Source organism: Lactuca saligna, chromosome 2 (genome assembly GCF_052625555.1).
Source record: "Lactuca saligna cultivar CGN05327 chromosome 2, ASM5262555v1, whole genome shotgun sequence".
Taxonomy (NCBI): Eukaryota; Viridiplantae; Streptophyta; class Magnoliopsida; order Asterales; family Asteraceae; genus Lactuca; species Lactuca saligna.
The window spans coordinates 133,496,769-133,568,857 of record NC_136418.1 but is presented as its reverse complement, the minus strand read 5'-3'; the positions used below and the strand labels follow the sequence as shown (position 1 = coordinate 133,568,857).

Sequence of the window (72,089 nt, the reverse complement as noted above, 5' to 3'; positions counted from 1 at the left end):
GTACCTGGAAAGGTACATATGTGTAACCGGAAGGTCTTGTATGCTATGAGATGCATGTTTTGTACGCTATGCGTTGCATGTTCTGTATGCGTTATGCATGTGATATGTATGCTATGTATGATATAGGCCGGAAGGCATTATGACGTGGACCGAAAGGTCAGGGAGTCATGGACCGGAAGGTCGATACTGTTGGATTAATGTCTAAGTCGATAACTATAATTAGTAAGACTTGACCCGACCCGGCATGGTCCATTTGGGTTGCATGGCATCATGCATTTGGATAGACTATAATGAGAGAAATAACACTTAAGGTTTGTTAATATATTATAAGTTCTAATATATTAATAAGGTTATTTAATTAGTATTGATTAAGAATTAATTTGGAATTAATTAAGTGATCAAAAGGAGACTAATTAAATATATGGGTTGATTGTGTAAATAATTCATTCTTATATATGTGGGCTTGTGATCCAAGATTCCTTATGTTGGACTAAGTCCATGGGGTGACCCATGGATAATCCATGGAGGTTAAAAATCCATGGAGCATAAGGAATGGGTAAAGTCATGAGTTACATGGTGTAACCCTAATAGCCACCATATAAAAGAATCCCATGGCTCAAGAAATCGTGCACTATATGTGAGTGTGAGGGCTAGACGATTTCAAGTGTTCTACATTTCTCTCAACGTTATTCCAAAAGCATATGATGTTGTGTGAACCATTTGAGGTGTCACACTTGGGGAACTAGGCACTCAAGCTTCATGAAGACAAGTTACATCAAACAAAGGTATGTATTCTATCTATTTGATTATCCAAGTATCAATGGTTGTATGTTAGATAGGGTAATACATTGGATATTCATATTTGTATGTATAATAGAGAAAACATAGATCCAAGGTATTTAGGGTTGCATGTACACTTAGGAGTGTTAGAATGCTCAAAAACCAACAGATACTAGTAGGACCGGAAGGTCTGCTGGGACTAGGATCGAAGTCCCCTAAGACACATGGACCGGAAGGTCGTGTAGAGTATGGCCTGGAAAGGCATATGTGTGTAAGGGGTATTTTGGGGGAACTCACTAAGCATTTATGCTTACAGTTGTTGAGTTATGTGTTTCAGGTACTAGCGATGACCGTGGAAAGGCGTCGGCATGATCCATACACACAGTCAAGAGATTTTATTAGTGATCTTGGGATATGTATTATTTTGATAACTACGGTGGAACATATGTCTTGAGAATGATTAATTATAAATTTGGTGGTTGAAAAATGAAAAAACTTGTTTTGAAAATTTACGTCGTTACAAGTTGGTATCAGAGCCTTGGTTTGAGGGATTCGGATGCACCTTCGGGCGTATCTGAACTCAAACTGAGGATTTGAGGAAAATATTTTTTTAATAATAACGCAATTTTCAAAGTGTAAAAGACTTTTGAGACAAGCAGAGCAGAGCAGTGTGTACGGTCAGCCAGCGCCCGAACCGTGAATCCCCAAAATACCCTTATGTTATGTGTTATGAGATATGATATGTTATGTTATGCATGCTAGAGTTGGCTAGGTATTCATATTAGGACTAGAGTGGCCTGATTTTGTGATGCCTTAGCTTAGGAAGGATTTTACTGCTATGTGATGCTTGCGAGCGAGTAGGTAGCAGTGAGGGGCTGCTAAGAGCTCTACCGAAGGGTAGCCTATGCCAGTGAGACATAGAGTACTTGTGATCTAGGAACCAAGGAGGAGGACTTAGGGTGAATACTGATGCGGTGTAGACGGTAGTATAAGGGCCCGTACTACCGAAGACACTGGAGCAGTGTGCACTCTAAGTAAGAATCCTTTGGGTACTAGGGAACAAGTACGGTCGAGTTGTCGAGTGCAAGTATACTCGAGCGAGTCCCTGATGTTTTTATGTTGTATTTCGGAGACACCATGGTTGGGACACGACACACACCTGAGAGCAGCCGTGTCAGCGACGAGGAGATCCGTCAGTTGATTCATGAGGAGGTGGTTGCGGCCATTCGATCCGAGATTCCGAAGATGTAGGGGTCTATCAAGACCACATTGATTGATACCTTTGACAAGCGGAATGCGGCAATGACTGAGGCTGCGACTGCTGTAGCTACTGCTGTTGTTGCTGTTGCTAGACCTCAGGGAGGTGACTCGTTGTTGTTTCGGAAGTTCAGCAACACGAAGCCACCTGATTTTGATGGGATGCAGGATCTGATCGTTGCGATGAGATGGATTGCTGATATTGAGGGATGCTTCTATACGTGTTCATGTCCGGAGCATCTGAGGGTTCGGTTCGAGTTGAACCAGCTTCGCTTGGGAGCGAAGGACTGGTGGAAGTTTGTGACGGCAAGCTTTACAGTTGCTGGGATTTCAGAGGTGACCTGGGAGAGGTTCACCACCATGTTTAGATATGAGTATGTTTCCACGGTGGATAGGGAACGATTGGTTCAGGAGTTCTTGACCCTCAAGCAGGGTACTGATTCGATGACTGTGATTACGAGGAAGTTTCATGAGAGGGCGATGTTCTGCCCTGAGCAAGTGTCTTCTGAGCAGGCACGTATGAGCCGGTATTTGGGTGTTCTGAGGAGAGACATTCGGGAGTTCGTGTCAAACTCAACGTACCGAACATTTGCTGAGCTCCAGGAAAATTCCCGGAAGAGGGAGATTGAGTTGGAGACTCGGGCCAGGGAGGAGGCCGAGTCACAAAGGATGGATCGGCGGCCGGCTTAGTCTCAGCCGGCAGCCAAGCGGACCAAGTCCGATGATTCGAGGACTGGAGGCCAGAAGGGCTGCATTTGTCGAGAGGCTTTAAGTCGACTTCTGCGAGTTTCTATAGCTAACGAGCAAGCAGTGTATGCCACAGAGGTGATTCGAGGATGTAGACTTGAGATCTTCGGTGTGGGGTTCCCGATCGATCTAGTCTCGATTGCGATGGGGGACGTATGTGTCATAGTGGGCATGGATTGGTTGAGCCAATTTGGAGCTATTATAGATTGCAAGTGTCAGTTGGTGATGATTCGAGACCCTAGTAGGGGAGTACTTACGGTGTACAGTGAGGGTACCCATCCTGAGTCAGCATTTTGTTCGGCTGCTAGGGCAAGGCAGAGTTTACAGCAGGGTTGTAGGGGATTTGTGGCCTATGTGATGGACACGCGAGAGGCCACTGGGAGGCCAAGTTCAACTGATGAGGTCCCGATTGTGCGGGAGTTCCCTAATGTTTTCCCCGAGAAGTTTCCGGGTGTGCCTCCCAAGAGGAAGGTGGAGTTTCATATCGACTTAGTACCGGGGGCGGCACCTATTGCTAAGGCACCCTATCGCCTTGCGCTGCCCGAGATGCAGGAGTTATCCTCGCAGCTTCAGGAGATGCTGGGAAAGGGGTTTATCAGACCGAGTAGCTCACCTTCAGGAGCGCCGATCTTTTTGTCAAGAAGAAGGATGGTTGACACCGGATGTGCATTGGTTACCGAGAGTTGAACAAGTTGACGATCAAGAGCCGTTATCTGTTACCGAGGATCGACGATCTGTTCGATCACTTGCAGGGAGCGTCTTGGTTCTCCAAGATAGACTTGAGATCGGGATATCACCAGATGAGGGTTCGGGATGTAGATATCCAAAAGACAGCGTTCAGGACTCGTTACGGGCATTACGAGTTCGTGGTGATGCCTTTCGGACTCACCAATGCACTAGCAACGTTCATGGATCTCATGAACAAGGTGTGCATGCCGATGTTGGATCGTTCGGTGATTGTATTCATCGATGATATCTTGGTGTATTCGAGATCCAGAGAACATCATGAGGAGCATTTTAGGGGATCCTCGGAGTTCTGAGATCGGAGAGGCTTTATGCTAAATCCTCCAAGTGTGATTTTTCATTACGGGAGGTCCAGTTCCTAGGGCACCTCGTTAACCAGAAGGGGATATTAGTCGATCCGGACAAGATCGAGGCGGTGATGAGTTAGGAGGTGTGCAGGTCACCTACCGAGATCAGGAGTTTCCTAGGGTTGGCTGGCTATTATCGGAGATTTATCAGGAATTTCTCTAAGATCGATGTGTCACTCACCAAGTTGACCCGGAAGGGTGTTGCTTTCTCATGGGAGCAGCAGACCTCATTTGAGACACTTCGCCAGAAATTGTACGAGGCTCCGGTACTCGCACTCCCGGAAGGGATGGAGGATTTTTTGGTGTACTGTGATGCATCGATATAAGGGTTGGGAGCAGTGCTTATGTAGAGGGGGCATGTGATAGCATATACATGGAGGCAGCTGAAGCCTCATGAGGTGAGGTATCCCACCCACGATCTGGAGTTGGGGGCGGTGGAGTATTCTCTCAAGATTAGGCGTCACTATTTGTATGGGGTTCGGTGTACCATATACACGAACCACAAGAGTTTGAAGTACTTGATGGATCATCCCAACCTGAATATGTGCTAGAGGAGATGGTTGGATGTGGTAAAGGATTATGATTCTGAGATCCTGTACCACCCGGGCAAGGCTAATGTGATAGCTGATGCCTTGAATCGTAGGGTGGAGAGCGCCCCGATACGAGACGTTTGCATGAGATTGACAGTGATGACTTCGGTGTTGGACACCATTCGAGGGGCCCAAGCAGAGGCCGTGAGACCTGAAAACCGCAAAAGGGAGCGGGTGAGCGGGAAGGAATCGGAGTTCGTTATCGATAGTCGTGGACTTATGACCTTTCAGGGTCGGATTTGCATACCATTTATGGGCGGAACGCGTACCATCTTGACGGAGGAGGCACATAGATCGAGGTTCTCGATCCATCCCGAGGCCACTAAGATGTATTTGAACCTGAAAATGGAATATTGGTGGCCCTGTATGAAGAGAGATGGCGCATGGTTCGTGGAGAGGTGCTTGACCTGTCGCAAGGTTAAGGCCCAATACCAACATCTGCATGGTAAGTTGCAGCCATTGGAGATTCCCGAGTGAAAGTGGGAACAGATTACCATGGATTTTATCACCAAATTGCCAAGCACTGCAAGAGGTGTCGATGCGATTTGGGTGATTGTGGACAGGTTGACGAAGAGCGCTCACTTTCTTGCTATCAGTGAGAGTTCTTTTGCTGAGAGGCTGGCAGAGTTGTACATTAGGGAGGTGGTATTACGACATGGAGTACCGATCTCGATCGTCTCATATCGAGATGTGCGTTTCACTTCCAGATTCTTGAAGAAATTTAATGAAGAATTGGGTATGAGGTTGCATTTTAGTACCGCATACCACCCACAGACTGATGGATAGAGCGAGCGGACGATTTAGACACTCGAGGACATACTTCAGGCATGTGTACTTGATTTTGGCGGGAGTTGGGACACGTATTTTCCCTTGGCTGAGTTTTCCTATAACAACAGCCATCATTCGAGCATTGGTATGCCACCCTTTGAGTTGTTGTATGGGAGGAGGTGTCAGGCCCCCATTTGTTGGGGTGAGGTAGGGCAACGTGTGATGGGTAGTACAGAGATAGTGCTTCAGACGACAGAGCAGATACAGCAGGTCAGGCAGAGGTTGTTGACCGCTCAGAGTCGCCAGAACAGTTATGCGGATAGGAGACGATCCGAGCTCGAGTTCCAAGTCGGAGATTTTGTGCTCCTAAGGTATCTCCTTGGAAGCAAGTGATCCGATTCAGGAAGAGGGGCAAGTTGGGTCCCCGGTATATTGGTTCGTTTAGGGTAGTCGCGAGGGTAGGCAGGGTAGCATATCGGCTGGAGCTGCCCGCGGTGTTGGGACAGATTCATGATACCTTCCACGTGTCGCATCTGAGGAAGTGTATAGCCGACGAGTCAGCAGTGGTTCCATTAGAGGATATCCAGGTGGACGCGAGTCTGAATTATGCTGAGAAGCCAATCGCAATCTTGGATCGAAAGATCAAGGTTCTGAGGAACAAGGAAGTGCCCCTGGTGCAGGTCCAGTGGCAACATCGGAAAGGGTCCGATCTGACCTGGGAGCCGGAGTCGGAGATGCGGGAGCAGCATCCGGAGTTGTTCGCAACATGAGACTTCGAGGGAGAAGTCTGGTTCTAGTGGGGGAGAATTGTAACATCCCAAAAATCAGGTATACCTTATGAACCTTTATCTTTGAGCAAGGGGCACATTTTTCCCTTGTTAAGGAAGTGCATGTTTTGCGAGTACATAGGGCGTACTGGAGTGTACGCTCAGCGTACCCATCCGCGTCTTGATCGGGAAGGGTTGCCAAGTAGTATGCGGGGCGTACCCGGCCCAGAAGAAAAACCCTAATATGTTGAGCCTCCCTATTTAAGCAAGCTTAAGGCCCTTTTGTTGGCCACCTTTTCCAGAGCTTTACCATTTCAAAACCCTAAATCTCGTTCATATAGCAAGGGAGTGTCTAGGAGGGCTTAGTATTGTGTTCTTGGCCATTTGGAGCAAAGTGATAGCCTTGGAGGAGGAAGAGTTGGAGCTCAAGATTTTGGATCCGAGTTTAGCAGTGAAAGAAGTTTCTTTTTGAGGTAAAAATCTTCAAGCTTTGCATCTTTTCTGTTCATAATTTGTAGAGAGAAGTTTTTGGGTTTTTGGTCCCCAAGTTCATAGCTTTTTGAGTAGTTGACCTCTTCGAAGCCGAGATCTGTCCCATACTAGCTCATTTAGTGTTGTTATGTGATAAAAATCCAGTCTTGATTGTTAAAGGTTGTTCATGCATGAGATATGGACCTTTTAAGGTTGGAAATGGAGTGTTTTGGGTGTTTGTGACTTCCACAGCCATGCAAAGGCTTAAAGTCACCAACTTTATGGATTAAATCGTATTAGAGAAGTCAGATCTGGATTTTGGATGCCAGTCTTAACCGATTAAGACATGAATGAAAAGGAGGAGAAAGCTAGGAGTTACATTGGGCGTAATCCCAGTACGCGCGGCGTAAGGGGCCGCGTACCCCGATTCTGTGAAGCCACCGGGTACACTCAGCGTACAGATCTGGTACGCATCGCGTACCCCAAAAGGTTGACTTTTGTGTGACTTTTAGGGTTTGGTCAACTTTAGGGTATTTGAGCCTTGAGAGGGGTAAGATGGTCTTTTGCCCTTCTGAGAATGGTAGGAAAGGATAGAGTCTACCCTTGGGGAAATGTATTAATGAGAAGTGTTTGTTATGATTAGGCGGAGGCTAGATCCTATCTCACAGAGTCCGAGATTTCCGAGTTACCAAGTTACCCGAGGTGTTTCTTCTCACTATATTGTACCTGGAAAGGTACCTATGTGTGACCGGAAGGTCTTGTATGCTATGAGATGCATGTTTTGTATGTTATGCGTTGCATGTTCTGTATGCTTTATACATGTGATATGTATGCTATGTATGATATGGGTCGGAAGGTATTATGACGTGGACCGAAAGGTCAGGGAGTCATGGACCGGAAGGTCGATACGAGTAGGACCGGAAGGTTTGCTGGGACTGGGACGGAAGTCCCCTGAGACACATGGACTGGAAGGTCATGTAGAGTATGGCTTGGAAAGGCGTATGTGTGTAAGGGGTATTTTGGGGGAACTCACTAAGCATTTATGCTTACAGTTGTTGTGTTATGTGTTTCAGGTACTAGCGAGGACCGTGGAAAGGTGTCGCCGTGATCCGTACACACAGTCAGGAGATTTTATTAGTGATCTTGGGATATGTATTATTTTGATAACTACTGTGGAACATGTGTCTTGAGAATGTTTAATTATAAATTTGGTGGTTGAAAAATGAAAAAAATTGTTTTGAAAATTTATGTTGTTACATCTTGTTCTACTTATTAGTTAATGGTGCAAAGAAAACAAAGGAAATAGTCTAACGGGTCCCGAAAGTTTTTGTTTTCACAAACCGCTTTTTGCATGCAAGGGATTTAATCAACAATTGTAGCTTGATTTCGAGGAAGACGAGTGGTCGTGATATCCTTTTTAGTTATTTTGGTTTGCTATTTTTCTAAGTTATTTTAGTGAGTTTTATTTTTATTTTGTTTGAATTTTGTTTTCCATGTTGATGCTCTTGATGATTCAGATCTTTGCAAAAAAAAAATTCCCTTCGAATGCTTTCAGAAATTTCAACAATTGGGGTCAAATGTTGATTTGTCACGAGAGAGAAAGTTGTGTGAGAATTTGAAGTTTATATTCAAGACCCATGATTTTTAATAAGTGTGGGGTACGCGTCAATTTCGTAAGAGTTTATTATTTAGAAGAGTGGCATTTCTACCATATATTGATTCCTATGGTATGGATGAGTTGTTCAGAAGCAGCAGTTCCAGTTTTCTATCTTCCATCACATTTATGGAGCAACTTTTAGCAGCCCCAGTCGATCTCGCTACTACTACCTCAGGGGAGTCTATTCATTTTTCTCTCTTTTTTACTATTTTTATATGCTTAATTAGTTTTATCCATACAATGAGGGCATTGTAGGAAATAAGTGTGGGGTAGGGGTCGAAAAAGGAATTTAAATTGGAAAATTAAAACTTGCTAGATTAGGAAAATTTAAAATTTTATAAACTTGAAATAATAGTTTAGTTTAGGAAAATCTAGTAATATTTTTTTTTGTGCTAATATGGTGTGGGATGATCCGATGAGAACCCAAATGTTTACTTGAGCCAACACATGTTAAAGTGTATTTGTGGCTTCCCATTTCCTAGTGAAAAGTCATGAGGTATGAAAGGTAATCTGGTAGTTTATATGACATAATATGCTCTGTAACTTAAACATGAAATCTATCCAGGAGAGCTTATGTAGTCATTGCACTTAGACTAATACCTTAACTAATAAAGGTTGAAGTTATTCTCCTTGCTTAAGCATGTACGATATGAGCGAAAAAAGTGAGATATTAAAAAGAGAGAAAGAGAGAGAGAGAGAGAGAGAGAGAGAGAGAGAGAGAGAGAGAGAGAGATTACAAAAAAGTTGAAAGAATTTTGAAGCAATCAAGTATGAAATCCAAAGATCAAAATTCTGAAGAATCAAAAAGTTGAAGATACCAAAAATCAAATAAAAAGGTGGTGAATTCAAAGAAATCAAAGCAAATATCAAAAAAGATATGAATTCCAAGAGCTCCATTGTGGTATCAAAGTGTAATTCTTTCTAGAGTTTATGTATTCTTGGTAGTTTAACCAAGAATACCTTAAGGTTAAGAAAGATTTATGAGGATTGATTCGGAGGGTTGCAAAAATGAATGTCATATAAACTAAGGGGTGAAGGTTCATAAAGATTGTGAGTATTTAGGAGTGGGAAGTTCTTAGGAATTATAGACACATATACATGCATTGTGGTCTTAGGATAATGGTTGGGTTTGAAATGGATTATTTTATGCGATATTGGTGAGATAATAAAATCAGTTTTGCTTGAGGGCAAGCAAAAGGCTAGTGTGGGGTAGTTTGATAACGTCTATTTTATGCATATATTTATGATGTTTTCTTATTATTTTATACTATGTTTTTATGTTATTTAGAACTAAAAGATACTTAATATGTTTTGAAATATTCAATTACAGTTAAAATGGGAGTTGGAATACAATAGGAAGAGAATGGAGCTGAAAGGATGCAAAAAGGATATTGTTGGCAGATTGACCTCTCTTCAGTGTTTCGGGTATATCGGATGACTCATAAGCCCGATTTGCGAGATTCAAAATGTTTTGAAAATTAGACGAAATTTCCTAAGACTTATGTGATAGGTCCTTTTTGCTAATTCGGCATTTATCTTATCCAAAATCGGCCTTGAAGATGAACTATAAAAGTTGGACGGAAATTTCCTCCAAGTTACTTATTCCCCAAGCACCACTTACCTTATTTTTATTTGCTTAATCCCTAAGCCAACATTAGTTTCCTTATTCCTATCCAACTCTAATATTCCAAATTAATTCCATCTTCATTCAACTATAAATACCCCATATCATTCACCCATTTTCATAATCTATGATATTCCACTTCGACTTGTGCGACAAGAAAACTTCATAACTGCCATTTTGAGGGTCTAGAAGGCGTCTGGAAGGCCATTAACCTGACAGGAGCGAAGATCCAAAGGATTAGAGAGCATATCCATGTCGGTAATCATGTGATTTGTTATCGTAACCATGCTTAGCATTCCACTGTGATACTATTACGTTTTTACTTTCTGATTTTGGTGTCAACCTATTTGCTTTGAGTTTATGATTAGATAAAACCTTGATTTATGGATTAATTGCTATTTGGATTGTTTTATTCGTGTTTAATTTATCTTTTTTAGCTTGTTAAAGATCCTTATGTATTGATGATAATTATTTTCTGTTAAGTATCAAGTCATTGAGTTGCATGAACATCTTCTTAATTGCTTGAATCATATAGTTTTGTGAACATAAGATTATATACCTAGGAATAGTGAACATGAAACTAGGTTTAACTAGAAAATAAGTAAATTAATTTGTGAGCATGTGTGATGACCAACCACATATAAGTTGATTGAATTGACAAATTTAATTAACTATTATTACAAGTCTTGCTTGATACAAACTAAACACTAGGAAACATGTTAGTTTAATCAATTGATCACTGCTTGAATTGACTTGTTTGCTAAAGGATTAGTAATAGTGGACATGAATCTAATCATTTTAGAAATCAGTGAACATGAATAAATCAATCTGCGTGTGCAATTGTCTATGATTTTAAGGTGTAATTTGTCTAAACCAAAGTACCTAAAGAGATTTGTCTTTCTGTCAGTCTATCGAGATTTGCTATTTAGTTATTCATTTGAGATTTAATAATACATTTCTTTATTCCTTTTGTGTGCTTTGTAGCCTATAATCAAATATTTTAAATTAATTCGTTATCGTTCCCCTTGTATTCGACACCCTTGCTTATCAAAGCTATAATATACTCGATCGGGTTCACTGCCTGTAAGGTGTGGTTTAGATGCGATAAAATAGGAATTATAAATAAAAAACTAGAGCATTCTAAAATACACATCAAAAGTAGTCTGGTTTCAACACTCTATCTATTAAAGGGGCATGTTAGTTTCGACACTGTAATGTTTAGTCGTCGTTATTTTTTGTGTGTTTGTTGTATCCTATAAATACGGTAAGTACTTAGAGTACAAGTATCGAACTTGGAGTCTTTTGTATTTGTACTCAAACTCTCTTTTACTCTTTAGACGTTTATTGAGCCAAACATATTTTATTTAGATCGTGTGTCCATTTACAGCTTTTATTGACTTAATCGTGTTCTTAATCAAATGCTAACTCACATCATGAAAGACCTTATCTTTCGTATTTATGAAAAACCCAAACTTTCATACTTGACAATACAGTTACTCCAAAACATGCTACTTGCATATTCATAAAACCAATATTTTACATTGATAAAGAGATTACAAACTACTGGATACAAACCGACTTTTTTCAAACTATTCATAAGCTTCTATCGATACATGCATATTCATAAAACCAATATTCCCAGGATTCTATAGTTTTATACATATAGGAATGCAAAATACAATAGTTTCAAACTATTCATAAGCTTCTATCGATACAATAGTTTCAAACTATTCAAAAATCTTCTACCAGTATATAACTATACTGGATGTTTATCTCCTGCAATTTGTTAAACACCGAGAGGGTAAGCGGTGACGCTAAGTGAGTTCAATAATAGATACAATATAACATTATGCCATATATATACTTTAATAGGGCAGAAGCAAAGAGGAACAAGGAACAACAAGGGCATATGTGAATCATGTGACAAACATTCCATATCAATCATTGATTTGATTTAAAGATATACAATCAATGAGACATAACAATTTCCATGCTTGATATACATCAATAAAGCTTTGGCCCAAACGGCACAGAAGATATACAACTTCGGATTAACATTTCGGTAGATTTCAGGCTTATAGCCCTGTCTAACCTTTTGACACTATCATAGAATAGAATTCTTTCTCTTACGGAGACATGTTCCACATGGCCAGAGGCTACATACCAATACCAACGTGAATCTAAGTCCTTTCACTGATCACATGGTCAAAGGTATTTCTTTGCTATTAAAAATAGCAAATAAAAATAACCCGGGAAAATAACCCGGAATAATAACACTGAAAAGCACGTAGCACATATAACACATAACATACAATTATTCCTATATATTAAACTCACCGTGAAATAACCGGGGGCTAAAATATTAATTTGGGCAGTACTTCGGCTATAAATATGACTTTCGTCGTTGAAAACCGGGCTCTGCGAAGGTAGAGCTTCGAAACCGAAAAGATAAATTTTTCGAGATTCTCGGGAGTCTCGGGGGGTGTTTCGGGCTTTAGAATCAGTACCGGGGCTTCGGGGGATGTCGGGATAGTCGAAATATAGAAAAAGGGGTGAAATATGCCAAAATTCTCAAACTACCCGAGAGGTCTCGCAGGCCCTCTATTTATAGGGGAGGAGGAGCTCAGATCCAAAGCTAGGAGAAACATGCGGCAGCAGCCAGGGCTCCAAATGGCGCGCATGCGAGGGAGGCAGGTGGCTGCGAGGCTCGGACCAGCTGGCAGCAGGGCGAGGCTTCGGGTGCGAGGGTCGGAATAGCTGGCTCGCAGATGGTAGCCTCGGATTGGACCCAACTTCGGTCTAATGGGAGGATGACACGAGGGTCGGATCACGTGTAGCATGCGAGGATCACGTGGCCTTCCGGACATCAGTGCGACACGCGTCACTTCTCGGGCATTGCCACGCAGTAGGTTCGGACACGTGGCCAACTCCGAGCGAGGGTGACGTGGCATTTACTATTCACACGAAAATTAAATGAAAAATGTGACAAATCTTGTAAAATCCATAACTATCATATACGAGCTCCGTTTTTAACGTTCTTTATATGCGCACGAAGTTAAAATTATGCTCTACAACTTTCGTTTAGACTTCGTCGGCTAATTTTGACTTTAATTTTAATATTATTATTTTTAACAGATCGGGACAGGAAAATCCGTTAAGAATTCATAACTTCTTCATCCGACATCCGTTTTCATCAGACTTTTTACCGTTGTACTACATATGACGAGACCTTCGATTCTCGTTTAGGATGTATCGGTAAAATATCGCTCGATCTAAAATTCGAGTTTTTAGCTGTCTACTGCTAAGTTGAAACTTCGAAAAATCATAACTTCCTCATACGAAGTTAGATTTTTGGCGTTCTTTTTATCGAATTTCTCGGTTTAACGAATACTACGACTTTCATTTAGATTACTAAGGCTAAAAAGTAGTTTATCAAAAACTCACTTTTTACGTCATTCGGCATCGTGCCGGTTTTGTCGCGGGTCTTCAGTTGGTCATAACTTCTTCGTTATAACTCGGATTTTGACGAGGTTTTCGCCTACAAATTTCTAACGAGATTTTCTACAACATCAAATAATAAAATTTTACTTATTTAAAATTTTATATTTTCGCTAAATTTCACTATTTGGCTTTTAATTGGAATCTCATAAGACTTCCAATATTTTCTGAGTGATTCTAAACATAGTTTTACTTCATTTCTAGTAAAAAAATCATCTGTTAGAACTCAACACTCAATTTTACATAATATTTCACAATTTTATTTACTTATAACACGATTTCAAAACGTGTATGTTACACATCAGTAACAATTGAACAAGTTGATTTGAAGGTTTTGTACAAAAAAAAACATATTTTTTTCTATATACATTCATTTTGTGATTGTGATTAAAGACTTTATTTTGTGATTGTGATTAATACTATATAACCAACGCACCATCGAAATTAAAGACTTTATTCTGTGATTGTGATTAATTTTCTACTATCAAATGGCTTCTAACCTAACGGTTTCCGTTGTTGTCTTCACTTCTTAAGGTGGAGGATTAAGTCTCATCGTGGACATAGGTGAATTTAATGAGTAGTTAAGGAGTAGATTAGATTTGTCATTTAAAAAAAAATATATTAATTTTCTACTAGGTATGTGCTAAATTTCAATATTGATAATTGATGTACACCGGAACTAAAAAATAGTCCTTAACATCATAGGTTAATGATTTTGAAGTCGATCGATCACAAAAATAGTAAACGTTTAATTTATTTGATATATATTTCGGTTGGTTATCATTCATCATCCGGAGCCATATTTATCGTACAACAAGGAATTAATTAAGAATTTCAAGAACAATAAAAAGAAGTTGTTTTTGGTGTTTGTATATGATTTTTGGTTATAGATTACTTTTTAGCCAATGTGGTGATTTCATATTATTTGCATGATATTTTAGATAATAACTATTAGTTAGTTTGATTTTAAATTATCGACTACACTATCACTACGGAATTATAGAACTACCCTTATACATAGACTTTCTTATAACTTTGATTGTTCCAAAAATTTCTTCTAAGTTTCTAAGACATTATTGAATGATGTTAGGAGTTTTTTCTCCCAATATTTATATACCTTTTGTGTTTTTTTACTTTCATTCTACATCACAAGGTCTCATATGTTTAATAAATATTTATTTATTGGATGCAAAACTTGATTGTTAATTATTAAATTAACATGCATCAAAGATTTTATAATTAATGTTTATATATTCACATACATGTGCATTGATCACACATAATTTCTCATGCTTCCATCACCATTTTCACAAATTATTTTGTACTTATATATACATATGCATAGGGGGTGTGTATGTTTATACCTGGTTGTAAGATTCAAGAACTACGAACACAATATAATATTAACCTCAATCAGAGAAACTCAACGTACTTTCACTATGAACACCTCTGAGTCTGCTGGAAGCTCCCGAAGCACCACCAAAAAATACCATACCTTTCATGGGGTACGTGGTTGGAATAAGATGTGGGCAGCGGAGATTGATGAACCACGTAAACCCTCTCTTATATTGCTTGGAACATATCCGACGGCGGAGATGGCTGCAGCAGCTTATGACGTGGCGGCTTTGGCACTCAAGGGTAGTGATGCAGTGTTGAATTTCCCAGAGCTTGCTAGATATTATCAACTGCCGGAGTCCCCAGAACCTGCCTTGATAAAGAGCGCGGCAGCGGAAGCGGCAGACTTGATGAAGTTCATGGATGATATTCTTGATATGTCAACTCCGACGGAGGATATAGCAGAGGGAATGATAGCGAGCCCGTCCCAACAGCAGACAATTGATGAATCGTCGTCGGGGAACTTAAGGCTGTGACAACTAGTGGAGTTATTAAATTTATCTTATAATAAACAATATTATGGAAATGACGTTTTTATTGTTATTTGATAGATATATAATTCATTTCATATATATATATATATATATATATATATATATATATATATATATATATATATATAAGATCATTAATAAATGACATTAATTTTAAAAACATAAAATTTCATTTACTTAAATAATTAGTTATAATATATAAGTAAAAAACTCTTGAATGATTTTTATTAATCAGTTGAAAGTTGAAAAGTTGTGGTTTCAAATAAATATATTGCAAGCATGTCATATCTTAAACCATATTCACTTGGATGGTCGCTTTTATAAGATTTACTAAGCAAAACCTTGCGGGTTGCGCAAGAGTGCCATTAAGTGGTTAAAATAACCATAGAAAAAAAAATTAATATGTTGAAATTTAACATTTTATTCGTCTTTTTGGGCATTAACCGAATTAACAACCAATAAAAAAAGGGAAAATGACTTAAAACCCCAACGAAGTTTCCAAACCGTTCAAAAAACCCCAATCATATTTTGTCTATTCAAAAAAACCCAATAAACTTAACATTTTGTCTAAAAAACTCAACTAAGTTACACTTTCCTGAAAGTCAAATAAGAGAAACAGATGACGTGGTTTATTACTGTATCGATAAAATGACTTGTTAGACCAACAAAGTTTCCAAAACGTTTAAAAAACTCCAATCATGTTTTGACTGTTCAAAAAAAACCCAACGAACTTAAACAAAATAAAATTGAAATTTTCTGAATGGTTTGGAACTTATTTGGACTTTTTAGACAAAATGTTAAGTTTATTGGGTTTTTTTTAATAGACAAAATATGATTGGGGTTTTTTCAACGGTTTGGAAACTTCGTTGGGGTTTTAAGTCATTTTCCCATAAAAAAATCATTAATTAGTATTTTAATATTATCTAATATAGTTCGATCCTTTTAAAACTTTAGATTTTTATTTTTATACAATCTAATAAATATTATAAGTTTTTATAACATTAATATAATTAAAATATTATTTAATATTTTCTTTCTATTATCCAGTAATATTTTTAGGATAAAAAAAGAAATAAATTTTTTCCAATGAATGTAAGAATTTCGTATATATCCTTATTAAACATCAAAATATCATATTTATCCATCCTATTTTTTAAATATCATATTTACCCTTTATAAACTTTTAAAATATCATATATGCCCAAATTTTGTTTTTTATATTTTATAATTATTGTTTATATTTTAAAATCATTCTAACGCCTTGTTCTCGAGTTTTTATGTAAATTTATTAAAGGAAAGCGAAAGAAAATTTTGACAGAAAGAAATGGATGTGAAGGAAAATATTCATTATTCTGTGTTCCCGAGTTCGAAGGAAATGAAAGGAAAGGAAAGGAAAATTTTTAGTTTTTGTGTTCCCGAGTTAGGAGGAAAAAGAAAATAAAACTTAAAATTTTCTTTCCCTCACTTTCTTCCCAAATCCGCCCAATTTGGGAGGAAAAATTGGAAGGAAAATATGACTCTACAATTCTTCCCCTCCCCTCACTTTCCTTCGATTAATGAAACTCGGGAACACGATTTTCCTTCGACACCCCTCACTTTCCCTCCGTATCCTCCCATTTCTCTCCTTAAGTGGAACTAGGGAACAAGGGGTAATTGTAAAAAGAATTAAATTTACCATATTATCCTTATTTTTGGTTTATTCTCCTCTTACCCAAGTTCCAGTCTTGTTTCCCAAAAACAAAAGTGTTTATTTGTTGTGTAAATAGCAGCCTCCAAAAAAAATTACAGTCGTTTCCCTTTTCTAACTCAAGTACAGGTGTCTTTATTCTCTCTGTAAATCATAGCCAACACCCAAAACTCCTGTAAGGTCGAGAGACCCACCCTTGCACCAATGGCTGCCCCAACCTTCGATCCAGGTCAGAAAAACTTGATGATGAACAACAACATTTACTCCCGGGTCTGTGTGTGTTCTCATTCCTATCCCTTTGATTCACAACACAAGGGTAAAAGAATGGATTCCAAATAGATGGTCGGCTTGTTTTTTAATGCCCCCGTTCAGAATCGATAGTTTCCAGAGAAGTTTAGATGAATAGGGTATATTGGCCTGTTGTGTTAAGCATGCATCTAGATATATCCCTCTGATCGGAATAGCAGGTGTGATTTCTTTAATCCAACTCAAGACTTAAACAATTTGAAGTGATTTTATTTATTTTGGCGCTTTCACTTCTTGCAATGAAACTCTAACAGTAAGAGATGGGGGACACGATTCAGGGGTTGAGATGGTAGAGGTAGCATTGTGTTTGTGATATTGGATCAAGGGTATCGAAACAATTTGGAAACAAGGGTGATATGGTCAATATAATTTTATTAATAATTATAATGATTATAAAATATTAGAAAATGAATTTCGGCAAAAGGTGGTTTTCGGTTGTATAGTAAAGGCACTTTGGGTATTCGGTTTACATAGGCCGAAATCACTTCTTAAAGGACTGAAAACTTAACCAAGGCCCATTAAGACATTAACTCAATTCTATATATATATATATATATATATATATATATATATATATATATATATATATATATATATATATATATATATATATATATATATATATATATATATGTGTGTGTGTGTGTGTGTGTGTGTGTGTGTGTGTGTGTGTGTGTGTGTGTGTGTGTGTGTGTGTGTCCGCAAACCCAGTTCATTTCTCACATTTTAGACCACAAACACCTCACTTTTGCTCTCAAGTATCATCCGTAAACCTCATATCTTCAAGAGATTCCTACCCAGGTCTTCGTATTTTCACCAAGAACATTCATCAAAATCTTCAAATCTTCAAGCCTCCAACCGAAAACTCCCCCATGTACATCGAAAACACCTAGCAAGATTCCAAATAATTCCTAAGACTATTTGTAAGTATTTCTTACATAATTAAAATGTTTTCTAACACTTTAAATATTATTTAAATCACTATTTAATTTATTATTATATCTTATTAATTTAAATACGTCGTCGTAGATAATTATTTTTAAGACACTGTTACTTTCACGTATTCTAACCTGGGGATCCTTCGCAATCACTTTGCGTCCGAACTAGCACACACATTCAAGGTGAGTTCATACCCCTGTTTTTTTCCAAGCTTTTTCAATGTTTTTTTTTTTTTTTTTTTTTTTGGGGGGGGGGGGGGGGGGGGGGGGGGGGATACAAGTAAAACACAAGAAATCTTGTGTTTAAAAATATAAATTTCTTATTATGTTTTCTTACTGTTAATATGCATTTAAACGTGAAATTTATTAAATACGACAAACATCGGTACTGTTAAACTTACAAACTTATAAACTATAATAAGTATAGTTTATAGAACAAATGAACTATTTTACAAAGCTCATATTATAACACGGAAACAAACTTATAAACTATAATAGGTATAGTTTATGGAACAAACGGTCTATTTTACAAAGTTACATGTTATTAACTAAAAGGTTTTTCACTTATTACTCATAAACTCGTTGAAGCAATTTGTGAGACGCCTTCACGTACTTATCTAAGTACCAACCAAGTCCCGACTTATAACCAGAGTCTCTTGTAGGGAGAGCGTGAATTTGTATATAGATCTATACGGGACTGACAATCTCACACCTTAACTGTTAGCTACAGTTAGGCCGGCAGGCCTGGAATGACAAATGTCATAACGATTCTGACGCCTGAAGAACGTCGTTTCAGGCCATGTGGGGTCATCAAGTATGGTTATAAGAACTCACATGGAGAAAACAACGACTCATTTATGTAGTAATATACTTCTTAAACAGTCTTAAAGGGTATTAGCATTACATATAAATTTACAGAGCAAACATATTTAAAACTAGGTATCATTAAATTAAGTATGACATTAATACTTGTACCTTTCGGTCTTGGAACGTTTAAGACTACAACTCGGTTTTTATGGAAAATATAGGATTTTCCAGGATCAACATCATTATTTTACAAGTAAACAGTTTACAGTTCATCTTTCTGAAAACAAATACGATTACTTATCGAAAACAATGATTTACAGTAGAGCGGCTGCAACTAGGAACATATTTACAAAAGACTCAACACTTATTTACTAACTAGTATAACATAAAGGACCCTTAATTGTTAATTCTATGGTTCGTTAGCTTATACTTCAGAGTTATATATGTATAAAGATCCGATAGGCAGTAGAATGTGTGAATTCCATCTTACTTCCTGTTCATTGGTTGTGAGCTTAGGGCAGAATCACCCAATCGATTGTCCGTTCAATCTTACTTATATATAATTTGTATACACTAAGCAATCATAGGAAGTAACAGTACGAGTCATACCAATTACCTGAATCAGAACCTCGAATCACAGATTATAAACATAAGAAACTGATACCTTCTGGTCTGAAAAATACTAAGACTATAATTTATTTACAAAGAAAATATTGGATTTTCTGGGAGAACGCATTAACATTTTCAAAGAACAAAGAATATACTTTTTATATCAAAAATACTTATGAACTCACCAACTTTAATGTTAACACTTTTGCAAACCACTTGTATTCTTAGGAAAATTAGTAGACAGGTACCCTCCCATGTGTTGCGAAGAAGGAGCATGGTAGCATTACGTCTTATCTTTTACTATAGTTTTAATGTTAAACAAGTAATGTTTTGAACACAATGTAAATAATATGTTATCAATGCAATGGTTGTTGTTGCTTTGATTACTATTATACAATTGTTGTGATATTGTACATGACGTCCACCCTCGAACGTTTCTGTCATTCTGGTTGGGGGTGTGACTTTTATAAAGGATAAATATGATATTTATGATTTAGGTCTGGTAAATATGATATTTTTATGTTTAATAAGGGCATATATGAAATCTCTCTTGAATGGATTATTGATAAATAATTTTGACCAGATAGACTTTGTATTACACTATTTATTTTACACAAAAAAACATTAAAGTTTTAGATATGAACTTTCAAATATTAAACATTGAAATTAATAATAAAGTCACATAAAATATTCCATTATATATTAATCTCATCAAGAGTTTTAATATATCGATTAGTAAATATAATATTGATTTTCAAATACATTTTTTGAAAAAACTACATTTGATTTTGTTGGTACATCAAGAACCCCTTTTCATATTTTGTACATGAAAAAACTAAAGTGAACAAGAATACAAAAATAGATTTTACAAATCATGAATAAAAATAATTAAAAATGTAGTTAAATCTTCTCACCACCGGTTAACAACCGTCTACCTCTTTAGTGGTATCGATTCTAGTATGTAAATTTGAAGCAACCCTCCTACATATGCATTCTTTCCAATTTAATGCAGTTTAGATTATAAATATTAAAAGAGAAAAGAAACAATGTAACATCTTAGTCGCTTTCAAATTTACAATTACATTGTGAAAATCATAACCAAGATTATATTGGTGATCATGGAATAAAGTTTTAACCAAAGTGAAAAATATTATAAGAGATAAAGCAATCTCCAATGGAGTTTAAGGAATTCTTAGGTGCTAATAACACTCTATCAAACAATAACTTTAAGAGATGAAAAGAAAATGTGAATAGAAAAGCATGGAAGTAATGTTATTATATAGCCAAAAATATTTATATGTTTTATTTCTCATTATGTGAGTTGTATGTGTATGTAACTCATACGATGGACCTTTTTATACTAAAATAAAACCTTTTCAGCTACCAATCAATTTCTTAGTAATTATAAGATATAAGTTCAAAAAACTAAACTCTTGAATGGTAACCACTAATTATTTGAATGGCAAAAGATTGTAGAGGTTTTAAATGAATATGATGTAAGAATGAAACTTATCTTGAACCATATTTATTTGGGTTAATGACCTAGAAAGGTAATGAACTTTGGTCTTTGTCCACATTTAGGTAACCATGTTTTTTTCATTCACATTTGACCATTGAACTTGTTTGACCTGTTCAAAATATAGGGTAATATGACCGCAATTAGCGGTAACATTACCCTATTATGAACAGGTCAAACAAGTTTACTGGTCTAATGTATAAGAAAAAAAAACATGGTTACCTAAATTTGGACAAAACCAAAGTTCCTTACCTATTTTGGTAATATTAGGTTCTTTATGTTAAGTGCAAGTAGTCATAAGATCCATTGATGTGAAATGAAATTGGGTTGTCTGGTCTTGTGTATGAGGAGATGGTTAAGTCTTAGACTAACCCAGTTTAGGCCCAGCTAGTTAGGGGTTAGGTTGTGTACGCTTAAGGGGCTAGGTTGTATGTGTTTTAAAGACCGAGCAACACAACTTAGCCCATGACTAGCCGGGACTAAACTGGGTTAGACCAAGCCTAACCTAATTGTTCATTAACTATCGGAGCCTGATCCCAGGGCACACAGTCCTTAAGACGGTTCTTGTCCAGTATTACCAAAACGGGTAAGAAACTTTGGTTTTTATCCGTATTTAGGTAACCATGTTTTTTTCGTACACATTATACCAATAAACTTATTTGACCTGTTCATAATAGGGTAATATTACCATAATTACCGGTCATATTACCCTATTTTGAACAGGCCAAACAAGTTCAATGGTCAAATGTGAACGAAAAAAATATGGTTACCTAAATGTGGACAAAGACAAAAGTTCATTACCTTTCTAGGTCATTAACCTTATTTATTTAGAGTCTCCTTTATAAGAGATAAATAGATAAAAAGATTATCTTTGAATATATGAATAATCAAATGTTAATATTCACATTAGGATTACTAAAATAATACACATATATAAAATGTCTTGTAGCCTCATCAATTTCACCGACTATTCTATCGTTTCATTGTTTATACACATGCCGCAGGAACCCCTCAACTTCCTACATATGAACGTATTCAAATTTCCATGGGTTCTTGGTTTTCAGGTACGAGGTTTATGTTCTGTATTTCTTCTTCAACACCCCCAAATTATCAAGTTAGTCCATCTTGTTTGAATCTATAGATTAGATATTTCCAGTTTTGTAGTTATATAAGTAGGTCTGAAAGTTCTTTTGGTGAACAATGTAAGAAACTTGTAAGCTCGCCTAGGTGTTTGTAAAAATGTTTCGCCGAGATTGGTGTTTCATTCTTACAATTTTTAATTGGAATTGATATTTAAGTATAATAAGTGGTCAATATCGTTGAATTGTTACTCATTAAATGTATCATGCCATAACTTGTAATTATACATCTAGCTTTTACTTATTAGGATCGGAGGTCAGTACATCTCACTCATGTAAAATAAATTTATATTACTGAGGTCTGAGAATTTTGATGAGTCTAAATATAGAAAGAGGGCAATGAGGGTTGTGATATTGATAGTTTTTATGATTTTATCTATTAATTTCCTTTAACTCATAACAGGTTATTGCAGCAAAACAAATATTTATATCTTTCTTGAACAATCGATTTGCTTATAAGAGCTCATTCAAGCTCAATAAAGATTTTAAATTAGAGAAGCTGATGATTAAACTGGAATAGACTGATATTAATATTGGAGGTAAAGTTCTTAGATTGGATATTAATTGTATGTGATTTTCGTAAAAATATTTTAGGTGGTTTTTGGATTACGTTTTTGAAAGCAGTGGCAATGGGATATTAGGCTTTTTTTATTTTCCTTATAGAATCATGAAGTTTCAATTTGTAATTGATTGGAAGATAGGGTTTGTGTGTTATTTGATCTGAGGTTGGAAGCAGTGACAATGGGATATTAGGCTTTTTTTTTCTTTTTTTTTTAAATAAAGAAAAAACTTCATAAATGATCCCTGTTTTGTGAAATGACGGAAATATCATTCTATTAACAGCCAAAAAATGATGACGTCGCCTAAAAGGAACATTTGTTAAAGACAAAATTGCAAAAATGGTCTCTGTGGTTATCAAAATTATGCGGTTTTGATCCAAAAAGGTTTGGTGGTGCACCAGTGGTCCAATTTTGAATACCTTGTACGAATTTGGTTCCTATGTCGTTAACTTTAACTGTTTGACTGTTAACTTTTTTAAATGACTATTTTACCCTTGGGAACCATTTCTGCAACTGAATCTTTTTCCCAAACCATATGGACCATTTATGTATATCTTCTTTTTAACAATATTGAAGTATTATATATTAGTTTTTTTTAATTAATTTTTTTAATTTCTTTTTATTTGATTCATTCTTTTTATTTGATTATTATATATTAATAAATATTATTTTTAATATATAATATTTATATATTAATAAATATTATTTTTAATATATAATATTTATATATTAATAATATTATTTTATTGGGGTATTGATTTTTTTTAATTTCTTTTTTATTGGATTAATTCTTTTTTATTGGATTATTATATATTAATAAATATTAATTTTAATATTAAATATTTATATATACTAATGAATATTACTTTATAGGATTATTAACTTCTTTTAGTTATTTTTTTTTAATTTCTATTGTATTAATTCTTTTTGCAGGACCGAGTTTAAGACATATTTTGGAAAAACCACAATTTCCAGACGAAGTGATAATATGTGTGCTTATATTAATGACATGTTAATCTCCATGAGTAGTGAAGCAGAAAAGTCCAAATCCCAATTATATGAAGCTAGAAATAGACTCGAAGAAAAGAAAGGACTAATGGAATCTCTTGATCTTAGAATAAAAAATCTTTTACATTTCAATGCTTATTAAACAAAGAAACATATATTGTAATTATGCTAAGCGTTTGTATGTTAAACTAACAAAAATTTATCATTCAGCTGACATGTGATGAACATCATTGGAAATTGCTTCGATTCCATTCGTTTGAAAGAGAAAAATTGATGAAACAACATATGACTGTGAAAGTAATATAGTTGAATATGATAAAATTCCAAATGATTCTTACGCATATGGTATTGTAAATATAAATAAATGTTTGAATGTTGATGATCTTGTAAAAATTGTGAATGAAACCTTAACCAAAAATGAACAAGTCAAGATTTTGAACATGATTGAGAAATCGACACTTGGTTCTTAACAAAATTTTGCTGATATCTATGATAATACTGACAATATCAGTGAAATTGAGGCAGAGGAATGTGTCGATTGCTCACGATTGTCTGACATTAATGTTAATTCAGTGGCTAAAGGTAAAGAATGTAATGATTCAATATCGAAAGTAAATAGTGATCAACCTTCGACATCCAAAATTTGTGATTTTTATGATATTGTTGTAGTTAAGGACCATGTGAGTGATGATGATGATGTTTTGAATGAGAAACCAATTCCAAGAGTTGTGGTAGATCAAGTCTTCATAGATTCACAGGATTACATGAAAGTGTTGAAAGACAAAAGAAAACATTATCTTAAATCAAATATAGTGGTTTATCCTACGCTCAAGGGTACAATAATGTTGTGTTTCCAAATCAAGTCTTTATTAAAAAATGAAATACTAATAAAATAAAACTTGAATTGAAAAAGTTTTATTCGAATCAAAACACAATGACGAAAGAGCAATTTTATTCGAATCAAAACACAATCGAAAATTGTTGAACAAAAATTCGAAAACTTTTCAACAACAAAATAAACCAAAATATGTTTGGGCTGTAAAAACAAAAAAAAAAATCAGTTGTTCATAATAAAAACAAAGAAAAAGGTCCGAAACTGATGATTTTGTTCAAAAAATGTCTCAAAACTCGGTCCGACAAAAAAGAATTAATACAACAGAAATTAAAAGAAAATAACTAAAAGAAATTAATAATCCCATAAAGTAATACTCATATATATATATATATATATATATATATATATATATATATATATATATATATATATATATATATATATATATATATATATATATATATATTACCATAGTATTAAAATTTTTATACCATGATTAATCAATTGGTAAGACACTATCATGTAGGTTACTAAACATATTGATAACCAAATTTCTTCGTTATGTTCGTAAAATGTTTGTTGGTTTCCTATTATATATTTTTGATACCCATGTAATTGTGTATGAATTAAATAAACTAACACTTATTTACGTTATCTTTGTCATGTTTTAACTTGTTTGTTTTCTTGTTGGTAAAAAATTAAAAAAATAAATAAATTAACAAAAACACAACTTCTTGTTCTGTTACGTCGTATTGTTACATCGTATTCATGTTACGTATAACTTTGTCGTGTCATCTCAAACAAAAACATGACATTATTACTCAAATTCACACCCTTAATTCATAACAGGTAGAGCTTGTTCGTTAATTATTATTTTTTTCAGGACACCAAGCATCGATTCATCAAATCAAAAAAGTTTACTAATCCACCAATTTATTTATACGATTCATCATTTTGGATTCGTATTATGTCATCTAGATTGCTCAACATGTGAAAGTGTCAAAAAGGGTGGCCAGTTTGAACACGTACGACATGGCATTGTGTTTTTTACACTCGAAATGACACAAATTCGATTTCAATTTTGTCTCAATTTCAATTCATGTTGTGTAGAAGTCTTTTTTTTTCTTTTTTTTTTTTTATAAAAGTCTAGTATGAAACAACACTATCTAAAAGCCATAGTCGAGTTTGTAAGTGAAGCAAACCAATCTACCCTATCCTTTTTAAGTCTCTACTAGAATTACTGCAAATTGTTCAACCAGTTAGAGACAAAAAACAACCAGAAAAAAAAAAAAAAAAAAAAAAAGGCTTAATTTACAAAGGATTAGAATCAAGACATTGGACATGTTTGTAAACATATGACAAGTCCAAAAAAATGAAAAAATGTGTACTATAGTAATTAAGGTTTTAAAACAACAATTTTCTGTAAAAGGGCAAACCTGACTTTTCTAGTATTTGATGACAGAATGACGCAGCCATAGATCATACATCACCATATGAAAAGCATCATATGGGATTGGAGGTGTGTTCCATTGGAAGTGCTTCTGAATCTGTAAGGGTAAAACAGACTTTCTTTATTTAGTCTTTTCTTATTCACAAATAGGTAAAAAAAAAAAAATGCACCTTTACTAAATTGTTGTGGAGTGTGACAAATTGTTGATTGGATATGTCCTTCAAGATTTTCTTTAGATCATACACATCTTTCTCTTTGAGTATGAGTGAAAACTTCCCCCAATCAAGAATATCATTGAATGGAAGATCATAGTAATTAGACAGAATTACTGCAAATTATAATCAACCAATTAGATATATATAACAATAAAAGGTGGAAACTTTTTGTTTTAATGATGAAAGAATGTCTACCTGGAATACAGCCATAATGGATTGAATCTGCAATACGAGCACTATTCACCTGGGACCCACCAGGGCAGATGCAGAATTTGGTTTTATAAAATCTTTTTTGATATACAAGAGGACCAGTTGATCTATCAATTCTGTTGTTTGAAATGTCAAGTTCAGTGTCATTCTCCCATGTTCTTGCTAAAATCACTCTGATTCTTGAATTCCTATGTCCAGCCCAGAAACCAAGTGTAGTCCTAGATTGAAAAAGATGACAAGAAAGTATAATAATGATCAACCAATTTCTAGAGTAAATGAGAAAGTATAAACTAAAACTAAAATCAAGATCAAAATGGAAACCTGTTTTCAATGTCATGTCCACCACCACGTGGAAGAGCAAAGGGCTGGAGTACTTGAGGAAGAGCAATATCTTTGTGAGGGATAAATCCAACATCATAACTTGGAGAACACACTGCTCTTATTGAATTCTTTACAAGAAGTGGAAGTCCTTCAGTTGCTCTTACACCAACATCATGGCAAGTGACAAAGAAATGATCAGCACCTAGGGTTCTGTTCCAGTATGGATACTTTGATATCAACCCTTCAACATAATTTTGGACGATTATAGTCATGTTCTCATATGAAGTTCCCTGCATTTCATTGCAAAAGATCACTTGAATCTGGCAATTACTAACAAGATCATAATACACCATATCTAATTTGTAGTGGTTTATTTGCAGAACAAATCTCACAATGCAATTGATCCGTAAACAGAGAAGATGGAGAAAAGAAGTAAGATCAACGCACCTTTCCTCTCATCTTATGACATGAAATTGGTATGAAAAACAAGTGAGCTTGATCTGGATCTTCAGTCCGGAACCGACTCTCTCTAATATTCTGGAAAAAATACCCCTCACTGGCATACTTCCCAGTGAGCTTCCTCGGAGTTTGATAAAAGGTCTTTGGATCCCCATCTGGATATATATAAACCTTAAATCTCTTCTCCATCTCTGCATAATTCAGCTTAAATACCTCCGGGGAATGATATACATCCGAAAACCCATCTGGATTTCGACTTGCAGCATCCTCCGCATCCACATCTTCCTGTTTACCATTTCAAAGTTCAAAAGAGTAAGAATTATAGCATACAATACAAAGATCTGAACAAATCAAGTTAACGAAATAGCGTATACCTTCAATGTGGAAACAGATGTTACTGTTGTTGTAGGGGGAGAATAAGAGTAGTTGTATTGGAGACCGGAGCCTAAGGAGCTGAAGGAGACGTAAGTGAATGTAAGTAGGGTTAGGGTTGAAAGGATTAAAATCAATCCTTGTTTTGTAGAGATGGAGGTGAAGGATGGTAGTGATTGCGACGAAGGAGGTTTCGCCGCCGACATTCGTGGGATGAGTAATCCGCAGAAGTTGTATAGGTTGCCGGCACCGGCGAGGATTTTTCGCGGTATTATTAACGGCGAGTGTAGATTCAGGGAGACGACAGCGGAGTAGCGTTTGAGTGTGAAATTGTAAAGTTCAAAGATGCACTGATCTATAACAGCTCCGCCGATTAAAATAATTTATTTTCTAAATTCGTTTCTTTGATTAATACATCGTGATTATTTATTTATAAATTTTTTTACTAATCTAGGGATTCAAAGGGATAACAAATTAGTCAACCATTTTAGTGACACCACACTATAAATTTTTAAATAACACGAGATGTCGTGTTTTTATAACTAATATGAAAATAAACCAATTAAAAAGCAACAAACAAATATTAAATTATATTAATTTCGTATCAAATTTTAAATACAAATATAAACATAACAAGACATCGTGTTTTCTTACTCTTGACACGAACGCGAATTTGATTTCAGTTTCATATTGTGTCGTTAGTTGTCACCATAAGTGTTTCTAAATTTAATAAAGAAAATAAAAAGGGGAATAAAAGTTCGAGAGAAAAAATAAAAATGAAAGAATTGATTTATTTGAGGAAAACTACACTATATAGAAAATGTATTTGAAGAAAATGGTGATTATAAAGCTAAAGCTTCGTAATCATTTATATTAGCTTGAAGGGTAAAATCAGTAGTTACTAATGATACATTCTTATATTTGTATCGGTAATTTTCTTTCCAAATATGTTGGAAAAATTACTAATGTTTTTTTTTTCTTTTTACTTCCTTTTATTAAAAAACTGAAAACGCTATTTTTTTTCTCATTTCTTTCTACTTTCTTTAACTTCTCTTTCTTAAAAGGACTTAGAAACAACTAAAGATCATAAAGAGAAAATAGCATAAATTACTATATGGTTATAAAACAATATAGCAAAAAAATGTCCTTCCGTCACAAAATAGCATCCTATAAAATGCTTTTTTCATGTGAATGTGCCTTTTGAAGCAATGGACTTTGCGAAACAATTGACATTGTGAAATGTGTTTTTTGTGATGAAACTGTTATATATTTTATTGTATACAAAATGAATTTTAAAACAAAACTAAATTCTTTAACCATGATCTCAATCATTTGATTAAACAAATCAATGACTATGATTAAAAACAAAAAAAAAATACACATTTAACAATTCAAGTTTTAGCAAGAAATTAACTCTTTTAAAAATAGTCATTAAAATAGCAGTTGAGGCACACCACATGCGCTTTCGTCCCTAGCAACTATGATCTCGAGATATAAGCGACGATTTTGGCCCATAAGCTCATAGTATTTAAAACCTAAAATCAAAAATCCCACATTAAATCAAAAATCTCACATTATTTTTATATGGGTAAATGACACAAAAAACATTTTTTTTACATAAAAATTCGATTTTGACACCGTATTTTTTTGTATCAATTTTGACACTGTGTTTTCCAATTTGTTACAATTCTGACCACTTGATCGGTTAACCAGGTTACATGCTGACGTGGCATGATGACGTGTCAATTTTGATGAGGTGTCATGCTGACGTGTCAAAATTGATTTTTTTTCCACAAAAAACATTTTCATTTTTTTTTCGATTTTGACACTAAGTTTAATTTTTTATTTAAATTTTGACACTATGTTTTTTTGTTCCAATCGAACATCATTTATCAAATTTTGTTCAATTTTGTCTATTTTCCATTTGAAACCATATAAATATATTTTTTTTATTACTTTTAAACCGTATAAACATTTTTTTTTCGTTTAAAAACCACATTTTTATTTAAATACAATGTGTTTTTTTTTCCTTACATGCAAAGCATTAGTTATATCATGAGAATCAAACTAACTATAAGCTTCTAATAAGATGTAAAAATTTGATGGGTTGCAAACTTGATATCTGAGTTTTGATCAACTACACGCTTCCAAACATCCAAACACATTTTAAAGTTGCATATTTAATATAAAATACAATTTTTATATAATATAAAGATATGGTTTGAGTGTAAAAAAATATATTTATACAAAACTATGGTTTTTAAATGAAAAAAAAAATTATACGGTTTAAATGTATTAAAAAAATATTTATACGGTTTCAAATAGAAAATTCTCAACATTGAACAAAATTGAAAAAAATGATGTTCGATTTGGAACAAAAAAACATAATGTCAAAGTTGAAAGAAAAAATTAAACTTAGTGTTTTTTGTGAGAAAAAAAAATCAATTTTGACACGTCAGCATGTCACGTCATCAAAACTAACACGTCATCATGCCACGTCAGCATGTGACTTGATTAACCGGTCAAGTGGTCAGAATAGTAACAAACTGAAAAACACAGTGTCAAAATTGACACAAAAAATAACACGGTGTCAAAATCGAATTTATGTGTAAAAAGAATTTTTTTTGTGCCATTTACCCTTTTTATATTTTCAATGTCATGAAGAAAACAAGAATAAACACACACAAACGTAGTGTTTATGTGGTTCGGTCAATATGACCCACATCTACAAGTAAGAGGAGATATTTTTATTCACAAGCTTAAACATGGTATTACAGTACGATTCAATACACCATGAAATCCTAGATATCAACCTTTATTTATAGGCAAAGTATAATGTAAATCCTAACTAAAACCGAATTGGGACTCCATTCTGCTAGCTATCGACAGCCAAGCTAATGGACTATAAGCTAGCTACTGGTCACCCAGTTAACTGTGAGCTAGTTACCCATCAGCTAGCTACTGGTCTTTATGTCTCAAATCACATTTAACAAACTCCACTTTGACTTGAGACTACATAAACTAATAACTTTCTCTATTTCCTACTAATTCTCCATGAAAGGACTTAACTCCTGCGAACATCTACTAAGTCCGAACAAAGTTTGAACTTCTCTGTGGGCAACAACTATGTCAACATATCAGCTAGATTCTCATTGATATCTATCTTTTGAATAAAAAACACTTCTTCTTCCAAAACATCATTGATGAAATTTACCCTTACTTCTCTCTGGGATGAGACCGTGTAACCATACGCACTCATTTATTCCTTCGGTCGTTGACATGTATAATGGATCTTCAGGAACCGTCATTCTCTAAAATTTTGGAAAAAAAAAATACCCCTCACTGGCATACTTCCTAGTGATTGAAATGGAGGAGGCTTCATTGCCGACATTTATGAGATGAGTAACCTGCATAAGTTGTATTGGTTGTTGGCATTGGCGAGGATTTTTCGAGATACTATTAAATGAGAGTGTAGATTCAAGGAGACGACAAGGAAGTAGAGTTAGTCAGTTGAATATGAAAGTGTAAAGTTAAAAGATGTTCCTATGATATGCTTAAAATGATTTCTTTTCCTAATTCACTTGATAAAATTCATTAGTTATAAATGTGATTATTGATTTATAACATAGTTTAAGTAATTTTAAAGATTATAAAAATAAAAATACTTACAACTAAATAAGAGTCGGTGAACTTAAGTATTAACGGGTGAAAAATAAAAGGATATTAGCTAAACTAACCATAATATGATGTAAATTTAAAGGAAATAATCAATAAAAAAAAGTATAGAATAACCAACAAGTGAATATCGTAGCACGACAAAAAGTGATTTTTCTAACAAAAAATGTCATTACGGATTCCGAAGTTTGAAAAATGTACTTCTGAATGTTGGACCATCGCAATAAAATCTCATTAACCCCAAGAATTCGTTCATATCATCTTCATCATCTTCACACACAACTGTGTCGCTAGTATAGAGAGAAAGGACCGAAGTCTCCAAGTGTGCTCGATCAATAGGGTTGTCGCCGTCGGAACGTCTATCCACCATCATGTCCGCTACCAACAACCACGATTACAACACACCACCACCAACAATCGTGTTTCTATCTAAACCTAATTATTGTTCTTTTTTTCTCTAAAATTTATGTCTATCAACGACCATCACAACCTCCTAGAATTAATCCAATCCAATTTTTGTAAGTTTTTCTAATCTAATCCAGTTTTCTAATCTAAGTTTTTTTGTAACATCCGGATTCCCAGGTATATTATTTTATTCATTTATTTTTGGAGTTTGTGGAGGGACTCGGCGAGTTGGTGCTTAGACTCGCCGAGTAGGGTCGCGAATTCTCATCCGGATTGATGACCGGACTCGGCGAGTTCATGGTTGGACTCGGCGAGTCCGCGCTATTTAATGAAACCCTAATCTATCGGGTTTGAGACCTATTTAAAGACCCTTTAGGGTCGTCATTTGCATCTATCAGTCCCTTGAGAGAAACCCTAGAGCACTTGAGCGTTTTGGGAGAGAGAGAGAGAGAGAGAGAGAAGGCCATTGTTGACCTTTAAAGTATTGTTTAGCAAGGAAAAGGAGGTTCTAGCCAAGAGGAAGCAAAGGAGGTAGACATTCTGTGGATTTGGAGCTCAGAGCATCATATTTGAGGTAACATTTTGGCTCCCCTTCTGTTGTTATGATGATCATATGGATTTAGGGTTTCTTGGACCCTTTATTGGCTAGATTTGATGTCCAATTAGTCCTTATTTGTGATGAGGCTTTAAATCTGGATCCATAGAGGTCCAGAGAGCCTTACTCATCAAGCTTTATGAAGATCAGTGGGGGTTTTGTCCATGGATTATGATAAATGGGGCTAAAACATCATATAGGATCAAATAGATGTTGTTTGTGCATCAGGATATGGACTTTACGTGATTATCATGCTTGGGAAGGTCGGATCTATGGATTAATGGAACGGATCTGACCTCAGGAGGTCAGTTTGGTTTGTGCATGGGATGGACTCGCCGAGTCAAAGAACAAACTCGACGAGTAGGGTTAGGGTTTCCCCGTAATTCACATAGTTGGTGACTCGCCGGGTTGGGGAATAACTCGGTGAGTTAGAAAGGATCTAGAGGACGTGAGTACGCGATGGAACTCGCCGAGTTGCCTGAAGGCACTCGACGAGTCGGTTAAAAGGTTGACCGTTGACCAGTGTTGATCAGGGTTGACTAGTGTTGACTTGATAGTAGTATTCAAACAAAGTGAGGAAAGTATTAATGAGAGTTGTACTTATGATATAGGAGGACGATAGGTCGGGAGATTGGGCACGAGTGATTATCCGACATCAGCGAGGTGAGTCTTCTCACTATGCCTTACCTGATGGGGTAATTATGTGTGATTGAAAGGTCTTATGTGTATGATGTATATGTGATGTAAGTTATATGTGATATGTTATGTGATATGAGTATGATGTGGACGGGAAGGTCAAGATGATATGGACCGGAAGGTCAATAGAGTCTGGGATGGAAATCCCCTGAGACACTTGGATCGGAAGATCCTATGGCCTGGAAATGCGTATGTGCAGTATGTGGTATTTTGGGGAACTCACTAAGCATTCGTGCTTACAGTGTTATGCGTTATGTGTTTCAGGGACTATCGAAGATCGCGAGAAGGCACCAGCTTGATCAGTACACACTTGCAGATGTCATGTTTTTGAGATCTTGGGTTATGGATTATGTTATGTATTTTGTGGAAACATTGGATGTTTGACTTTTGGAAGATTAAATAATGAAATGTTTTATTAAAAATTAAATGAAATCTAATCTAATGGTTAAATCCATAGCAACTGTATATCTGGTTTATGTCCTATTGTGATGAAAGTTACATTAGCCTTTCACAACCGAGAAAAAATAATGAACAAAAAAGATGAAGATCCAAAAATATGACATATAGACTAAGCAACCATCCTTTTACTCAAACGATTGAAAAAACTTCCTACCACCCAAAATCGGCGTTCAAAATTATCAACCCTAAAGAAGGTTGGAAAAAAAATCAAACTTTAGGTACGTCCACTAGCCCTACTTTATCTAACCAGGGTATTTTGTGTATTTATTTAAATTATTCCCTTATTTTAAAAGACTCAAAAAAATGGTCCTTGGAAAGCAAATATGGACCGGCCTTCTTTGCGTCTAGTGATCTTTACTATATTTCTAAATTAGATTAATGTATTACATAAATTATAAGCATGAACTCTTTCAGCATACATATTACATATACAATTTTCAATCTTTAATTTTTCTAAGATCAGTCCATCATTTTCTCCAAGCTTTTTAACTTGTTTCATACGCAAAATACTTATTTTATTGTGAATTTGTCACCACTCTATGTTATTCTAGAATTTGTGCCCCAGAAAGCATATTCTTTTTATTTGTCTATGTTCTAAATTCTTATTGTCTATAACTTTTGATTCTAATTTTTTAGTTTAAGAAACTTATTGCTTTTTTGGTAATTTGTGATTTATGATTCAAGTATCCATTTGATTTTCTGAATTTAAATTTTGCTTATTATTTTCTGGATTTATTTTTCTTTTTGTAGATTATGTACTAGGTGTGGGACTCATATATATTACATGGGTTTATTTAATATATATATATATATATATATATATATATATATATATATATATATATATATATATATATATATATATATAATTTTAACAATTTGTAAAGTTTGAAATTATAAGAAAAATAGGAAAAACTTTGAATTATTAAAATTAATGAGGCTTTATGTATTGAATACATTACATATATAAGTCATTTCTAATAAATACCTTATATATATTACCTTACATATTAAATGTGAAATTTTAATTTAATAAAATAAAAAATACAATTAAATAACAAATGGATAATATTTATTTCAAAAATAACACAAAATGCCACACGTCAAAACTCATAAGAGATTGACATGTGGTAAAAAAAAACATTCATTTATTAATGAGGATTGTTTCCTTCCCGGCCACCGATGCCTACCAGAAATGATATAACATGCTCTTTACATTGGATGAGAATACATAGTGTCAACATGTGAGAAGTAACAATTATATTCTTTCAGAATAGATTACCAATATATTCTGTTATAATGAATTAGTAACAATATTCTTTGAGAATGTATTTGTGTTTTACTTAGATTACAATGTTTTTATTTGTTTTTTAATCATTCTCAGTTTTATTCCTTTAAGAATAAATGTAATTGTTAACCAATATTAGTCGTATTTTTTCAAAATGAATGTAATTTATATTCATAGTTGTATTCTTTAATGTAATTACTAATTCTAAAATATTAAAATTCGTTTCATATAAAATCTACAATCATTAAAAATTATTAATTTTTTGATACTATATGTTTATAGTATTCTATCATCAGAATAGTTGTTTTTTTCAAGATAATCATGAACACATTCTTTTAGAATGTCCAAATTAATATAATTATTATTAAGAAAAATCAAAAATTTAAAGTTAAGAGAATTAACTATTACCTAAAATCTGCAATTTTTCTTTTTTAGATTTATGTTAATTGACTAAAATACCCTAACAATGAAATTAGTGAAATTAGATGATACTTTTAAATTATCTTTAATTAAATAATATGTATTAATCACTTCTTTACAACAACTAAAATGATTAGTCCACAATCAATCTTACATCCACACAATAGATAGTTAGAATACAATAACCCAAGTCATTAACCTTAACCTTATTTAGTTATTTTTCTTATTTTTCATAACCATCATCGCACATACCAATTTACCCTCTTACCCCCATCATTTTTGGGAATTTTAAATATATGTTTATAGAATTTTTCAAAAAATCATATATTTATCTTGTTACAATAAACAAATATAATCATTTATCGAGTATCGTGATTCGTATTTTCACTATGTTTTCGTCAACTGTAATAACTCGTTACAATTATTTTTAAAAACCCAATACAACAATAACATCCATGGACTACAAAACCTTCAAATGTTTTGGACATAATAAAAATTTTTGTACAACATTATAAGAATATAATGCCAAAGATCCAAAAGCCTACCTTCAAATTGCTCACTCATTCTTCTTAGGAAAAGTCGATTATGACCTTATCCTCTTAACTCTTGTATAGATAAAACGTTGTTCTTTTTTTTCGGACCAAATGAACTGTCTGAATACAAACAAATGACCATTTTACCCTTATGTTTAGACTGTTGCAGATTCGATTGGTAACTCATCTAATAGCTAATCAAACAAAAAAAATTAAAATTATTATTAGTAAATACACAAAAAAAAACAATTTAATAATTCAATAAACTTACTTTTGAAGCCTCTTGAAGAGCTATGAGAGTTTCTTCAACACGCTTCCTCTTTAAAGATACATCATCAGCTTCTTGTAGCAATTTTTGAAAAAGGCTCTCCCTGTTTTTTTTTTTTTTAAAGATATAAAAAAATTGTTTAATTTATTTAAAGTAAAATTCAAAAACCAAGTAGTTTCAAATTTCACCTGTATATATTCTCAATTAAGACATTGCATAGCTCTCTCTTTGTGTGATTCACCTGGATATAAAATCAGTCAAATATTATTATTTACAAAATTAAAATATGAAAGAAAATAAAAGCACTGACCAAAAAGTGCATGATTGCTTTAGGAACAGAATCTTGGATCTTTTTCCTAACAATTGTATAATATGATTCCAATAACTGTTTTGTAACTGCCAATGCAACAGCTTCATGTTCTGAATGCATTTCTGATGAATTCAACATCAATGGTGGCTGTTCACACACAAAAAACTTTATAAAATGGAATTCAAACAATGGAATTGAAAGAATGGAATGGAATTGGCACACCTCTCTAAGATGTATTATAGATGAACCATGTTCCTTGTGATTAAGGATTCCATTGTCAGAGTTGCTTCCAGAAGCATCTATTCCTCGGCTTTGAACCTCTTTCCCACGAAAAAATGACGAAATTATCCAATTTGAACTCCTCTCACTTCCTAAAAATTGAAAATCTGTTAATATAAGGAATTGTCGGAATGGAATGAATGATTCCATTCCTTCCCTGATTCCATTCCAAAGCTAGTAATTGAAGTTTTGCGTCTTACCAGGTGATCCGTTTTTCTCAATATCTGCAACTGATCTTACTCCCTATTTGAAAGCAAATTTTTAGTGAAAAATAAAAAAAAAAATGTGATGCATAAATAATAAATAAATAAATAAATAAAACCTGATCAGGAACTATTCCATTGGTAGGAGATCTAACAACAATAGCAGTAGATCTCCGATTGCTTCCGGAAGCTTCAGAATCTTCTCCATCCTGCTTCCAAATGTTCTATTTCATATCTTTCAACAAAAAAAGAAGTAGAAAAAAACTATTTTTTAACATATGGACGATATTACCCTTGTCCTAGGTGTTGTTGAACCCAACCTATATGATCTAACTTGATGTGAAGCAACCTCCACTGCTTTATTTCCTCCAATAAAATTCGGATGTGATGTGTTTATATGATCAATCTACAATATGAAAGACTTAACCATTAATATGAAAATTAAGAATTTAAAAAAAAAAAAAAAAAAAAAAAAAAAAAAAAAAAAAGTAATATACACTAAATACTAATACCTCCATTTCAACTAAATGTCCAATCATTGTTTGTGAAGGTTGAAGACCTTCAAACAAAAAACTCCCAACAATGTCATTAATGTGCATCTTAAGAACAGGAAACCGTTGTAGTTCATGCATTAGACAACTATGGCTGATCTGAAATATTTCCCAAATATTCATTTACTCTGAATTATAAAAAAAATATATATATAAAAAAAAAAGATAATACCTTTACTAATTCATTGTATACAAGTCTAGCACATTGAAGACAAGGATCCAACAACCGAGCTATTTGTCTTCGAACCAAAACTTGAAATGGAACCTATATATATGTATTAAAGGCTTAAATTATTAATATTAATTAATTATTTAATTAATTAATTTATTTATTAAAACCTCGGGCACGAATAAAGCGGATCTAGGACCAGTTGCATTGTGGATTGCAGTGCGGATGTCTTGATCAGTTAATCTCTCAAATGGATCTACTTCCTGTGACAATTGACATATGAAATATATAATTTTATAGAAATAATAATGAGAATTAGCATACAAAGTGTTAAATTTATAATTATAACTTACTTCCAATCGGCTCACAAATATTGACTGGAAGATGTAATGAATTCGGGCCCCACCATACACCTCAGATGTTAACTTTTCTTCGTTTCTTCCATCAACCATTGACACAAAAGCTGTAATGAATAATTGAATATGAACATCTTTCTAAATATTATTATTGGGAAAGAGAATAATGGTTTATAATAATAACATGAGTGACAATACTTGTTACCTTTGGAGTACTTGAGAAGAATGTTTAGAACCAATGATCCTTGATCAGGCTGAAAAAAAGAAAATAAATTCAGTATGTACAAAAATGGAATTTAATATGATATTAATAGGTGGATTATACATACTTTTCGTGGAAGGTGTCCATAATTAGAATGCTCCTTGGAAGCAATAGATAATTTAGACCGAATGCTAGACTTCAAATCTGGAAGCATTTTCAAGATATGTTGTACAAAAATCTAAAAAAAAAAAGAAAACAACAATTAAACTTATGTTAACACATTAGTCCATACAGTGAAGTTAGTAAAAATTCATACTTTATTCAATTTCTTGGCCAATTTAGGGATCCCACAGCAATCTGCCACTCTATTATACACCTGTGATATATCATTATCAACAAAAGAATATGTATCAGTAGCATGGTATATATATAACTGTGTGTATGCGGAAGAGGGGGGGATGGGGGTAACAATTGGGCCCTACTGGATGACTTTGGAAGAAAGCCTCTTCAGATGCAAGTGCATCATGAACTCCACGATTAAGTTTAATATCCTGTGAACATAGAAATGATGTTAAAAGGTTGTATACTATTCACAAAGCTTTCTCAAATCAAATTTAATTAGGTTTCAAAGCATGAAATACAAGCTTTGTAATTTGTATGTATGCAAGAATAAGTGTAATGAGTTACCTCTTGACAACGATTGACAACACCAACATAACCAAGCTTAAGAGGAATTGTTTTGCCAAGCAAAAGATTGCAGGCATCAGTGCCTCTGTCCATAATATCCAACTGTAGTTACAGAGACAAAGAAATGCTGATAATGATATGCCTTACAAGAAAACAATATGAAGTTCACAAAAGTAAAGAAGAAGAAGAAGAAGAAGAAGAAAATGTTGACCTTTGTAATTACACCAATTGTACGATGACCTGAAAAAGAAAGGGTATATAAGAGCTTTAGAGACAAAACAATACAGCAGATAGAGCAATCTAGCAACAAAGCATAGTATATTTGATAATTACCATCAGGATCAGCTATCCCTGCCATTTGAAGTGCATCTGAATTTGCCAAATCTGAATTTGCAGGTGTAATGGCTAAGATTATACAACGTGGCTGCTTAATGTAGGAGAGTATCATTTCACGGATTTGTGCTTCAATATCCAATGGCTGGTCACCTACTGGAACCTTTGTCATTCCAGGAAGATCAACCAATGTCATGTCAAGAACTCTGTGAGAATAGATCTTCAAGCAAATTTGTTTGTTTGAAACCCTCTTATTACCTCCTGCTTCCCTCTCAGTTTCAGCCTTCACAAAACAAAAATGAAGTAAACCATTGTGTAATGGTAGCAAAATCTCAGAGGTTGGTTCTAATTAAAACGCCATCATCTAAACCCAAATACCTGAATTTCTGCACGAATCTGGGAGAAATCAAAGAACTTCCTCCCTGGCAAGTGCCAAAACTCACCAAATTCACCGGCTTCTTCATTACTCCGTACTAACTGCAAAAGCAGGGGACGACGAGTGCAAATATCGGAACCCCTGGGTAGGAAATCACGGCCGACAAGGGCTTCTAAAACACTCGACTTCCCGCTGCTTTGGCTGCCAACGACAGCCACCTGCGGCAACTCTAATTCCGAATCTCCCCCACCGACCTTTGCCAGTACTTCACGAAGCTTGTTCACTACTGGGATCACGGTGGAGCCGAGTGGCGGTTCTATTGGTGGGACGGAGGTTGATTTTTCTACGTCGTGAGCCATGAACGATTTAGGGGAAATCGATGAGTGTGATCAAATTAGAAGAAGCAATCGCGAATCTGTTTGAGAAATTATGGCGCGCTTGTTTGATTAAGAAATGGGTTTGCTCGGAGGTTGGGATGAATAATCCAACCGTGGACACCGTTGCTTGTTATGTGATGACCGTTGCTGTTCGCCGGACCGGGTCCCGGAATTCTCATGTCCACCAATGGAAAGAGGGCTTTGTCTTAAAGCATAATATTTTTTAGGTTATTTATGAAAATGTGGTTTTTAACATAATTTCAAGACAAATTCGTGCATTTATTTTTAAGTAATTGTTATAAGAATAATGATTTGAACGGTAATGGATTATATCTTTTGTATATATTTGGTCATTTAGCTAGCTTTTGATGTACTGTTAATCATTAAATTTGTTTTTTTGTTTAAAATATATCATTATTACCTCTAATAGCATATAAAATCTGTTTTTGAGGGGGTTTGAATTTCACCTCCGACATCTCCGACAAGCCAGACGAGATTGGAAACTACAGAAACTTCACGGAGGAAACAACGATTATGCCCAACCTGAAATTCAAATTGTAGATCGATCGATTTTTGGCCGACACACCCTAAATGACAGAGTAAATAATAAAAACATTCCAGATTAAACAATTATCAAAGTAAATCCCAAAATCATGAATTGCGGAAATAACAGTTGTATACGCTGCGATCAATTCGGACCCTTCCCTTTCGAACCGAAAGCACCTGAAACCATAAAACCACAACTGTAAGCACAAAACTTAGTGAGTTCCCCAAATACCACATACCATACATATCATATAACGGGCCCCGCCCATACTCGAATAATAATGAGATATGTGCCCCACCCACACTCGAATAACGGGCCTCACCCACACTCGGATAATAATGAGATACGGGCCCCGCCCACACTTAGATAATAGTAAGATACAGACCCCGCCCACACTCACATAACGAGCCCCGCCCAATAAACATACATATACAAGTACATACAAGTATCACACAGACAACAAGTATAATAACCTAACCAAACGAGGGTCGGCCTTGGTGCCTGGGACTCGTTAAACCAATGAGGAAACTCACCCTGAATGCAGAAGCTCACTAAAAGAAATCCCTAGTTGCTGCCCCGACGACACCTCCGAGCTATCAGATCAAAATAACACCCAATTAGCAATTAGGTTCCATTCTAAGGCCCACCATCCATACTTGGGGTAAAATGACCATTTTACCCCTGACCCAACATGAACCAAAACTAAGGCCCAAATCCAAAAGATCCATAAATTCCCACTAATCGCTCAAATCCAAACCCATATGGGCCTTAACCTAAGCCCATAATTTCCTTAGTTACAATTCAGATCACCCCAAGTACCCTTAGGACATACTAGGTTAAAGACAAAAGTCAAAAATCAAGATCAACAATCCATGTTGACCCAACACGCTGTGTTTCTCCATTAACTTCGAATCGGGAAAAACCAAGCCAAGATGTCTTGTTGACCAACAAACATGTTGTGTTCGCCTAAGACCCAATAGGTTAATACGTTAAGCTACCTTCACCGAATCTAAGAGCTCCAAAGCTCAGATCTTGACCAAAATGAGGCCTAGAAGGGTAAAGTTTCCAACTTTACCCTTAGGAGCCACCGAAATGAGTCCAAACCCAAACCCTAGACTTAAAAGAGTGAGGGCTTAACCATTAAGAACTTAATCTTCAAAGAAAAAGCCCCAAAATGTAGATGAGCTGGAAGACCACGTAAAGTTGCCAACTTTACATTCATGCATGCCTAGGAGAAGCTCATATGCTCAAGAAGGGCTTAATAAGGGACTTAATGCATACATGAGGCCTAAAATCTTTTAAAGCTTGCACTTTTTTGCCAAAGGAGTCCATGAAAACCCCAGATCTGAAAGAATAAGGCTTTGGGACGTCCTAATCCAAACCATGGCTAAAACATAACAATTTAACCCAAAATGGAGATCTAAGCATCTAGCAATCAAGATAAGAACTTGATACCTCAAACTCCTTTCACAATGGGTAATGGTTTTGGATCCAAGACTTCCTTCTCCAAGCTTATAAACTTCAAGATCTTCTAACTCCTTCACAATGCACAAAATGAACACCAAACTTTCTTCCAAGTCTCAAATGCTTGACAATGGAGGCTACAACTCGTTTTAGCGTTTTGATAACAATGGAGGCTGATAAGGAGGCCAACCAAAAGGACTTAAGGCCTTTAAATAAGGTGCAACACCCTAAAATTTAGGGTTTCCTTCCCAGCGGCCAACGCGCCGTGTTGAGACACCTTAACACGCCGTGTTGGTTCATTAAAATCTGCGGCCAAAAGCATCTTGATACGCTGTGTTGAGACTTCAACACGCCGTGTCCCAAAGAGAAACTTAAGCAACTTGGAATCAACTTCATATCAGATATCAAGCGTTATAGTAAGATTTGAACCGGATATCGTTGCAAAAATGGGAGAGAAAGACATCATGGAAATAGCCTTGGACACAAACATGATGTTAGGTGAAAGTAGAGTCAGATCCATTATTGAAAATGCCAAATGTATCCTAAGGTAACTTTATTTTATTTGATCACTACTTTCCTTCAAGTATTCATTGCTTTATATTTATAATTGCATATAAATTGAAGTTATATATATGATCGTTTATTGGGTGATTTAGACCGCCAAAACAAATGGATCGTTTAGTGAAGACACAATTAGCATGTCCTAGGAATACGGTATAACTGTGTTTTAGAAGCAAGGGTATTTTGTTCCATTTGGTTATTTTTATTTTTTATTTTTGATGATTATAAAATATAAAAAAAGGATTTTTAAATAATAAAAACTATTTAAAAAATAGATTTGGGCAAATTTGATATTTTAAAACATTAAGAAGGGCAAACATGATGTTTAGAGTTCAAATCGGACAAATATGATATTTAAACGTTTAATAAGGATATACACGACCCGTTTAGCACACACACAAGTTCCTATACCAGAATAGTTTTTTGGATTTGGATTTTGGTATACGAAAATCACTCATCTTTATATAAAAATAATACATAACTAAACAATTGCATTGTACATAACTAAACAATTGCATCATATGTACCTATGAAACACATACCAAATACAACAAAATTGACTAATTTTGGATTGAGATTTTCATTTTAGACACATAAATATCTTTTTTGAGTTTTAACTAATGAACGTGAAAATTAAAAGTATCGAACTGATCTGGTTAATCGTATCTTCTTCAACTACGCATCCATACTTCGTCTCATCTAAATGATTAAGAGAATATGAAATATTGTACCAAGATGCAGTGAGTACCATATTTAAAACATTTTTTTTTTGAATAGATATGACCATTTAAATACATAGATATTCGTGGGTAAATGGATCCAAAACAACCTATTTTAGATTCAATGATCATTTTTGTAAAATCTATTTTTTTAGTTATTTGTATAATACTAAAACAAACATTGTGGCCAAAATTTGTGAATTTTCAATTTTTTTTTATTCCATTATGAAATGTATTTACAACATAACTGTTTTCGTTTATAGAAATTTATCACGAAACCATATTACCAATGCGGATTAAACAACGGTAACCATTATTAATATTCAATATAATTTATTAACGGTGATCATTTGGCGATTAAGCACTCAAAAAAGACATGACCAAAGTCTGAATTCTATAGATTTCAATTATGAGTAGTCTCTCATTTCGATTTTTTTTTTCAAAAGATAAGTAAAAAATGATGAAAGAATACACATTTTATATGACTTATTGAGTAATCATGTAACAAATTAAAACTATAAAAATGTCCGTAAAATATAAATTTGAATTAATGTTAATGATTTTTTTTATGAACTACAAGATAGTTTCTGTAATTTTGTGTTATATTTTATAAAATTTGAGTAATTTGATTACCTTATTCTTTGATCATTTGTGATAAATATAGGGATAATTTTGCAACTTTACTATAAAATAAGCCATTCAAAATATGAAAAAGTGGAAGGGTTTTACCATGACACTTACCCTTTTGACAAAGGTGGCCTGTATTTTAATTCCTCATCAAGACATGAAGCAACGGTCTTCTTTTTAACGGTCGAGATTGAAGTTCTCACCCCCCCCCCCCCCCCCCCCACATTTTCAAATCCAAAAATGCGATCCTAACCCCAAATCATCTTCTTCTCTTCAAGAAATCCTTTCAACATCTTCACAGTTTTCAAATATCCAGATACACTAATTTTCCATGGAAGGCAAAACGGACACCCTCGACCCATCAGGTGAAAACCAAGAAAGCCAGATCTCTCATGCCTCAGTATCGGAAGTTATTAGTTGGAGTAATGAGTCTTCGAATCAAGAGAATACTACATCTGGGATGATCCCAGCTTTTACTAATGGAGGGTTTGACTGCAACAAATCACTGGACCAACATGATGATTGCAAAATGGAGGAAGAAGGTGGAACCCTAATTGCTGACCACCTCTTTCGCCCGGATGGTTCTCTTGATTGCGAGAAAAAGTCGGGTGGGATTTCAACAATGGACGAAGATGAAGAATCTTCGCTGGATTACATGGTCTGTGATTCCACTTCCAAGCTAATTCCAAAGGGGTTTCTAAGGTCGAACTGTACAGGTTCGAATTTTGACTGATTTACGCTTTACTTTACCCTAGTTGTCTAAATTTTGCATTTTCTGCTCTTTCATCCCGATAAGATCAAAATCAAAATCTTTCAGTACTTCACATTACATTTGAGAGTCGACTTTGTAAATTCTACAGATGAATCGACATTAATCTACTTCTTTTTTGCACCAGATGAAGTAGTTCTCTTCGTGAATGCTGGAGCAGAAACCATGGTGGAACTAGACTCCAATATAAACATTGAAGCCGATAAGTACTTTGAAGGAGGTGATGTATTTCAAACAAACGAATCCATAACTGAAGGCGGTGATGTTCCATTCATATACCACTCTGCAAGACTAGGAGACTTTCAGTACCTGTTCAACAATCTGCCAGAGGGAAATTACTTTATTGACCTTCACTTCGTTGAGATGATAAACACATTTGGCCCCAAAGGAATGAGAGTCTTCAATGTATACTTACAGGAAGAGAAGGCAAGTTCATTGTTTCTTCCAAATACTTGAAAAATTAACCACAAAACTTTAAAACTCACCATTGTTTCTCAACAGATTCTTGCAGATTTCGACATCTTCTCTGTTGTTGGAGCTAATAAACCATTACAGTTAGTTGACTCAAGAGTCTCGGTCAAACCTGGTGAGACAATTGTAATTAGGTTCGAAGGAATCACTGGAAGCCCATTGGTTAGTGGAATCTGCATAAGAAGAGCTCCTAAACTCCCTGGTAGCTAAAATTTCATATAGATTTTTAATTCTATTTGTAATTTTGTTGAGTGAATATGAATTTGATTTGACTTTTTCTTTTGATTTACTCACAGATGATGTAACACAAGATTTTCTAAAATGTCAGAACTGTGCTGCTGATATAGAAATCCCTTCAGTTCAGGTATGTAATAATGCTCTTATTATTAACAAACACATTAATGTTACTAAATTACTGAATATATATACAGAAGAAAGTCATGCGAAAGAAATCAGTAGAGAAGTATGAGAAAAGGATACAAGAGTTGACTAGTCAATGTCAGAGGAAGACTGATGAATGTTATCAAGCTTGGATGTCTTTAACTGCAGCAACTAAGCAGCTTGAAAAGGTCCACATGGAACTTGACAAAAGATTGATCCATTCATCTTCTCTTGGTAAGATTTTTCCCAAAATAAATTTAACTTTTTTATTTTTTGACTTATTATTTTGTTAGAAATTCCTAATTTTCTTTCTTTTTAGACCAAAAAATGGGGAAACAATCTGAACAATTGAGGGACATATCAAGTAGATATGAACATGACAAGAAGGTTTGGGTAGCTGCAGTTAAAGAACTATCACACAGAATATCGGTAATTAATTAATTAATTAACTAATTAACACAAATATTACATAATATAATCAAAATTATATATCTTTTTTAACCTTATTCATTAATTAGGTATTAAAACAAGACCACTCTCAGCTCTCTCTTCAAGCACACCAATGTGCTGACTCAGTTCCTGATCTCAATAACATGGTTTCTGCAGTTCAAGCATTGGGTGGGTAAATTAGTAAATTCATAATTAAATTTTCACCCTATTGGAGTTTTAACATTTTCTATTATTACTTTTAGTTGCACAGTGTGAGGATCTTAAAGTGAAATACAACCAAGAACAAATCAAGAGAAGAAAGCTTCATAATCAACTTGAGGATACAAAAGGTCTGCTAACTTTTTCTTTTTCTTTTTTAACAAATATATAAAGTTTCTAACTTTCTATAAATACTAATTCTTATTTTAATTTCAGGAAACATAAGGGTGTTTTGCAGATGTCGTCCACAAAGCAAACAAGAAACTTTGACCGGATGGTCAACCGTTGTTGACTTTGATGCAGCTTCAAATGGAGAACTTGGTGTTCTTAATAGTGGTTCTACTAAAAAGACATTTAGATTCGATAGAGTCTTCACACCAAATGACAATCAAGGTTTCATAAACTTACTATACCAATAATGCCCTTTTATATATTTATATATATTAATATGCATTCTTGTGTTTTTTTTTTTGACCTTAAACAGTTGATGTTTTTGCACATGCTTCACCATTGGTGACTTCAGTATTGGATGGATACAATGTGTGTATATTTGCATATGGTCAAACAGGGACAGGAAAGACATTTACAATGGAGGGTATTGAGGGAAATCGAGGGGTAAATTACAGAACATTAGAGGAATTATTCAAAATTGCAAAAGAAAGAGTTGATACTTTTACTTATGACATATCAGTTAGTGTGCTTGAAGTTTATAATGAACAGATAAGGGATCTACTTGCAACACCATCATCAACCTCCAAAAAGTAAAAACACTATTTTATTAAATCAGTTAACTTAAATGTATATACAAATGCAATAATACAAAATTTTCATGAAAATATAGGTTGGAAATAAAACAAGCATCTGAAGGGTTTCACAATGTTCCTGGTTTAGTTGAAGCTAAAGTTGAGAACATAAAAGAAGTTTGGAATGTATTACAAGCTGGAAGTAGTGCAAGAGTTGTTGGATCAAATAATGTGAATGAACATAGCAGCAGATCTCATTGGTAAGTACAAAAATTAGCAATTTACTTTATTACCCTTGTTTTTTGTATGTTGAAAATTTGTTTCTTTTTTATAGTATGCTTTCTATCATGGTAAAAGCAAAGAACTTGATAACAAATGAGTGCACAAAGAGCAAACTATGGCTTGTGGATTTAGCTGGAAGTGAAAGGGTTGCAAAAACAGATGCTCAAGGTGAAAGGCTTAAAGAGGCTCAAAATATTAATCGATCACTTTCTGCTCTTGGAGATGTTATTTCTGCTTTAGCAAATAAGAGTAGTCACATTCCATATAGGAACTCAAAGCTCACACATTTACTTCAAGATTCATTAGGTAAACTTCAAATTCATCTATCTTTTTTGAAAACCCAAAACCGAAAAGGGTGATTAATGTAAAAAGTTTGTTTCTTTAATGTAAATGTGTGAGCTTTTGGAATACCCAAAGCTCACACATTTACTTCAAGATTCATGTAAAGTTCAAATTTGTGCTTTTTTATTTATCTTTTTTGAAAACCCAAAACCCAAAAAGGGTGATTAATGTAAAAGTTTGTTTCTTTAATTGTAAATGTGTGAGCTTCCAAAGCTTACACATTTACTTCAAGATTCATTAGGTAAAGTTCAAATTTGCGATTTTTATTTATCTTTTTGGAAAACCCAAAACCCAAAAAGGGTGATTAATGTGAAAGTTTGTTTCTTGAAGGGGGTGATTCGAAAACATTGATGTTTGTGCAAATAAGTCCCTCTGAACATGACTTGAGTGAGACTTTGAGTTCTTTGAACTTTGCAACGAGAGTGAGAGGGGTTGAATTAGGTCCTGCTAAAAAGCAAATTGATACAAGTGAGCTTCAGAAAATTAAAATCATGGTAAGTAATTTTTATTTATTTATACATATTGTTTGTTGTAATTTTTTTTAATATTTGGAGTTGTATTTGAATGTGTTTTTGGTGTGAATCTTGAATCTTGAAGCTTGATAAAGCAAAGCAAGAATCGCGTTTGAAAGATGAGTCTTTGAGGAAGTTAGAAGAGAGTTTACAGAATGTAGAAGGCAAGATTAAAGGAAAAGATCAAGTTTATAAAAACCAAGTGGACAAAATTAAGGAGCTTGAGACACAAATCGAGTTGAAAACAGGATCATATTCTCAATTAGAAAAACAAATTTCTAATCTTTCTGAAAAGTTAAAGGCGAAAGAAGAATTCAACAACGGGCTTCAACAAAAGGTTTTGATTTTGTCCTTTTTGTTATTTTTTTTTTTATATATGATCATTAAAGCATTATAAATAATGACACATATTTATTTATTTATTTGTTTATAAAAAGGTCAAGGAGCTCGAGAACAAGCTTATAGAACGTGAAGAGTTAGGGACTATAACATACCAACAGAAGGTATTTGGAGATTTTTTAAAATTTTATATAAAAAAAAATATTTTTTTAATAAACTTGGAAATTTGAAACCAGGTGAGGGATCTTGAAGACAAATTGAAAGTCCAAGTCAAAGAGTCAAAGTCCTACACCATGACCCTTCAAGAAAAGGTTTGTAAAAATTTATGATTTTATGAAATAGGAAAAAAAAATTGTTTATTTATTTTTCTTTCTCTTTTTGATGTACCCTTCAAGAAAAGGTTTGTAAAAATTTATGATTTTATGAAATAGGAAAAAAAATTGTTTATTTATTTTTGTTTCTCTTTTTGATGTTTCAGATTGAGGAACTTGAAAGGAAATTGAAAGAACAGGAACAAAATTCTGATTCAACCACCCTCCTTCTAAAGGTATTTTTTTTGTTATTTATAATGAAAGACAATTTATTTATTTATTTTGCTAATAGTGTATAATATTTTATAGATTAAGGTTCTTGAAGAGAAGCTTAAAGATCAAGAAAGGCGGTTATCCATAGCTACAATCACAGATTCTTGTAGTTCAATGAAAACAACACCTCGTGATGAAGGGAAACATGTTGGTGTTGTTTCAAGGGACAAATTTGTAATTTCACATGAGGCTGAGCAACATGTGTTGAGGGGTTCAAATCTAATGAACCGGCAAACGGCTGCTAGCTTGAACCGGTCCAAGAGAAATGACTCATTGGGTAGTAATGGTGGGGGTGAAGTGAGAAGAAAAAGGGTTTCAAGAAATAGTGAAGTTGAGAATGTGGTGGACCCACAACCACCACCTAGGGTTCGTGGTGGTTCGTCGAGGGTGGTTAAACCAGCACCGGTGGTGGCTCAGAGACCGGTGGTTCATCATGGTAGACCAAGTAGTAACCCGAGTCAAGGGGTTAAAGATAGAGATAGCAAGAAAAGGGTGTGGGCTTGAATCTTGATAGATATATGAACATAATAATATATATATATGCAAAAGCTAATTTGCATTATGTTTTCATTTTTCATTTGTTGTTATTTCAAATTATAATATTTAACATAGTTGAACATCCATATTAAATAAAATTAATAAGTATAAGATTATAAAACTTGAGTATAAATAAAGGTAAATATACAAAGTACATAAGCATATTATTGAAACACAAGTACTTCAAGAAAACGCTCTATAACGCCACACTCACTCGTGCTTGAGGTGATTTGAGTTTTTCATCGGAATGATTAGGACAAGTCTATGTAAACAATATGATGATTGACAAGTATCACTAAAATAGGAAAGTTGTCACTGTAAAATTTGTTTTCGGAAAACTCAATATTACCAATAAAATGCTAGTGATGGATTTTGGAATTTTTCGAGATACTTGTTTCTTGAAATGACTAAACCTTGAATTACATTCCAATGACCAATGTGGAACCTTACCTCCGATCAATTCTCACTTGAATTAAGAAAATACATATATTTCTATGACAAAGTCATGAATTTTGCCGAAAATTCTACTTGAATCAAGAAAATACATCTTCTAACAATCTTTGCTTTGTTATTCCAAATCAAGTTGCTTTCTTTTCCTTCGATGAATAAATTCTTTAATGTTTTGGAAGCCCTCGCACAATGCTTATATCATGACTAGGACAAATAGTGTTTAGGGTGTCAAAGTGTCGACAGACGTCACAATGCTTATACCATCCCTACACAATTTAGGGATGGTTGGCGGCCTTGGCGAGGAGCACGTCCATGATTATTATAAGGAGGATGACTATGATGTAGATATATCGTGTTTATCTAATGTAGGAGACTCCAATGGCCCTTTGAGGCTTGGAAAACATTTTATCAATCGGACGAACTTATGAGTATTTTGGGAGGATTTGGATAATCGTTGGCCTACCTATAGACAAAGCTCAAGGAATGTCAAATAAAGAAAATTATTAATTACTTTATAAAAAATAGTAAAAAAAAATCAAAATTAAACAAAATACCCATCAATTTCGCAGAATGATTCAGACCAACTATGAAATGAGTATTTCATCTGTGAACGTACATGCATTTTATGCATGTTTCTGTTTCGGAAACTTGTACGTTCACAAATGTTAATCCATCTATAAAATCAGTCAACTTTAAACAAGAATTCCAAAGATGTAAGTCAAAATTAAACACAATCCTAATTTTTTAATCATTCATTTTTCTAGTTTTTTGGTTGGGAAAATTCTTTGAAGAAGCTACGGACGAGAAAATGTATTCTTCCGATGTTAAACAAGAATTCCAAAGATGTAAGTCATAAGCTAAGATTTTTATGCAAAATTTTACATAAAATCTACTAATTTGTAGTCATAGTTATCTGATTTCGTAGTCAATCTTAAAAAATTCATAGTAAAAACTAACTATTTAATAAAAAAGTCTACCTACAAATCATAGATAGAATTAAAACATTTCATAGATGGATTGTAGTTCATCTATAAAAAATAAAACTATTTATATTTCAAACAATGATTTTATAGATGAAATGAGAGCATTTCATAGATGGAATGCAATCCATCTATGAAATGGGTTAACTTGTTGATATTTATACTTTAAACAATGATCTTATACATGATTATTGTTGATTTCATAAATGGAAAATCCATATGTGAACATACAAGTTTCCAAAGCAAAAATATGCATAAACTGCTTGTACGTTCGTATATAGAATACTAACTTCATAGCTAATCCTAATCCATATGTAAAATTAACGGCTATTACATGTAATTTTGATTTTTTTGTTATTTTTTATAAAGTAACTAGCAAATTTGGTTATATTAGTAATTTTCTATGTCAAATAATATATTATTATTTGTATCTTTTAAAGCTTATTTGTTTTTAGTTTAAAATTTTAACTTAACTTATTTTTACATACTTTTTAACAAAACTATAAAAATAGTATCTATTTCAAAAAACCGTAGACGGGGTCAAAAAGAAAAAAAAAATCAACTTAAATAAAAAGTCTAAAAATAAAAAGAAAATTTTTGTAATTATGATCTCTAAACAATTGAAGAAACTATTTTGCTCTATAATTTCGTTTTTTATTTTCTATATTTAGGTTAGTACTTTTTTAATTTAAAAATAGAAAAAGTGAATTAATGCTACCCCAAGTGATTATTATTTAAATCCAGTTTATTCAATGTGAGAGAAGCTAAACTATCAGGGATTAATCCGATAAGATCATTGTTTTGAGTTCAGTCAAATCGTTGATAGATTCAGGAATACCGAAAAAGTGATTCCCGTGAAGCTCATAAGCTCGTGAGTGAAGTCGTAGTCCCGATAACATCAATGGAATCACTCATTCCAACTCGGGATTAACCATTTAACAAAAGGATTCTAAGACCCGATTCGTTAAATGTCGCCGGAATACGAATCTAAGTCATTCACAGTTTTATAGCCCCAAGAGACCGCATAAGTCCGAGATATTCCGGCAAAGGTCCGGCCAAATTGCAACTCATCATTGAAAGATTCTGGTTATAATCGAAATACGTCCACCTCAATTCCAACAACCCAGATGAAAGATCCCTCCATTGTTCAATACACCGACATAACCCATCTTGCTTCTAACGAACACGGGATTCAGAAAATAAACCTAAATCGAGTTGGCACATGAAATTGACAATTCATTCGTGATAATAGACGAAGAGTTTCGCTTCTTGAGACTACCACAAACACCACATCGATCTGCAACTCCAGCCTTGTCGCCGCCTTTATTAGTCGTGGCTGCTTCCATTTTTACCTCGAATTCCTTTGTCTTCTATTTTCTTGTCATTATTTCTTGTAACCACAGATGCATTCTTCGATCAACGAAAATGACAGAATAGAGTAGATGAGGAAAAGGGGAAGCCGATAGTCACAAAAGAAAAAAATGGGATCCTTTGCAGGTGAAGGGTGAGGAAGGAGGAAAAGAAAGAGAGAGAGTCAAAGAGAGAAAAAGAAAGTCAAAGAGATAGAGAAAGAGGAAGAGATGGGAGGGCACGTGTGGTGTGATAGGGTCATAGGTGGGGAACTCTATTTTTCTATTTTTTTATAAAATTGAAAATCCTTTTTTTTTTTTTTTTTTTTAGTAAATGAAAGCTTTTTGTTATATGTTTTGATACTTATCCTTTTGTGGTATTTTTGAAATAAATGTTATCTACTTATCGATTTTTATTTTGTTTTGATTTTTAAATTATAATCATATATATATAAAAGTATTAAATATCATATATATCATATTAAATTACAATAAATATGCTTCTTCTTTTCTTATTTTAAAGTTATGTATTAAAAAATATTTTATGTTTACATTTTAATATTTAATGTGTTTTTTTAAACCAACCTGTATATTATACGGGTTTAACACCTAGTGTATTAATATACATATAAAAAAATTAAAAAAATTGAAGAAATTTTGTTTTAAGGCAAAATCGTCTTTTCATATCGTTCATAGACCAAAACTATAAAAAATTCTTGATTTTAGTCATGATGTAAGTTGAAATATTTTGTAGATATTATCAACAGTTTTTGAAAATTATAAGAACCAATTTTGTAGTTTTGTCTATTTTTAGTGGCGGACGAAGGAGGCTAGGAAAGCATAGAAGGTAATGGTACAAAAAGATGAGAATTTTATCCTATATATTCATGATTGCTTTGGAATCCTATATGATTAACGTCCTAATTACATACCGATTAACGTGTGGCGGCGTTTGTACAGTATAAGTGATATATAACATAATAGAATCCCTATCTCAGGTCGTTTTGGTGTGATCAACAGGAGGCGAAAACAAAAAAAAAAAAAACCTAATAGGACTTAATCCATGTCATGAGCTTTGTAGTAATTAATTTAAGTTTGTTTATTTTAGCAATTGGATTTATTTATTTCATGAGTTTGTCTTTTATGTTTGGGATGGTGATTGAGTCTTATTAGGTTTCTTTTTTGTTTGCTAGAAGTATCGTATAGTAACAGACTTATCTTTTTATGCATTAAAAAGTATTGGAGTTTATCTCTTGTGGAGTCTACCTGTGACTCAAATACAAGTTATACAAACTGGTGCTTATCAAATGGTATCAAATCAATGATGCTGACAACGATACTGTTCACCAGAATTAGTGTTCACGCGTCACTGTTCACCGGAACATTGTTCATGACGTCATTGTTCATCAAAAAGTATTGTTCATGTAACACTATCTTTATAGTTTTTTATTGGTTCGTTTCAATAGTTTTTGGGAGATGGCAACAAATCTCAATAATATCGATTGCATTGGAATGCTTGAGTCTGATGTATCCAGGATGAGAAAGGAAGTAGAAAGCCATCGGGTGGAGGTGGGGATGCAAATTCAGGAGATTTTGGAGTTGATCAAGGACCTTAAGGTCGAGCGGGACAAGAAGAAAAAGAAGAAGAAGAAAGAGTTCGATAGTGAGAGAGAGAGTCATCAGACAGCGATGATGACAAATCCAGGGGTTCTTGTGATCACATGGGTTATGGTTATCTCAATGGAAAGAACATGGACTCATTACGTGATTCCCGAAAAATCAAGATGCCTATCTTTTCAAGGGAAGATGCATATGGATAGATTTATCGAGCCGAGAGGTACTTTGAAGTGCAGAGGATCAGCAATAAGGATTGATTGAGGGCAACGGGTTTATGTATGGATGGGTCTGCACTTGCATGATATTGATGGGTGGAGGCAGGATCACCATGCCATACATGGGAAAAGCTCAAGAAGAAGCTAATAGTTCCCTTTCAACTATCATAAGAAGGTAATGTTTACCAACAATTCTTGTCAATTCAACAAGTAAGAACGGCTCGCGACTATGTGTGTGAGTTTGAGAAATTAGTTGGAAAAATGATTGACTTTCTTGAAGAGGTTCTGGAAGCAACATTTATTAACGGATTGAAACTTGAGTTGAGATCAGCGGCAAGAATAATGGAACCCAAAAGATTATCTAAGGTCATGAAGGCAACGGTAAGAATCGAATAAAATAAGAATGGTGGAGTGTAACATCTGGTCCAGGTATAAATAAACTTTTGTATATAAACCTTCCTTGAGTTGGCCACGACGTGGTGGAGCATCACCACGATGTGGCGGAACACTATGTATCGCGAGTTTTAAATGACCATCACCACATGGTGGTGGTTAAATGAGAAACCCTAATATTCGGGGTTTGCCCCCTATATAAGGGAATGTAATGGCTATGGTTGCTTACCCTCAACCTCCATCACACTCTCTCAGCCTCCAAGCAAACCCTAACTTCCAACTTGCCTTTAAAGCTTTTGGTGTTGATTTTTGGGTATTAGAAGAAGAAGAAGGTGACATTTAGGCTTGGATTCAACAAAGGACTCTTCTCATCTTCTTGTGGTGCATCTTTTGGACTTTGGTAAGCCTTCAAGTTCCATGCTTTTTAGTTCATTGTGCATAGATCTAGGTTTTTAAGCCTTGTTCTCCATGTTGGGACTTATTGAGGTGTTGGAATTCCATAAAGTTGCCAACTTTATGGATCCCTAGAGTCCCTTTGGAATCAAGAGTGATGGATTTGGAATTCATTGGAGTTTTGAGCTCTTGCTTGTGATCTTGGCCCTTTTTACTTCACTTTGACCTATTTTGAGTTCAATACATGCATTGGTCATGCATGTTTATAAAGAAATGATTTTTATACTTCATTGGATGAGAGAATGCCTTATGGTAAGTTTGAATGGTTGGATTGATGGATTAAGAGCTTATTAGAATAAGCTGGTCTGAACAATCACCGCGACGTGGCGAATGGTCACCAAGACATGGTGGATGGCTACCATACGACTGTTTTGTTCACTAGTCACAACAATGTGGCTGGAGCTAACCACGACGTGACGATTGGCTAAGTTGACTATGACCTTTGACTAGGATTTGACCAAGTTTGACCTAAGGGTATTTTGGGTATTCAGATAATATTTTGAGATAAGGTCACTGTTTGTTGTATATGTGAATCGTAGAGTTGGTTCTCAGAGCTGTGGTGTGATCAACTATCTTTTCAGATTGAAATGTGAGTTTTTCCTCACTGTGGCACCAATTTCGGCCCACTAGATTATGTATCCTGGTATATAGGATGTTGTTGTGTTGTAGTGATCTATTAGATCTGTGTCCTGGTATATAGGATGTTGTTACGCAGTAGTGATCCGTAGATCTGCCTGTGCCTATTGACTGGTTATATGTTTATCTGTTATGTATATGTCGACCTATTATGATTTTGGGTTGAGGCTTTACTACTATGTGTGTGAGCTAATAGACCGGGAATATTCCAGTCCGAAGACTGAGCGGACCCGTTGTATATTGGCATTCCAGTCTGATGACTGAATAGGCTGGGGGTATTCCAGTCCGACGATTGATTGGACCCAACATGCAATCTTATATATGTTATGTCATGTGGTGGTACTTTGGGATAAACTCACTAAGCTTTTGCTTACAACTCAGTTTATGATTTTAGGTACCTCAGATGATCGTGACAAGGCGAAGACGTGACTGTACGCATCCTTCGGATATATATTTTGGGAGATTTTATGATGTTCTTATCTTGGGAAATATTTGTATTTGACACTTAATGTAACATCCGGAATTTCATGTATTATATTTATTCTTTTAAATTTCAAGTTTTGTGGAAGGACTCGGCGAGTTGATGCGTAGACTCGCCGAGTATAGACGCGAATCATTATCCGGGTGGACGGATGGACTCGGCGAGTCCACGTTGTTTAATGAAACCCCAATTCCTCAGGTTTGGGGCCTATTTAAAGGGCCTTATGGCCGTCATTTGCGGCTACCAGACCCCATAGAGAAATCCTAAGTGTGCTAGAGCGTTTGTGAGAGGGAAAGGAGCTATTTCTTGATCTTTGTTGGTGTTTTTGCAAATAGAAGAGGACCAAGATAAGAGGAGGCTGAAGAAGGTGCTAAGCTAGTGATTATAGAGCTCAGAGACTTCATTTTGAGGTATCCATTCGAACCCTTCTTCAGTTTATGATGTGATTCTTAGAGTTAGGGATTTTTAGCCCTATTAGAGGATGATTATATGGAGTAATTGGTCCCTTCTCGTGTTGGTGCTGTAGATCTGGACCCAAAGAGGTCCAGAGACCCTTTCCCTTTGAGCTTTATGAGCATTAATGGAGGTTATGAACTTAGGGTGTCACCTTAGAGGCCATATCTTCAAATAAGGCCTTTGAGCCTTTGCATGTGCACGAAGATGTTAGGTTTACGCAATTATAATGCCTTGGGAAGCTGGATCTATGGTTTAGAGAAGCGGATCTGACCTCAAGAGGTCAGTTTAGCTTGAGCATGACATGGAATCGCCGAGTCCTTTAGCCGAATCGACGAGCAGGTCGAGGGTTTTCCCGATAATCACACAGTTGGTGACTCACCGAGTCGGGGAAGTGACTCGGTGAGTCAGAGGGAATCTAGAGGATAGAGTGCACGATGGTACTCGCCGAGTCAGGAGCCGGACTCGGCGAGTTGGGTCAGGACATTTCACAGATTGTGATCAATGATGATTTGCAGAGTTGAGGTTGACTCAGTTAGTCGAATGAAGACTAGGAGAGTGAAGAGCATGTTTGGACTCGCCGAGTCATAGTCACACACTCGGCGAGTTTGGTCAAGGTTAACCGTTGAATTCGTTGATTTTTAAGGTTAGTCAATGTTCGGACCTTAGAGTCATAGGAAGGGTAGGATAGTCTTTTATCCTTCCTAGTGGATGTATTGAGAGAAAGAGATTAGCCTAGCCCTGAGGGTTTTATTAATTAGGGTATTTATTTCATGTGAAGAGCATGAAATAATTAGGGTATTATTAATTAGCCTAGCCCTGAGGGTTTTATTAATTAGCCTAGCCCTGAGGGTTTTATTAATTAGGGTTTTATTAATTAGCCTAGCCCTGAGGGTTTTATTAATTAGGGTATTTATTTCATGAAGACTAGGAGAGTGAAGAGCATCTTTGGACTCGCCGAGTCATAGTCACACACTCGGCGAGTTTGGTCAAGGTTAACCGTTGAATTCGTTGACTTTTAGGGTTAGTCAATGTTCGGACCTTAGAGTCATAGGAAGGGTAGGATAGTCTTTTATCCTTCCTAGTGGATGTATTGAGAGAAAGAGATTAGCCTAGCCCTGAGGGTTTTATTAATTAGGGTATTTATTTCATGTGATTAGGTAGAGGCTAGACCAGAGTTACCGAGTCAGAGATTTACTGAGACATCCGAGGTGAGTCTTCTCACTATACTTTACCTTGAGTAGGTAAATAGAGTTATGTGATACAGTGTTTTATATATATCGTTTGTTGCACTGCATTCTTCTATGTGATTTATGTTGTGCATGCTTGCACAGTTAGAACCTCAGGGTTCACAGAGTTTGGGTGCACGGAACCACAAAGTTATAGCCTCGAGTGGCTAATATGTGTTATACGTGGTATTTTGGGGAACTCACTAAGCTTTGTGCTTACAGTGTTTTGTGTTATGTGTTTCAGGTACTAGTGAGGATCGCGGGAAGGCGTCGGCGTGATTAGTACACACACGGGATTTTTATGCTATGAGATCTTGGGATTGATATATGTTATGAATTGAGTTTCAAACAATTATGTTTTTATGAATAATAAATGAATTATGTTTTTATAATATGCGAAAAATTGTTTTGGAAATTTACGTCGTTACAAGTTGGTATCAGAGCCTTGGTTTAAGGGATTCGGGTACACCTTCAGGAGTATTTGAACTCAAACTGAGGATTTGAAAAATATTTTCAAAAGGGAACCAAGTTTTCTAAAAAGAGTATAAGATTTTTAGAAAAACACAGAGCAGTGTGTACGATCAGTTAGCGCCCGAACGGTGATTTCCCAAAATACCCTTATGTTATATGTTTATGAGATTGATATGGTGTATTCTCGTGTTAGAGTGGGCTAGGTATTTCCTATTAGGACTAGAGTGGCCTGATTTGTGATGCCTTAGCCTAGGGGGAAGTGAGCTGCTATGAGATGCTTGAGAGTGAGTAGGTAGTAGTGAGGAGCTTATGAGAGATCTATAGAGAGTGAATTATGCATAATAGAGTACTTGGGACTTGGGATCCTAAGAGGAGGACTTGGGTGTACTCTGATACGGTGCAGACAATAGTATTGGGCCCGTACTACTGAAAACACCGGGGCGGTGTACAGTTCAAGTAAGAATCTTCGGGATGCCAGAGATCAAGGAGGGATGCGTTATCGAGTGCGAGTATGCTCGAATGAATTTATAATATATCGTATGTTGTATTTGATGGGTTTTGATCATAAGAACATCGTATGTGCTCATACAAACCCTAATGCTTGGATCTAGGTTTCTCTATTGTACATGCAATTTATCCAAGACTATAAACTCTAGATTTAGCATATGATAATCAATATTAACATAATAATGGGTTTAAGATATTACCTTTATTGTTATATAGCAATAACAATCACAATTCCTTCTTGTAATGACTTTAGAAAGCTTAGAGTCACAAATGTCACTCCTCTAATGGTTCACAAACACCAAGAGCAAGAGGATGAAGAGGAGAAGAGAAGGAGGCTGCCCAAATTCGTCCAAAACCCTAGAGAACAAGTTCACCACGTTTTTTGGGGCTTAAGGGTGTTATTTATACATGTAGGCTATTAGGGTTTTAAACTAGGAAACCCTAATCTGACTGCTTAAGCCCTAAGCAGCCCATGGATTCCTTTCTTAAAGGCCTTGGACGATTTCTAATGGGTTTCCCCATATAATTCGTCCAACCTTATAATATAACGTAATCTATAACCCAATTGAAATTATCTTATAATTACAATTCCAGTCCCTTAAGTTTAATTAATCTCTTTTAGCCACAAAATTAATTATCAATAAATTTTTGACTAATATTAATTAAACAATATGATTTATCCTTTAATATATTATTCTCATAATATATTAATAAATCATAATTAATCCTTTCTCTCCATAATTCATCCTATCAAGTTGCTTTGGTGAAGGCAACCCAAAAGGACCATGCACCATCGGGCCAAGTACATACCAAAATAGTTATGGACTTAGACACTAATCCAACAGTATTTAAGAGGTAGATCATGGTGAGGACACGACTTATGCCAGAGAGCAGTGAGACTAGTGATGAGGAGATCCACCGGATCATCCATGAGGAGGTGGCTGCGGCCATCAGGGCAGAGATACCAGAGATGTTTCGGTCTATTAAGACCACGTTGATCGAGACTTTTGACGAGCTTTATGCCGCTTTTTCTGAGGCTGCTGTCGCAGCGGCCACTGCAGCCGTCGCTACTGCTAGGTCGTAAGGGGGTGATTCGTTGTTGTTCAGGGAGTTCAGCAACACGAAGCCACCAGAGTTTGATGGGACGCAGGATCCGATTGCAGTGATGAGATGGGTATCTGACATTGAGGGGTGTTTCTATACTTGCTCGTGTCCGGAGCACTTGAGGGTTCGGTTTGCGCTGAACCAGCTTCGCCTGGGGGCGAAGGACTGGTGGAAGTTCGCAACAACACACTATTCTCTAGAAGAGCTTGCTGCGGTGACTTGGGAGAGGTTCACCACCATGTTTCGTGATGAGTACGTTCCCTCGGTGGAACGAGATCGGTTGGCACAGGAGTTTTTGACCCTCAAGCAGGGTACGGAGTCTGTTGCAGCTATTACCAGGATGTTTCATGAGAGGGCGATGTTCTGCCCCGAGCACGTGTCTACTGAGCAGGCACGTATGAGCCGTTATTTGAGTATTTTGAGAAGAGACATTTGGGAGTTCGTGGCGAAGTCCTTGTAATGGACATTTGCCGAGCTTCAGGATAATGCTCGGAAGAGGAAGATCGAGCTAAAGACTCAGGAGAGGGAGGAGGCGGAGTCTCAGGGGAAGGATCGGCGACAGGCACAGTCCCAGCCGGCAGCCAAGTGGGCCAAGCCCGCTGATCCCAGAGCAGGGAGCTGGAAGGGCCGCACTTGTGGGAAGTGCGGAAAGGGTCATGATGGAGTTTGTAGAGCGGGATCTTGCTACAAGTGTGGCAAGGAGGGGCATATGGCCAAGGATTTCCTAAAGGGTTTGCAGTGTGTTTTCACTACAACCAGACCGGACACCGGAAGGACGAGTGTCCGCTGTTGCGAGGGACTACCTAGGGAGCACCTCAGGGATCTGCCCCTGCTTCTATCAGAGCTACTGAGAGCCAATCAGTGAAGGCCGAGGTACCGAAGGCACGAGGGAGAGCCTTCCAGTTCACCGCGGAGGAGGTCCGTGCAGCGCCCGATGTCGTGGCTGGTATGTATTCTTTCATGTATTTATTTTAATGTTTAAGATTTTGTGCTTATATTATGATATGCGTAGGTACTTTTCCTGTGAATTATGTACCTCTTTGGTGTTATTTGACTCGGGTGCGAGTCGATCTTTTATATCGTTGGCTTTTAGTCGGCACATCAGTATTAGTCGAGAGGCGTTGGGTCGACCTCTGAGAGTCTCCATCGCCAACGAGAGAGCAGTGTATGCCACGGAGGTGATTCGAGGATGCATACTCGAAATTTTCGGTGTAGAGTTTCATATTGATTTGGTCCCGATTGCGATGGGGGACGTCTGTGTCATCGTAGGCATGGATTGGTAGAGCAGATTTGGAGCAGTTATCGACTGCGAGCGATAGCTGGTGACTATACGAGACCCAAGTGGGGGACTTCTCATGGTGTACGGCGAGGGTACCCGTCCGGATTCAGCGTTTTGTTCGGCTGCTAGAGCGAGGCAAAGTCTACAGCAGGGCTGTAGTGGTTTTGTAGCGTATGTGATGGATACGAGAGTTGTTGCAGGGAGACCGAGTACGGTTGAGGAGGTCCCGATAGTGCATGAATTCCCGGATGTTTTTCCTAAGGAGTTACCGGGTGTGCCTCCCGAGAGGCAGGTGGAGTTTCGCATTGATTTGATTCCGGGGGCAGCACCTATCGCCAAGACGCCCTATCGCCTTGCACATCCAGAGATGCAGGAGTTATCCTTGCAGCTTCAGGAGCTATTGGGGAAGGGGTGTATACGGCCAAGCAGCTCGCCGTGGGGAGCACCGATCCTTTATGTGAATAAAAAGGATGGTTTGCACCGAATGTGCATAGATTATCGAGAGCTGAATAAGTTAACGGTTAAGAACCGTTATCCTTTGCCGAGGATTGACGATTTGTTCGATTAGCTGCAGGGAGCATCTTGGTTTTCCAAGATTGATCTGAGATCTGGATATCATCAGATGAGGGTGCGCGAGGAGGATATCCAGAAGACCGCATTCAGGACTCGTTATGGGCATTACGAGTTCGTGGTGATGCCATTCGGGCTCACCAATGCGCCTGCAACGTTCATGGATCTCATGAACAGGGTATGCAGACCGATGCTGGATCGATCAGTGATTGTGTTCATTGACGACATTTTGGTGTATTCAAAGTCCAGGGAGCAGCATGAGGAGCATTTGCGGGAGATCCTTAGCATGCTGAGATCGGAGAGGCTTTACGCCAAATTCTCCAAGTGCGATTTTTGGTTACGAGAGGTGCAGTTTCTTGGTCACCTCGTTAACCAAAAGGGGATTTTGGTCGATCCGGCCAAGATCAAGGCGGTGATGAGTTGGGATGTATCGAAATCTCCTTCAGAGATCAGGAGTTTCCTAGGGTTGGCCGGCTATTATCGGAGGTTCATCAGAGATTTCTCCAAGATTGCTATTCCTCTCACCAGGTTGACCCGGAAGGGTGTGGTGTTCAGCTGGGGCCCCGAGCAGCAGGCCTCATTTGAGACTCTTCGCCAGAGATTGTGCGAAGCCCCGGTGTTGACTCTTCCAGAGGGGATGGAGGACTTCGTGGAGTATTGTGACACATCAACATCTGGGTTGGGCGCGGTATTGATGCAGAGGGGGCATGTGATCGCGTACGCATCGAGGCAACTGAATCCCCATGAGGCAAGGTATCCCACCCACGATCTAGAGTTGGGGGCTGTGGTGTTCTCCCTCAAGATTTGGCACCATTATCTGTATGGAGTTTGATGTGCGATATACACGGATCACAAGAGTTTGAAGTATTTGATGGATCAGCCAAACCTGAACATGCGTCAAAGGAGATGGTTGGATGTGGTAAAGGATTATGATTGCGAGATCCTGTACCACCCGAGCAAGGCTAATGTGGTAGCCAACGCCCTGAGTCGTAGAGTAGAGAGCGCCCCGATTCGGGATATTTGTATGAGATTGACGATGATGACTCCAGTGTTGGACACCATCAGAGGGGCTCAGGCTGAGGCAGTGAGACTGGAGAACCGCAAGAGAGAGCGAGTTATCGGGCAGGTGTCGGAGTTCGTGACCAATAGCAGAGGGCTTATGACCCTCCAGGGTCGGATTTGGGTACCGTTTGTTGGAGGAACGCGTACCATCTTGATGGAGGAGGCACATAAATCGAGATTCTCGATCCATCCCGGAGCCACGAAGATGTTTCTGGATCTTAAAAAGGAGTATTGGTGGCCCTGTGTGAAGAGAGATGTAGCGTGGTTTGTTGAGAGGTGCCTAACCTGTCGTAAGGTTAAGGCCGAACATCAGAGACCGCATGGTATGTTGCAGCCACTGGAAGTCCCAGAGTGGAAATGGGAACAATTATCCATGGATTTTATCACCAAATTTCCGAGAACAGCGAGGGGTGTCGATGCAATTTGGGTGATAGTAGACCGTTTGACAAAGAACACTCATTTTCTCGCCATTAGTGAGAGTTCTTCTGCGGAGAAGTTGGCAGAGATATATGTGAGAGAGGTGGTATCGCGGCATGGGGTGCCAATCTCGATTGTGTCAGATCGAGATGTGCGTTTCACTTCCAGATTTTGGAAGAAATTTCATGAAGAGTTGGGTACGAGGCTGCATTTTAGTAACGCATACCACCCACAAACTGACGGACAGAGCGAGCGGACGATTTAGACGCTCGAGGACATGCTTTGAGCATGTGTGTTGGATTTTGGCGGAAGTTGGGACACGTATTTTCCCTTAGCAGAGTTCTCCTACAACAACAACCATCATTCGAGCATTGGTATGCCACCCTTTGAGCTGTTGTATGGGAGGAGGTGTCAGACTCCCATTTGTTGGGGAAAGGTAGGGCAACGAGTGATGGGTAGCACGAAGATCGTGCTTCAGATGACAGAGCAAATACAGCAGGTCAGGCAGAGGTTGTTGACCACTCAGAGTCGCCAGAAGAGTTATGCGGATAGGCGACGATTCGAGCTTGAGTTCCAAGTCGGTGATTATGTTCTTCTGAAGGTATCTCCTCGGAAAGGAGTGATCCGATTCAGGAAGAGGGGCAAGCTAGGGCCCCGGTATATCGGGCCATTCAGAGTGATCGTGAGAGTGGTCAGGGTAGCGTATCGCTTCGAGCTACCTGCGGAGTTGGAGCGGATTCATAATACCTTCCACATGTCTCAGTTGAGGAAGTGTATAGCCGACGAGTCGGCGGTAGTGCCGTTAGAGGAAATTTAGGTGGATGCGAGTCTGAACTACGTAGAGAGACCAGATGCGATTATGGATAGGAAGATCAAGGTTCTGAGGAACAAGGAGGTGCCTCTGGTGCAGGTACAATGGCAACATCGGAAAGGGTCCGAGTTGACTTGGGAGCCAGAGCGGGAGATGCATGAGCAGCATCCGGAGTTATTTCAGGGATGAGACTCCGAGGACGAAGTCTGATTCAAGTGGGGGAGAATTGTAACATCCGGAATTTCAAGTATTATATTTATTCTTTTAAATTTCAAGTTTTTTGGAAGGACTCGGCGAGTTGATGCGTAGACTCACCGAGTAGAGATGCGAATCATTATCCGGGTGGACGGATGGACTCGGCGAGTTGCTTCGAGGACTCGGCGAGTCCACGCTGTTTAATGAAACCCTAATTCCTTGGGTTTGAGGCCTATTTAAAGGGCCTTATGGCCGTCATTTGCAGCTACCAGACCCCAAAGAGAAACCCTAAGTGTGCTAGAGCGTTTGTGAGAGGGAAAGGAGCTATTTCTTGATCTTTGTTGGTGTTTTTGCAAATAAAAGAGGACCAAGACAAGAGGAGGCTGAAGAAGGTGCTAAGCTAGTGATTATAGAGCTCAGAGACTTCATTTTGAGGTATCCATTCGAACCCTTCTTCAGTTTATGATGTGATTCTTAGAGTTAGGGCTTTTTAGCCCTATTAGAGGATGATTATATGGAGTAATTGGTCCCTTCTCGTGTTGGTGCTGTAGATCTGGACCCAAGGAGGTCCAGAGACCCTTTCCCTTTGAGCTTTATGAGCATTAATGGAGGTTATGAACTTAGGGTGTCACCTTAGAGGCCATATCTTCAAATAAGGCCTTTGAGCCTTTGCATGTGCACGAAGATGTTAGGTTTACGCAATTATAATGCCTTGGGAAGCTGGATCTATGGTTTAGAGAAGCGGATCTGACCTCAAGAGGTCAGTTCAGCTTGAGCATGACATGGAATCGCCGAGTCCTTTAGCCGAATCGACGAGCAGGTCGAGGGTTTTCCCGATAATCACACAGTTGGTGACTCACCGAGTCGGGGAAGTGACTCGGTGAGTCAGAGGGAATCTAGAGGAGTGCACGATGGTACTCGCCGAGTCAGGAGCCGGACTCGGCGAGTTGGGTCAGGACATTTCACAGATTGTGATCAATGATGATTTGCAGAGTTGAGGTTGACTCAGTGAGTCGAATGAAGACTAGGAGAGTGAAGAGCATGTTTGGACTCGCCGAGTCACAGTCACACACTCGGCGAGTTTGGTCAAGGTTGACCGTTGAATTCGTTGACTTTTAGGGTTAGTCAATGTTCGGACCTTAGAGTCATAGGAAGGGTAGGATAGTCTTTTATCCTTCCTAGTGGATGTATTGAGAGAAAGAGATTAGCCTAGCCCTGAGGGTTTTATTAATTAGGGTATTTATTTCATGTGATTAGGTAGAGGCTAGACCAGAGTTACCGAGTCAGAGATTTACTGAGACATCCGAGGTGAGTCTTCTCACTATACTTTACCTTGAGTAGGTAAATAGAGTTATGTGATACAGTGTTTTATATATATTGTTTGTTGCACTGCATTCTTCTATGTGATTTATGTTGTGCATGCTTGCACAGTTAGAACCTCAGGGTTCACAGAGTTTGGGTGCACGGAACCACAAAGTTATAGCCTCGAGTGGCTAATATGTGTTATACGTGGTATTTTGGGGAACTCACTAAGCTTTGTGCTTACAGTGTTTTGTGTTATGTGTTTCAGGTACTAGTGAGGATCGCGGGAAGGCGCCTGCTTGATCAGTACACACACGCGATTTTTATGCTATGAGATCTTGGGATTGATATATGTTATGAATTGAGTTTCAAACAATTATGTTTTTATGAATAATAAATGAATTATGTTTTTAGAAAATGCGAAAAATTGTTTTGGAAATTTACGTCGTTACACTTCACATATGGTTTTGGGATTGAAAACAATGGTTTATTTTAACTTAAAAATGAAAAAAAAATTCTATCGTGTTTTTGGGTTGTTACATGAAGCGTAAAAAAACATAGGGTAAAACGGTAAGGGGTAGCACTGGCAGTCAATTCAAACCCGACACAACATTATTAGTTGGCAACCATATAAAAATCAAGAAGAAAGGGGGTTACAAGGTTCCGTTTAAACGTGGTGGTTGTCGAGGCCAACAAAAACATATAACCTAAATATTACACACTAAAATAGTGTATAGTTGTAAACGGATCGTATCCGCAGAGATTGGTTCACTTAATAACTCTATGGAAATATTGTTATACAAATATTTTTGAAAGAAAAATAAAAACAAAATGGGGGGGGGGGGGGTCTTTTGAGATATTTAAAAAAAATTAGAGTTTAACTAAGATTAAAAAAAACACAATTTAACAAAAGCAAAGGGTTGATGTAAAATCAATGAGAGGAATATGGTTGACTTTGGTTTTCATCACATGGACATTTAGTTGGTTAACATTAGACATCATGGTGAAAGATTTATGGTTCAGTTTAATTTGACTATAGCAACCCACGCAGCTTGAAGTCACCTAGACTTTTCTTAGTTAATAAAATAGCTAGAGAAGCTTATAACATATTTCCTTAGTTAAAATCACAATTTCCATTAAGCATGTAATTAGTGAAAGTTAACTAACATTAATAACTAAAAAGTCACCAATTCCAAGATGAGTCAACTGCATTCACTACCATGTTGGCGAAAGTATTTTTATGATTGTGTGAAGTGAAAACTAACATACAAACCATTTATTGCTTGCTAACGATCATCAAAGAACTCCATCATCACGATCTTGATAGACCCGAACATCTCCGGAATTTGGCTTCGGACAATAGCAACTACCTCCTCATGGAGGATCCTTCTGATCCTGGCATCCAACTCATCCGATCTCATCTGCTTGTCAGTCCCTGATCCCGACCCGTATCCAATATCAACTCGCCTCATAGTCACCATACTGAAAATACACCAGAAAGATATCAGATAATCCACATATCAAAACGGGGAATCAACTCCCAATGAATCCCTAGGGGTTGTAACTTTCTTGCTATGTGCACGGGTCATGTGCTTTCAGTAGTATGGTCCCATACTACCTTCCACACCTACCCGTGTTTGTCCCAAAGATCATCACAACGCCCTAACAAAACTCATAAGCATAGACGAACACTCGATCCTCACCCCTATGTGGAATGGCTAAACATCTCACGACTGGCCGGCTGAACCTATAGACATTCGAATATCTGATCCTACCCTAAGCCCTTAATCAAACAAGAATAGGAAATAAGGCCAAACCAAACATTCCCAGGCTAAAAGATCTTAGTTATATATAACCATTATAACTACACTAAGCAACTACAGTAATGATGTCAATTCCATAAAAGAAAAGGTCCTAGGCTATCAGACATCATATAATAAGACAATTCTATCATGCAATTCCTGAAGATCCCTAACTTATCACTAACATGTTGTTCTAACATATCACAATAACAAATAATAGTATGGATTTTGGGGTCTACTTACTGGCTCCGGCTGATCATACACACCGCATCCTCCTTGAGTATTTTGAAAATCATTTAAAAAAAATTCATTTTAAAAATCTTTTTCCTTAGATTGAGACTGGATTCACACAAGTGTTCCTCTAATTCACTCAAACCAAGTCTTTGATACCAACTTGTAACACTCATAAATTTTTTATAAATTTAAAACTTTTTAAATAAACACAAAACCATCCTTCATTACAATCTATTTTCAAAATAAGTTTCACATCAGAGTTTTCCCAGAAATCATAACACAAAACATGAGGATGTGCATGATCAAGCCTTCGCCTTCTCGCAATCGTCTGAAGTACCTGAAACATAATCAAAATTGTAAGCCCAAAGCTTAGTGAGTCTTCCCCAAAATACCACCACATAAACATAACCGGCAACAACATGCACACAGAGCCTACAACATGACTGGACCGCCTCACCGGGCCTTCAACCTATCTAGACTGCTCTCTGGGCCTTTGGCCTGACTGGTCCGCCTCGCAGACCTTCAGTCTATCTAGACCACCCTGGGTCTGTTGGCTTTTAGCACAAAGCAGGATCGCCTCAACCGAACCACAAACACATGTCGACATATACATAACTCATAACATAGTCAATCAACATGCAAGCACAAATCATACAAATCAATAAGCATAGTATCATCCTGTCTACCGGGATTCAGATCAACTTGTCACTACAGTACTCAATTATATTATAATCTGGATAACAATCCAAAGGGTCGGCCTTGGTGCCTTAGACCCTTAAGTACAGTGAGGAAAAATCACCTCACACTGACGTATCAAACAGAACCTCCGACTGCTAGCTCACGAAAACCTTGAACCATCATAATAAATAAACCTCCAATTAATAATCGGATTATCACCTCAAATCTCATAACCCATAATTGTCCATTAACTCTTCCTTAACTGGGCCGAAGCCCAAGTCCAAACCTTGATCCAAAAAGGTCCAAATATACGAGTCCCAAATTGGGCCCAACTCCCTATTAGGCCTCATCCTAAGGTTCAATTCCCTAACTGGCCCAGAATACTCCTACTCAGAAAGTCCATTAGGGACCCAAGCCAAACTGGCCCAAATCCGAAGCCCAATTCGCAAAAGCCCAACAAAAGGCGTACGCTGGGCATACCCTGAAGTTATGCAGGGTGTACGCGAGCCTCACATTGACTGGAAAACGGGGGCGTTAACCGCGTACGCAGGGTGTATCCTTGCAAAGTCCAAACTTCAAAAATTGCTTAATGCCTTAAGCACTTAAGCCCAAACTTCAGATCCATGTTCCAAATGCTCCTTAGAGTCATAAAGTTTCCAACTTTATGACTTTAGACGTCCAATAGTTCTTAATACAAGATCTTAGCCCATTAAGACCTTTCTACCAAATGCATGGGACACTCTTAGCTATTGGGACCTCATTTTTATGATTAAGGACCCCTCTAAGGGTTTGAAAGGACATCTCAAATCATCCAGAACATGCCATTTTTAAAATTAAGCATTTGGTACCAAAAAGAAGCAATAAAGAACCCAACAAGAGATCTAGCAAAAACAATCATAAAGGTATGAGCTTTATACCTTTGGATGATGAAGAAGGAAGTCGAAACCCCGGATCCAAGCCTTTCTTCACGTTCCCAAGCTTCTTGGTGCACTTCCTTTGACTCTAAAACACCAAAGACACACTTTAAGGCTCTTACTCTCACTCAAGGGGGCTAGCGTTTTGCAAGAAAAACTAAGGGACCTTGAGGCTGAAAGAATAAGGGAACTTGGTCCATAATGATGGTTAAATACTCCTCAAACCCTAAAATTTTGGGTATCAATCGGACACTAGTACGCCTAATGTACATATGTGTACGCCTAACGTATTAGGGCGTACCCTATTATGCTTAGCGTACCCACATGTACGCACAACGTACATCTCCTGCCCTCTAAGTTACCCATTTGCCACTAGGGCTCCTTTGGGCTAATTCCAAACAACTCCAAGGACCAAAATGTCACAAATGAAATACCAAGGAAAGGATTTGAAAATACCTGCAAATCTAGAATGTTACATAGGGATTCAACACTATGGAATTTGCTAGGACGTCATCAAATGGAAGTTGCTAGGGATTCATCACCACTAAATTTGCTAGGGATCCACAACCATGGAATTTGCTAGGGATTCATCACCATAGAATTTGCTAGGGAATCACCACCATAAAATTTGCTACAAATTCATCACCACGAAATTTGCAAGGGAATCATCACCACAAATTTTGCTAGGGATTAACTACAAAAAAAATTTGTGATAGAAGAACTACCACATAATTTGTGATGAAATCATACTACGGAATACACGACGGAATACCATCTACCACAGATTTCATTGCGTTGTCACAATTACGACAAAATGATTGTTTCCCTAGCAAACGCTCGCTACATGGTTTTTTGGGATGGAAATTGGTCGTCGCGAATTCCATCGCTATTCGTCTTTTGCAACAGAATTTCAGCTTTTCGCAGTGGATTCCTTCCATAGCAAAATTGCATTTTTCTTGTAGTTTATCCATTAAGACATCTTATTATGACAAGATCTCAAATTCTAAGTTCTTGATGACAACACGAAGGTATGGACTCACTCAACAAGCCATGTAAGGCAACTTTCCAAACAACCCCAAGGTTAAGAAGCTAACTATGCACTCAAGGGTTCTGGAGTTCACTCAAACTCCAAGAACAAGGAGATTTGGGACCAAAAGCTCATAAAAAGACCTAAAACTAGATCTAGAGAAACAATAAGCAAGGTAGAGACTTTTTACCTCCAATGAGTCAGAAATGCCATGAAGGCGATGGATCTAAGTTGAAACTACACTCACAAGCAACACCAAGGGCTCTTTCTTCCTTCAACCTTCACAACAATGGAGATTAAGCACTCAAAACAAACAAATGGAGGCTAGGGTTTGGATGGGGTTTTTTTTCAGAGGGTGGATGCTACCAAATGAGGCAACACTAGGAGTTAGTGGCCTTAAATAGGGCACCAATCCTGTAATTAGGGGTTTAGGCCCAAAACGACTGCTACAACGTCACAAACATAATGTCGCACCGTGGCCAGGCAAAAACTCAGAAATGAATACCTGGAAAGAGGATGTTACAATTTTGGACAGAAAAAAAAAATCTAGAACTTTTAAAAATATTTTAGTGACAGACTGAAAATATCTGTTACTAAGAACTGAAAACATCTCTCTGTAGGAAAAAATCCAGACTTGTCAATCTAGATTACATCGGAAATTGTGAGAGGTGATCAAGCTTGATTCGTCGTAAATGGTCAAAGGTGGTCAAACTTGATTCTTCGGAAATCCTTAGAAATAGACAAATGTTGTCAAGCTTGATTCTTCGTAAATACGTTAGAAATGGTCAAAGTAGTCAACATGGACTCATCAAATATGGTCAAACCAGGTCTGTTTGTGAGCTATGTGTAATTAAGTCGCCAGTAAAATTCCGACAAAATCATCTTTAGGTAATACGTCGGAATCCGTCACAAATGATTATCCGCGAAACTTTTTCTGATGGATGAAATTCCATAGCTAAAAGCCACTTAGTGACAGATTTCGACAGAAATAGCCGTTGGAAATAGTTCTTTTTCGAGTGGTGTTAAATTAGATGTTATAAGTGGATCACAAACATCACATATATGGACTAATTTTTGTTTTCTTTGTTTTGTTTTCGTTTGTTTTTGTTTTTGTTTTTGTTTTTTTTTTTTTTTGAATTCTTGGTATGTTCTCGTTGTCCATGTGTTTAATTTAGTGCATCGCTTTATAGGTACATGGCCTCGAAATCGTACACTTATGTGCATCTTAAGAAATCCGACCCTTATCAAACTGAACACCGAAGGTAATCTAACTACTTATATTTTGCATGCAAAGTCATGAACTTCTTGTTGCAGCTTGTGAAAATTGACAGCTCAACACCATACACACACCAAATATATATGATGAGCTGTTTTAATCTTGGCCAACCAAAATTCTCCTATTCCAGCCACTCCATCACGTTAATCACGCAGCAGCACCACCCTCTCTCTCTCTCGATTCGAAAAAGTTTCAGTAAATTACGCCGGCAGCCCTAGAAAGAGACAGTTTTTGATGATTACTTATTGACATTTTTGAGGTTTGGTGGTATCACACTAATACTCATTTCAAGATCACATCATACAAAATCATGACCTAGTTCATATAGTTGGTGGAGAATTAAACCGACAACCTAAGATAAATTGGTCAACAAAAATACGAAAAAGTTTTATATATCTGTTCATCTGGGTTTACAATTTAAAGATATATGCTTCGAATCTCTCACATTTGTATATTATATATACAACAATGTATACGTATTGTCATGGATGTGTAACTGTGTAAGTGAATGCATGCATCGTAGTGCAGAACCCTAAACATCCATAGCTGTGTACGTATATTATATACAGTGTATCTTGCACGGAGGTGAATTTTACAGAAAACTCCAAGGAATCAAACAGAATGTGTTTAAGGTTTGGGAGACAAGTAATTAAAGGACATTAAAGCAAGAAGGTTCTAACAGCTAGCTAGCTCCTTAACTCGATGAACATTGGTTTTGGTCTGATCAGGGCTTCTGTCAAAGCAGTCATTGACATATACGTACGTATATATAGCTAATTAAAGAGCTTCAATTCCTAAATACTGGATTATTAATTAACTTTATCCATACAAACACACTGAAGCATGTTGAGTTGTGACAGAGGTGAGGGATGGGGGTTTACTTTTGAGTCAGGTGGATGCAGAAG

The 72,089-nt window shown here is 36.3% G+C and overlaps 3 protein-coding genes and 1 pseudogene across 4 annotated transcripts; 2 read left to right on the top strand and 2 right to left on the bottom strand.

Annotated features, from left to right (window-relative positions):
- The first annotated feature begins 14,773 nt into the window (after positions 1-14,773).
- On the top strand, positions 14,774-15,121 carry LOC145030103 (ethylene-responsive transcription factor ERF025 pseudogene; annotated as a pseudogene).
- A 10,715-nt stretch (positions 15,122-25,836) lies between these two features.
- LOC145031678 (Exostosin family protein) lies at positions 25,837-27,925 on the bottom strand. Its single transcript, XM_078980283.1, has 6 exons — positions 27,574-27,925; positions 27,188-27,484; positions 26,741-27,030; positions 26,405-26,637; positions 26,165-26,322; positions 25,837-26,091 (listed from the first exon to the last, which is right to left on the bottom strand). Exons 1-6 carry the CDS (start codon positions 27,775-27,777, stop codon positions 25,990-25,992), a joined length of 1,284 nt encoding a protein of 427 aa, XP_078836409.1. The 5' UTR covers positions 27,778-27,925; the 3' UTR covers positions 25,837-25,989.
- A 7,536-nt stretch (positions 27,926-35,461) lies between these two features.
- Positions 35,462-39,978, bottom strand: LOC145031677 (dynamin-related protein 3A-like). 2 transcript variants are annotated; one of them, XM_078980282.1, is made up of 20 exons: positions 39,379-39,977; positions 39,001-39,283; positions 38,879-38,907; positions 38,668-38,769; positions 38,463-38,531; positions 38,297-38,356; positions 38,108-38,218; positions 37,984-38,032; positions 37,776-37,885; positions 37,593-37,685; positions 37,426-37,518; positions 37,215-37,352; positions 36,995-37,108; positions 36,822-36,911; positions 36,700-36,742; positions 36,443-36,591; positions 36,221-36,367; positions 36,099-36,151; positions 35,914-36,013; positions 35,462-35,836 (listed from the first exon to the last, which is right to left on the bottom strand). In XM_078980282.1, the coding sequence occupies exons 1-20, from the start codon at positions 39,733-39,735 to the stop codon at positions 35,798-35,800; spliced, it is 2,229 nt and encodes a 742-aa protein (XP_078836408.1). In that variant the 5' UTR covers positions 39,736-39,977; the 3' UTR covers positions 35,462-35,797. The 2 variants fall into 2 exon arrangements, with proteins under 2 accessions (XP_078836408.1, XP_078836407.1); XM_078980281.1 differs by having other exon boundaries at positions 37,593-37,885; positions 39,379-39,978.
- A 3,925-nt stretch (positions 39,979-43,903) lies between these two features.
- LOC145031676 (kinesin-like protein KIN-14R) lies at positions 43,904-49,312 on the top strand. Its single transcript, XM_078980280.1, has 18 exons — positions 43,904-44,387; positions 44,568-44,866; positions 44,942-45,113; positions 45,208-45,275; positions 45,343-45,526; positions 45,612-45,721; positions 45,811-45,910; positions 45,985-46,071; positions 46,157-46,333; positions 46,425-46,701; positions 46,782-46,943; positions 47,018-47,271; positions 47,638-47,801; positions 47,905-48,156; positions 48,257-48,322; positions 48,395-48,469; positions 48,637-48,705; positions 48,779-49,312. The coding sequence occupies exons 1-18, from the start codon at positions 44,003-44,005 to the stop codon at positions 49,244-49,246; spliced, it is 3,369 nt and encodes a 1,122-aa protein (XP_078836406.1). The 5' UTR covers positions 43,904-44,002; the 3' UTR covers positions 49,247-49,312.
- Positions 49,313-72,089: the final 22,777 nt, after the last annotated feature.

Bases quoted from the DNA above. Each gene is read 5' to 3' on its own strand.
- LOC145031678 (XM_078980283.1), bottom strand. From the start codon at position 27,777: ATGTCGGCGGCGAAACCTCCTTCGTCGCAATCACTACCATCCTTCACC. The intron at 27,485-27,573 runs GTATACGCTATT...AATGGTAAACAG, and splicing joins CATCTGTTTCCACATTGAAG to GAAGATGTGGATGCGGAGGA. The intron at 27,031-27,187 runs GTGCGTTGATCT...AATGAAATGCAG, and splicing joins GTCATAAGATGAGAGGAAAG to GGAACTTCATATGAGAACAT.
- LOC145031677 (XM_078980281.1), bottom strand. From the start codon at position 39,735: ATGGCTCACGACGTAGAAAAATCAACCTCCGTCCCACCAATAGAACCG. The intron at 38,908-39,000 runs GTAATTATCAAA...TTTCTTTTTCAG, and splicing joins AGGGATAGCTGATCCTGATG to GTCATCGTACAATTGGTGTA. The intron at 36,368-36,442 runs GTGTGCCAATTC...GTGTGTGAACAG, and splicing joins CTATAATACATCTTAGAGAG to CCACCATTGATGTTGAATTC.
- LOC145031676 (XM_078980280.1), top strand. From the start codon at position 44,003: ATGGAAGGCAAAACGGACACCCTCGACCCATCAGGTGAAAACCAAGAA. The intron at 46,944-47,017 runs GTAAGTACAAAA...TCTTTTTTATAG, and splicing joins CATAGCAGCAGATCTCATTG to TATGCTTTCTATCATGGTAA. The intron at 48,157-48,256 runs GTTTTGATTTTG...GTTTATAAAAAG, and splicing joins ACAACGGGCTTCAACAAAAG to GTCAAGGAGCTCGAGAACAA.